Below are 72089 nucleotides of genomic sequence, written 5' to 3'. Positions count from 1 at the left end.
CATTACTCAAGCTTGTCACTTGTAACCAGAGCTTAGCAGCCAAAAATGTTAAAAGTTCACAAATGATACCAGTAGTTCTGTGCATCAAAATGTCATGTTGTCCATATGTTTGGAGCTTTCTTAATTAGCATCATGAAATTAAGGCTCTGGTTATTTGTAGAAACACTATGCATGCCTATTAGGATACATGACATTATGACCATATTTAATTAACCAAGCAATAGGAATTTTAAACAAAAACTGGACCCAAGTGAGGGCAGAAAACAAAAGTTTCCAGTTAAAATTATTTCACAAACATTTTCTCATTCCTCAGGGAATAAGAACTTCACAGGGTCCTGTACGGAACAAGGACTTTCGGAGGGGGAAACAGCTTTGGGTGTTAATGCAAAATTACTGCCATGCCAAAAATGAACCCCATGTTCCCCCTCAACCATTCTCCATTAATTAATGAGCAATGGAATTGCTTTTGAAAATTATGAAAGGGGGAGACTTGTTCAGTGAAATTCTCATGAGTGGGGTGCAGGATTTTTAATGTACTTTTCAGGTACTTAGTTATTTTCCAGGAGGCCCAAGGGTTTCTATGAGTGTCCTTTCTTTCATTCCACAAATCATCTCACCAGTGATCTGCACTCTGCAGCCTCCCTGGGTGCCTCCACTCTAGTTAAAGCCCAGGAGAAGAAATCAAAAAGTAATTTCTCCCATGGGGCATTATTTGGTCAGAAAGTGTGGGGATGAGGTGGAAAAACTGAAGCCTTTTTTCTGGATACTGGTAAAGACACTGGAGAAGCTTGAGAAAGTGAAGAACAGACTTTCTTAAGAAGCACTAGAAACCTTGTTGTTGTTTAGTCATTTAGTCATGTCCGACTCTTCGTGACCCCATGGACCAGAGCACGCCAGGCACTCCTGTCTTCCACTGCCTCCCGCAGTTTGGTCAGACTCATGTTTGTAGCTTCGAGAACACTGTCCAACCATCTTGTCCTCTGTCGTCCCCTTCTCCTTGTGCCCTCCATCTTTCCCAACATCAGGGTCTTTTCCAGGGAGTCTTTTCTTCTCATGAGGTGGCCAAAGTATTGGAGTCTCAGTTTCAGGATCTGTCCTTTCAGTGAGCACTCAGGGCTGATTTCCTTCAGCATGGATAGGTTTGATCTTCTTGCAGTCCATGGGACTCTCAAGAGTCTTTCTTCTCCAGTACCATAATTCAAAAGCATCAATTCTTCAGCGACCAGCCTTCTTTATGGTCCAGCTCTCACTTCCATACTAGAAACCTAGGAAACTGCTTTATACCAAGTCAGACCAATGGTCCATCTAGGTCAGTACTGTCTACACTGACTGTTATGGGCTCTCCAGGATTTCAGGCAGGGTTCTCTCAAAGCCCTAAGATGCCAGAGATGAAACCTGCAACCTTCTTCACACAGAACACTGAGCTACATACTGATATCCTAAATTGATCAGTTCCTTATAAAGGATCCAATACCTGAAAAGGCAATGGCGATCACAAGACTCAACAAAGCCCCCGAAATCAAACTCTGCCCACATACTAGTCCAATAGCATCCTGGCCTCCTGTTGGTTTTCAGTTTTATCTGGCTCCTGGCAGGGCTTTTATTTTTATTTTTTGGAGTGGGGGGATTTTGTGGTTGTGCCTGTAACAGGTAATTATATCAGGTGAAGCTTTTCACTGCACAGTGACAAAACCTTACCACCTGCTAATCGCTTTATGGGAGACTCCCCCATACACACCCACTCTCTTCAGCATTCTCAGGGGTTCTTGTGGCACAGAAAAGAGGACGTTTCAGATGTCTGGGCGCCTTTTCGTCTGTGCAGTCTAGCTTAGAAGTCTAAAATGGAAGGGGGCATGGGGGAGAGGAGGCGTAGCAATATATATATATATATATATATATTTGCTTTCGTAGATTTTCACGGGTACAGGAATGCAGGTTTTGGTGTCCTCGGGTGTCTTCCCGTGTAAAAGTTGGGGTGTCTAGGCGACGTTTCGACGAGGTCTCACTCGTCAAGATGACGAGTGAGACCTCGTCGAAACGTCGCCTAGACACCCCAACTTTTACACGGGAAGACACCCGAGGACACCAAAACCTGCATATATATATATATATATATATGCAGGTTTTGGTGTCCTCGGGTGTCTTCCCGTGTAAAAGTTGGGGTGTCTAGGCGACGTTTCGACGAGGTCTCACTCGTCATCTTCAGGCTGGTGCTTTCGGCTTCTTGTAAAAAGCACCAGCCTGAAGATGACGAGTGAGACCTCGTCGAAACGTCGCCTAGACACCCCAACTTTTACACGGGAAGACACCCGAGGACACCAAAACCTGCATTCCTGTACCCGTGAAAATCTACGAAAGCATATATATATATATATATATATATATACACACACAAAAAAGCAAGTACTATGTCAAAGTAGGTACTCGCTGTGTGAAAGCAGAACATACCTTCTTGCTATCCTGCCTGAAGCCCTAACATCCACACTTCAAACTTCTTTTGTACTCTGTTATTTATATAAACTATATAGTTAGGAAAAGTTTGTTCTCCTCTACTGTTACTTTTGAAACTTCTCACTGCAGGGAGCCTACTGTTCATGAGGCAAAGCTTCCCACCGTTGAGTACCAAGACACACACAAGTTCTGTCTTGCCAGGCTTCTTACTTGTGTATGTTTTCCACTCCTCTGCCCTTGTTAGTCTCTGTTCGCTGCACTTATTTGCTCCAAGGTCTCTTTTTAGCTTGTCTTGCTTGCAACAATGGGGTCAGACAACAGAAAGAGAGCATCTTCCACTGGAGAAGGAAGGCTTTGGGAATCAACCCTCTAGACAGGCGTTGCGATCCAGCTAGTACCCTGAGGATCACACTTCCAATCGTTGCTGAGCTTTGTGCCTGCTTCAGAACTGTCTTGCCTGATCATAGCCTAAGGCATCAACCAGAGCTCCTCTACTGGTGTTAAAAACCCGCTTTGACAGGCACGCTAAGATTGATGTAAAAGAACCAAAGGGCAATATTGATTCCCATTTTTAAAGGCATCATATCGCTGCAAGAGGGGCAAATTGCAAGAATTGAACTCTTGACTGAGTCAGGGTGGTAACAAGCAAAAGAACTACACTGCATCATACCCAGGGAAGGAAATAAAGGACAACCATCATGGTTATTCATTCTGCACTCCAGGTGAAACTCAGAAGCATCCCCTCTTGTTTTCTTCTCCAAGACCCAAACATTGCTTGCCAGGGGAAATGGTGTGAAAATTGAGATTTGGTAGAGGAGTCACTTTGTAAGAAGGACTGAAGAGATTACTTGGGGGAAGAAGGGTAAGGCTCCGTACAGTCTACTACAGGATAAATGTATTATGTGTCAGCTTTGTATGCAGTCAAGGGTCAACTGGTGCCAGAATCAACAGCCAAAATGAAATCTTCTCTATCTATATTTTGGAAAGTTCTTTGTCAGCCTTTTTTGTTGTTGTTATTTACTTCTTCTCTACGCATTCAGTTACCTCTTGAGATATCGTAAGCAAATTTGGTGAGATGGTTCCTGAGAAAGAGGAGCAGGTTTTGATCCATGTTTGGATACCTTCAGATGCCATTTTGAATCAAGATGGCAGGTTGAACCTTTCAAAACTACACTGAATTGATCACCTCCTAAGATAGCATAACCTTCATGCTCCTGCTGAAGGAAAACTCTTTGGAGTAGGACCTGCCTCATAAAAGCAAACATTACTGGGTAGCAGGCTGTGTCAATGAACAGTGAAATGCAACAGAGAGGTTGAGAGCTGTCAGGGAGCGGGACATTTTAATCTCCTCCACAAGACACAGAGCGCCCCTGCACAAAATCAGAGGGGGAGTTACCACTGAGTCTGGGGAAGCACCGGTGTCTCATTTTACAATCATGCCTCTCAGTATTTAAAATAACTCGGTTCCCCCCCACCCCCCACCAGGCTTAGGTGACAAAATAAAAGGCAACAGTTAGCCACCAATGGATACTTAGTATTTCAGATTCAACACTTTACACAACCCAACATACGTTGTGGCTGCCGCGACCATATAATACCTGTCCTGAAACACTTATATTGGCTCCCAGTACGTTTCCGAGCACAATTCAAAGTGTTAAATACCTTTAAAGCCCTAAACAGCTCCGAGGGCCTTCTGTTGGTTACCTTCTCGGTAGTGGCGCCCGCCCTGTGGAATGTCCTCCCATCAGATGTCAAGGAAATAAACAACCATCTGACTTTTAGAAGACATCTACAGGCAGCCCTGTTTAGGGAAGCTTTTAATGTTTGATGTTTTATTGTATTTTTAATATTCTGTTGGGAGCTGCCCAGAGAGGCTGGGGAACCCTGCCAGATGGGTGGGGTATAAATAAATTATTATATTATCCACAAAACATGAAGGGTTTTGAAGAACTTGTCATAATTGTATACTTCTTTCATTCCAAAAAGGCAGCCAAAGTTTAGGCACCCCCTCCACCCTGTATTTTCCTTCACAATAACAACAACAAAAGCAATGTTGCTGCCTCAAGCTGTGGTGGAACAGCCTGGCTGAGTTCCATCTTCATTTTTAATAGAATGTCCCAATGGGAATGATGTTGTCTCATGATGTATCATTGTTCCTGTTGTGGCATTCAGCTCCAAATTAAGATTGAATGCTGCTGGGCTGTTCCACTACTGCTGAAACAGTAGTAGTGTTTTTTTTATCATCAAAACAAAACAAAACACAAGGAGGATAGTGCTATCAGTGGTACCTAGTAATGATGGTTGTATGAAGCCTGCAGTATGCCTCTGGATATCAGTTGCTGGGAGGAACCTGGGTGAGAGAGGGCTACTGCACTTGTATGATGCTTGGTGGCTTCTCATTGGCATTTGATTGGCCACTGTGGAAACAGAGTTCTGTATATTGTACCCAAGTATTCTACCTGCGCTCTCCTTTCTGCTGCATGGGATAACATATGAACCAGACCTTTGGATTTAGTAAGTACAGCACCTAAACCTATGTAACAGTGTGTGATCTGTTTATTTCTGTAGGTTAGAGAGAGGAGGCAAGAGCTTTAAGGCAGACTAAATGGGATATACAAAAGGGTTTAACAACCTATATTCCACACTATGCTGCTGGTTAACTCTGAGAGTGTTTTTAACTCTGCTGGAGGCTCTCTCCCCCGCTGGAGTGTGTGCAAAGCCCCATGTTTTGAATCAAGGTCCCCAGCCGATTCTTTTGTTAATTATCCACACGTGGATCAGATCTATTTTCCACCTCCACAAATACCTCTTTGTCAAATATTTATGGAGTTATGCTTACATAAAATTCAAGCCAAGCAAACCCAATTTTCCAGCCATTTGTCTTGTACTTCAAAAGTCCAATGTCTCCAGATACCAGAAAGAATGACTCATTCTTTCTACTACTAGATTCCACCTGCTTCACCCTGAGACCAGCACTTGCTTCCCTCCCCGCAGGCCTGGAGATACTGAGATATTGGACGATAAAAGCTGTGGCATTTTTATGTCTCAAAAAGCTATTTTAGGCCACATTTGAAGCTTTTTACAGCTCCCTCTGGGTCTATTGAGTTGGATTCAAGCTAAGACATGAGACTTTACCAGAGGAAAATTCCCAAATGGAACCTTTCTCTTTTTTTCCAAACCAAACCCATTTATGAAATACCCATATCTCACTGTTGCTAGTTCCTGCCTCTCTTTCTCCATATAGCCCACCTGACAACAAGGCACATTGCCATAGTATAAGCCAAAGTGAGAAAGAAATCAAAAGAAAACTATGAAGGGCCTTTTTATAATATTACTTCATCCGCTATGTGCCCCCAACAGGGATCAGAATGGAGGAGTCCACGGCAGGAACGGAATAATTTTCCCTCCCCAATTTGATTCCCTTATTGTTTTTCACTATGCTGCATTCTGCTTCTGAACAGAAGAGTGGAGAGGTAAACTCCACTTTTAAAGTGTCCCACAAACGAGACAGAAAACAGAAGACACCTTCACAGGAAAAGAAAGTGAAGGGCTAGATAAATCATAGAAACCTAGAACTGTGGAGTTGGGAGGGACCCTGAGGATAATCTAGTTCAGGGGTCGGCAAACCTTTTCAGCAGGAGGCCAGACCACTGTCCCCTCAGACCATGTGGTGGGCTGGACTATATTTTGAAAAAAATAAATAAATGAACTAATTCCTGTGCCCCACAAATAACCCAGAGATGCATTTTAAATAAAAGCATACATTCTACACATGTAAAGACACACTAATTCCCAGACTGTCCATGGGCCAGATTTATAAGGCGATTGGGCCAGATCTGGCCCCCGGGCCTTAGTTTGCCTACCCATGATCTACTTAAACCTCCTGCGGTGCAGGAATCTCAACTAAAGCATTGGCTTACCTTTTATGTCGTGAGATGGCTGAGTGTGGAGGGTGTGTGTGTTTGTTTTCAAATGCTCTGCAACCTCCTCAGCTGCCCATACTTCCTGACCTGAAAAAGATGCTGCGGAGGTGTTACCTCATGACATATGGACATCAGTTGGGGAGGGAGAGAGGTGCCCACCCAGCTCCTGACAATAGGGCACACAGTTACTTCTAATTGCCAGGACTAGGGTAGGCATAAATGTGAAGTCCTGTTTCCAAGAAACATGAGAGCTTCAGTTTCACGTTCAAGATAATGCCATTTTTTTAAAATCCACTTTTCTTCTTCTTCTTTAAATTGATGCATATTCAAAATTGGCTGAAAGGACTTCCTGGAATTTTCTGAGAGCAGCGATTTGGCGGTTCACTCTCTCCATAAAACACTCCTGCTGCCTTTGCCTCTCCTTGGTTTGCATGTTCTAGGCGTTGTGAAATTGAAAAATTATTATTCAAATTGTGCACTGCACTTAAACTGGCTTATGCACATTGACTCCAATGACATAAAAAATGGTTAAGTGCAGTGTAATGGCAGAAGGTGAGTGTGCGCAGATACAAGGCATTGGGAATGAATATCAATTTTCTGTTTAGATGCCTATGGCTGTAATTCAGAAAAATATATCTATATGCAAGCAGACATAAAGCCAGAGAATTTGAGCAGGCTAACAGTCTGATTAGAAAGGCAGGCACCTTGGCAAGGATGTCTAAGTGCTCCCCCCACGAAAACCCATTCCCTGACTTTTTCAGCAATCCACAAAAGACCCACATTGCTGTTTGTTCAGATTCAGAGTTAAAGAGCATGTTTTCCTGGAGAAAGCAGAGTTGGGGGCAGGGGGAGAAAGTGCTCCAACACAGACCAGGAAAGTGCAGAACTGTGCCTTGAAAGCACAAATGGTAAGTGTGGATGAGCCCTCTGAGTCTCCTTTGTGGTCCTAAACATATATGTTAGTTGCCTCCTTCTTTCCAGTGGAGGATGCTGGACCATAAGTCCAGACCCTCCAAATGTGTCAGGTGTCAGAGGAAACAACCTCCACCCCACGGCAGGTTGCCAGGAACGGATAAGACAAGGAAAAGTCCTTACCATCTGCTTTTGATTCTATATTTACAGAGAGAGGCTTGGAAAGCAGCCTCTTGGAATAATGGTGTTGTCCCAAATGACTCTCCACCCCTTTTTTCTCCCACTTCCTTATTCATCAGCATCTCCTCGCTGGATGGCTCTGAGGGCCCTTTGCTTCTGAGACCCTTGCTCTACTACTTTCAAGGCTCACCAGGTTCGCGGGGGGTCTGGAATGCTTTCTAAAGAGGATGTGTTCATCAGCTGTTGCCCTCCTCATGGTTCCTCTTTGTTATGTACTGAGTTGAATAGGATCCAGAATGCAGCAGTCTGATTGGTCCTAGAAAAATAGGATTCAGAATGCAGCAGTCTGATTGGTCCTAGAACAATGCAGCAGTATGATTGGTCTGCAGGAGCCACCCAATCCAGCTCCAGATGGAAGTGAATCCACAACCTGATTGGCCTACAGGAGAATTCCGGAATTGGCCAATCACGTGCAGCCCATTGTGTAAATAATGTATATAAAGCAGATGCTTTGGGGGAACTTTCATTCCCCCTCACCACTATGAGCTGAATAAAGAGCATGAAATCCACTCTCAACTCTTGAGTAAATTTTACTCTTCCTCCTCTCCCATTGTTTCCCAGCTTTTCCCCTCATCTGCCTCTGAGCTGTGACCTCCCTTGACCCCTTGTTGTAATTCTGAACTGTCTTCTTCTCTGGAAGGGTCAGGCTGGGGAGGCGGTCTCCACCATTCCTCCCCAGTCCTTGACAAAAGGTCCCTATTTTCCAGGAACAGTTCTGGATTTGCAGAAGCTAACCCAGTTTCTGATTTGATACCAGAATATCCCGCTTTTCCTAAGGATGTCCCTATTTTCATGAGAGAAATGTTGGAGAGTTATCTGACCCCTGAGTCATCTGAAGGCAGGCCTGTATGGGGACATTTTCTAAATGTTTAATTCTTTAATATGTTTTTATATATGTTGGAAGCCGCCAAGAGTGGCTGGAGCAACGGAGTTGAATGGGTGGGGTATTATTAGTAGTAGTAATGTTGTTGTTTTTTCAATAATATTTTATTAAATTTTAACATTTAAAACATATACAATCAAAACACAATTTCATCTTTTATCTTATTTTTATTATTTATTTTTTATTGACCATGGAATTGTTGTCTCTCCCCGTATACTGCACCCTATCTTCTATCTGTTAAATCATAACCATGATATTATAATCTACTTACCTCTTCTGTTTCAGTGTATCTGAAGAAGTGTGCATGCACACGAAAGCTCATACCAAGAACTAACTTAGTTGGTCTTTAAGGTGCTACTGGAAGGAATTTTTTTGTTTTGACTACTTACCTCTGTTACTCATAACTCAAATCCCACTCATGGGTTCATACAGGGGTGCCAACTTGAATAAAATACTGTGGGGGTCCAGTTAAGGCCGCATAATAGAACACATGACACAATGCACACACTCCATTTGAATGGGAATGCCCACACATTCTTTAAAGGGAGCACGGCTCTTGGGGGAGCCTTACCCATGCATAGCCTCTCCCGGACAACAAGAGCCTTCATCCCACTGCTGGGGAGAGGCTACGCGTGGCTGTCCCAGAAGCCAGGACACCAAGCGGGATCGCTGAGCTTCTGGGATTCAGAATATTTTTTTTCTTGTTTTCCTTCCAAAAACTAGGTGTGTCTTATGGTCTGGTGCATCTTATAGAGTGAAAAATACGGTATCAGGGCAGAAAGGACACTTGCAAAACTAGCGTGGCGCAGCAGGGATCAGAAAGAGGGTTCAGAAGAAAATGATGAGAATAGTTTTTAAAAACTGGTAAAATTCAATGTGCCGCATTGTTCCTCAATCAGTGATTTCTATTCGTGGCCCCATCTAGTCATATTCCTTTATTGCACAAGCTATTGCAAGTCAAGCCAAGTGGGGAAGCTAATTGCTTTCCAGTTAATTCTACAAACCGCATGAGGGTTTTGGTGGGATTGTCACTGCATTTGCTTGTAACTTGCTACTAACTGTGAAGTGCACTGCATGGGATTTGATGCCAACTAAGGACTTTTCAATTCCAAAGTCGTAACATATGTCCTGATCACAATGTTCTGGGGAGGAAATCTTTTAAAATTTGATTGCACCAGGACACACTGAACAGTGTGTTGCAGATTGTTCAGACAAGGAAATTCATGTTTGATGAAAACATGGGAACAGTTAGGAGAACTTTGGGGAAGAGCTTTTAGAAGTCACAATTCATAGTTAAATTATGTTCCCAAGCTATCTATCTATCTATCTATCTATCTATCTATCTATCTATCTATATCAATCATCTATCTATCTATCTATCTATCTATCTATCTATCTATCTATCTATCATCTATCTATCTATCTATCTATCTATCTATCTATCTAATCTATCTATCTATCTATCATCTATCTATCATCTATCTATATCTATCTATCTATCATCTATCATCTATCTATCTATCTATCTATCTATCTAATCAATCATCTATCTATCTATCTATCTATCATCTATCTATCATCTATCTATATCTATCTATCATCTATCTATCTATCTATCTATCTATCTATCTATCTATCTCTATCTATCTATCTATCTATCTATCTATCTATCTATCTATATCTATCATCTATCTATCATCTAATCTATCATGTATCATCTATCTATCTATCTATCTATCTATCTATCTATCTATCATCTATCTATCATCTATCTACCTATCTATCTATCATCTATCATCTATCTATCATCTATCATCTATCTATCATCTATCAATCATCTATCATTTATCTATCATCTATCTATCTATCATCTATCTATCTATCTATCTATCTATCTATCTATCTATCTATCATCTATCTATCTATCTATCTATCTATCTATCTATATCTATCATCTATCATCTATCATCTATCTATATCTATCTATCATCTATCTATCTATCTATCTATCTATCTATCATCTATCTATCTATCTATCTATATCTATCTATCTATCTATCATCTATATCTATCTATCTATCTATCTATCTATCTATCTATCTCTATCTATCTATCTATCTATCTATCTATCTATCTATCTATCATCTATCTATATCTATCTATCTATCTATCTATCTATCTATCTATCTATCTATCTATCTATCATCTATCTATCTATCTATCTATCTCTCTATCTATATCTATCTATCTATCTATCTATCTATCTATCTATCATCTATCTATCTATCTATCTATCTATCTATCTATCATCTATCTATCATCATCTATCTATCTATCTATCTATCTATCTATCTATCTATCTATCTCTATCTATCTATCTATCTATCTATCTATCTATCTATCTATCATCTATCATCTATCTATCTATCATCTATCTATCTATCTAATCTCCAGAAACTGTCACATTCAGTCTGCATGGAGCGAGTCCGTATCTTGCAGTATAGTCATTTCAAGAGGGGCTTGCCCCCCACAACAGTGTAGCCCTGGAGTCCAAGGCATCTTTCCTGCAGCCAACCTGCCCAAGATGGATCCCAGACTTTCTTCCTTTCTTCTCAGCAATGCTTGCTCAAAATACTCTCTTTTCCTGTCCCCTCACACCCTTTCAAATCCCCAGTCTCTGTTCACAACTCAAGGCAAGGAGGGGGGGGCAGTTCTCTTTTATTGCCAATGGCCCTCATTGACCCTGTATTGTTTCTTAATGGCCCATCTTGGCCAGGTCGTTTTTGTGTAGGCAAGTCCCAAGAATCCCTCCGCAGCTTGTATTTCTCCCTTCACATCCCAAATAATCAAAATCCTACCGTTTATTAATTTCTAGGGTTTAGGGGGGGTTAGGTCCCCCTCCCAAATCTATATCAGTATTATGGTTAGAGGAGAACAAAATCATTAAACACTCTGCATGGAATGAACATACTAATTGTGAGTTATCTGCACCCCGTAATTAAAAGACACTCACTGGAAGGACAGATTGTGAAGCTGAGGCTCCAGTACTTTGGCCACCTCATGAGAAGAGAAGACTCCCTGGAGAAGACCCTGATGTTGGGAAAGATGGAGGGCACAAGGAGAAGGGGACGGCAGAGGACGAGATGGTTGGATAGTGTTTTCGAGGTTACCAGCATGAGTTTGACCAAACTGCGGGAGGCAGTGAAAGACAGAAGTGCCTGGCGTGCTGTGGTCCATGGGGTCACAAAGAGTCGGACACGACTAAACGACTAAACAACAACAACAACAACAACAACAATTAAAAGACCAAATTCAATGTATGTCTGAAGGTGGGGATGATGCAAATTTGGATGTTACCATTTTAATGAGAGCATAGCTAATTTTCACTTCCTGTGTTTGCACTGTCCCCATCTTGCTACCTCCCCCCTGCTTCCTGGTATCGGCCAGAGGGAGGTCAGGTAAGTGGTGCACTGTCTGTTACTGAAGATAAGGCTATAACTTTGCGTGACCAGGCGGCAACAGCCTCAGCCCTCAGGGACTATAAGGAAGGAATAAAGACTCTGACAACGTGTTATGGAATTAAAATTAGGCCACAGCTTTATTAAACTTCTGAAGCTACTTTGGCTTAGGCCCTGGGCGTGTGTCCTTCCCAGCCCCCCAGCCGGGGGGAAATGGGGCTCATCAGGGTAAATGGGATATTGGGGTGCTCAGCGAGACATAAGTGTAGCAGGCAGCCCATCCCATATCTTCGCACGCAGGGTAGTTCACTGATGACCTTTCAGTTTATGGCCAGTGACACCCATATATATAACCCCTTTAAGAGGGGACCCTGGAATCTGTGCCACAGGGGGGGTAAGTCACCACTTCATGCCTCCCCCCCCCCATATAGGGAAGAAAAGACTAAAGGATTCCACCCAAGGCCATAACCGCCAAAGTTTTGACGAATTGCTACGGGGAAGACAAAACCTGCCAATGCAGGAAAATTTCTTCCCGGTCCTTCAACAGCAACCAATCAAAGACTGTAGCAGCGCCTGCTAAACAGGAAGAAAAAGTTAGCCTGCAAACAAGAAAACATTACACAAAGGGAGGGTAGGGAGGATGAGTCACCAGAGCTGACTGCCTAGCTATTGTTGGCTCCACCCCCTATTTATAAATGGGGCTGGCCTCACCTCCCAGCAAGAAACTTGCTTACTGAGGCTGGGTGTGAACCTCCAAAAATTAACACTGAGAGGCAAGCCAGCCCCTCTTTGCCAGTAAGCTCCCTGGGAACTGTAGCCCCATGCGCGATCCCGCAAAGGCCACCCACATTATAAAATGTGAGTGCTCATTCTCTCCTTATTTCTCTTGCCAGCCTTTCCTATCCCACAGCGTTCCCTCTCCCTTTCCCCTTCGCAGCCAAACAATCACCATGCAGCCTCTGTATCTGTCAGCCATCTCCTCATTATTGTGTCTCCTTCCCATCTCTCGGACAGCCTTTAGTAGTCAGCCAACGAACTTTCATTTGGTTTATTTTCTCTATAGAACTTAATCTCTGGAACAGAACTGATCTCACAACTCATGTGTGTTCCCCCAAAGGGTCTTGCAGGGGCACTCCACTATTCAGAGTTTGACCCAGAGTTATTTATGCTGTGCTTCTGTACAGTAGCGGAGGAAGAGGAGTGCGGGGGGAGCGCACCGCCCCCAGCAGTGCGATCCCGGTGGGGTGCCACCGCGGCTGCCCCCCGCCCACGCTGGACGCCAAGCCCCCGCAGGTGGGGTGCCATGCCCCCGGGACATGTGCCAGCCCCGCCCCTACCTTCTCTCCGCCCCCCGGTGCCGGAGCATGAAGCTCCACCACTGCTTCTGTATACTTTGATTAATATTGTTGTTTTTGTGACATAGGTCTCACTTCCTGTGAATTCATAAATCCAGCCAAACAGAGACAAGTTTGACATGGGAAATGGATCCCTTTGGTGTTATTTTCACCTCATCATCTGTGTTCCAGGAGGAATCATTATCTAAACATGGAAAATTCATTTGCAAACTTGTTTATGTGCACAACAAGGATGAGAACAACTACAAAAGTACCACCCTGCAGTAATTTGTGTGGTGCCATGCAGCTTTCATATATAATACAGTTTGTTATGGCTTTGACGGTTCCCGCTCAGTTAAGTCTTATGCAGCTTGAAAGATTTCTCAGACTTGGGAATATTCTCAAATGGTCTCTTATCAAAGGGCATCTGCACAAAAGCATACATACACTCCAGAATTTTGTAGTTCACTGTTTAGGATAATGGCTGCCTTGGTAACTTCTTCCCTCCCAGGAAAAGTGTACAACTTATGTTCTGACCTTTATTGAAGTCACTCGCATTATTCGGCTGGTCCCCCGGTGTTTCTCTGCCATATGAGCTGCCCTCCCCGTATCACTGAGTAGGACTCTCATGTGAGTCACATCCTGACATGTACTTCCCTAGGCAGTCTTTATGGTGTCCAGAGGTCCTCACTTTAATGTAAACCGTCTCTTTCAAGGTCCAGAAGTAAAAGTTGGCAGGACTGTTTACACCTTCTCCTATTTATAGAACATTTTAAGCCTTATGGTTTTGATTTTATTTCATCTTGCCAGGGTGAATCAAGCCAAACGCTATACAGAGAAAGTGGGGATAATCTTTTTAAATGGAGTTTTTACTTAGAGAAGGACTAGTGTGAAAAGGGTTTCTCTCTGCCACAGCACACAGCCGCCAGTTTCTGAAGATCCCATGATCATCCCTTTTGAACTGATGGGATGTGAGAGACTCTAAGATAGTACCTCGGGTCAATTGCTAATTCGCCTTGGTTACTCACAAACCATGCCAATATGTTGGATGGAGTCTTCTCGCATGTAACCTCATAAGCAAGTCATTTAAAATATTATAGTCACATATCTTCTCCTCTGATGTTTATGGAGTGAGTGACACACATATTAAAATGTCATTTTCTTTTGTGTGTAGAGGAATTATGTGCATACTCAGTAGGAATTCATGCACCCAGGGGTGCCAACTTGAATAAAATATTGGGAGGGGGGGGGTCAGGTAAGTCCTGCCCCACATAATCAATCACAAGACATGGCACATGCACACCATGTGAATGGCAAAGCCCATCAACTTGGGGGGGGGGCAGCCTGCTCAGATATTTTATTGGAGGGTGAAGGGACTTTGACCCCCTAAGAGTTGGCTTCAAGGCATGTGCCTATGTGCAGCGCAGCACAGAATTAGTATTGTGTAGTGTAGTGCACATTTTAACACTAGGACAACTGCACAGATAGATGGATGGATGACTAGTATATACAATTATTACTACAATAAAGATTTCAAATAATCTATGTTCTCTTTGTGAGCAGTGAAATGGAAAATATTTTAACTATACTAATAGTTTGTTTATTTCTTCGACATGTTTTAAATACCCACAAAATCCATCTCTTTAATGTTGGAATAAAGATTATGGGGGGGACACAGGTGGTGCTGTGGGTTAAACCCCAGAGCCTAGGGCTTGCCAATCAGGAGGTCGATGGTTCGAATCCCCTTGACGTGGTGAGCTCCCGTTGCTCGGTCCCGGCTCCTGCCAACCTAGCAGTTCGAAAGCACGTCAAAGTACAAGTAGATAAATAGGTACCGCTCCGGCGGGAAGGTAAACGGCGTTTCCGTGTGCTGCTCTGGTTCGCCAGAAGCGGCTTAGTCATGCTGGCCACATGACCCAGAAGCTATACGCTGGCTCCCTCAGCCAATAAAGCGAGATGAGCGCTGCAACCCCAGAGTCAGCCACGACAGGACCTAATGGTCAGGGGTCCCTTTACCTTTTAAAGATGTTGGGAAAGGACCACCATATCAAAAGTGACCAACTTCTGAAGTCTCCACACAATAAAATGGATGTCATAAACTATTTCAAAGGAACATCAAAGAATGTCTCCTCCTATGCTCAATATTTTCAGTTAGAAGTATAGAAATTATTCACCACAAGAAGCATCCACAGCAGGTTCAGTCATTGCTATAATTCATCATGGAGGGCTTCTAATTACAGAACAGGGCTTCCAAAATCATTTGATTTTGTATCCTTCCTCCAAGGAACTCATAATTTATCTTCTCAAAAACGTTTGGAGTTAGCTTTGGCTGAGAGGATGACTGATCCAAATGAGCCACTCAAGAACTAGAATGACTTCCATGGAAATTGGACCCAATGATCCAATATTTTATATTATATACCATACAGGTTGAATTTTATAAATTTATAGAAGATACTTGCTTATTTTTCATCTACTCTGTAAAGTTTTCTGGATAGGGAAGATAAGTAAAGAAATGCTTGCTTCTGACTCCAACTGTCTAGTATATATACAGTTTTGAAAAAAGAAAGAAAATTGACCATATTCATAACAGTTAATTTCAAGCACTCTGGTTTTACCAAAGCGTAGGGGGTTTGAATCAAAATTGAATTTCATCATATAGTTTCCAATCTACCAAATTTGCTTAGAAACTTTGGATGCTACTTGGAGTGCATGAATACAGGAGTATGACAGCTTGACAGGTTAGTGAGTCAGCAATCGAAGGGGTGGCAGGCCTTGCATCTTCACCTAGAGCTGGCAAAATGAGTGTATTGTAAGAAGATAATTACTGTATTTATTAAGTGCTGTCTATGCAAAACATGTTTCTAGGCTATGTACATGGGTGGAGCTGTGGTCTAAACCACTGAGCCTCTTGGGCTTGCTGATCAGAAGGTCAGCGGTTTGAATCCCCATGACAGGGTGAGCTCCTGTTGCTCTGTCCCATCTCCTGCCAATCTAGCAGTTCGAAAGCATACCAGTGCAAGTAGATAAATAGGTACTGCTGTGGCAAGAAGGTAAACAATGTTTCCATGCGCTCTGATTTCTGTCACGATGCTCCATTGTGCCAGAAGTGGTTTAGTTATGCTGGCCACATGACCCAGAAAGCTCTCCATGGACAAATGCCAGCTTCTTCAGCCTGCACCGCAACCCCATAGTTGCCGTTGACTGGACATAACTGTACACTGGTTAAATATATTTATCCAGGACTGGTTTGATGAGGAAGAGTGGTGGATGCCACCTGCCCTAGAGCCCCCCAGGGATGACACAGAAGATGACTTAGACCCTGGATGGTGGTGGTGGGACACTGAAAAGCAATCTCGGGAAGGGACAAGCTGGGAGGTGCTGGAAGCAGGAGGTTTGAGCGATCAAGGGTGGGGGATCAGAAGAAGGAAGCCCTTCCAGGTCAGGGTTAGAGACTGAGAGTCGCAGTGTGAGCACAGACACAGACAGAGAGGAGAAAGAGGTTGCCCTTGCTATCCTGCAGCAGGATGGTCCCAGTCCTGCTGATACACCTCCTTCTATGACACCCCACTCTAGGAGAGCCCTGCATGTTGCTGAGCAATGGGCCAGACAGGCCCAAAGGAGGAGCTGGGGGGCACCATCAAAAGGGTCATCAAAAGGCTCCCTCCAAATTTCAGCAGGCAGAGACATTCTAAGAAGAGCCCTGCCAATGCTCTTAAAGCCCTGTTTGCCAGTGACTGATAGGGAAAAAAATCACTTCAGAAACCTCTTCACTCCAAACAACCCCAAGGGGCTGGTGATACTGTCTAAAGGTTTCTTTGTCAGGTTTTCCAGTGGGTGGAAAGCTCGAAAGGTTTTCTCTGCAGACTTCTTCTGCCTCTCATTTTCCCTTTGACTTCCAATGAACTCAAAAAGAGTTAGGGTTTGAGGATATCTCACATATCTCACACACATCTTATGTGTTGGAATATTTAAAAGGGACATACATGTCTCTTTCCTATGGGGTGGGATATATGTGCTCCAGAAATTGATACTGTTCAATGCCTTAGCATGTTTTAATCTCTTTTTCTTGTGTTTTAATCTCTTTTTCTTGTGTTGGACTAAGAAAACTTTTGAGATCTTTTACCAAATACTGCAGCATTGAACAACTAACAATTAACTACAACAAATCCAAAGTCATGGTGTTCTCTAAAAAAAGGAGGAGGCACAAATGGAGAATTGACAATCGCCCAATAGAACAGGTAGCAACCTTTAAATACCTGGGTGTAACCTTCCAGGAAAGGGGCTCCTGGCGTTTTCAGATTAATAATACTATTGCAAATACAGAAAGATCTACCAAAGCGTTAATAAGATTCTTTTATGGGAAAGGGGGCCAACATATACCAGCAGCCTCCCAGGTCTTTGTTGCCAAAATACTATCACAATTGTTATACGGATCCCAGATCTGCAGCTTTAAAAACCTTACTCTCTTAGAGGCATTCCAAACTAAGTTTTTCCGCTGCCTGCTGGGGATCCCCTCTTGCGTATCCAACATAGCGATCCGTTTGGAGGTTGGGCAAATTCCTATCAGTACTCGGATATGGATATTGAAGATCCATTATTGGGTAAAGCTTATTTTCTTCCTGGTTGGGCTGGCACCTTTAACCTTATTAGATACCTACCAATCCAGATGGAAAGCTACACTGCTGGAAAAACTTAAAGGCTTGGGGATCCCACAGCAGACCCTGATAGCGTTAGGCTTCGAGAAAGCCAGGACTACAATTCGCCAGCGTATCTGGGACGTAGAATTACAATGCCACATGAGTGAAATGATCAAACATCCAGCAATAAGGGACCATGGGAGAGGTTTTTCTCCAGCTAACTATCTGTCAGGTCTTCAGGTACCCAAATACAGACGGTCCTTTACCCTCGCCAGATTTAATGTTCTCCCTTCTGCCTTACTTCAGGGCAGATTTGAGGGTAAACCATACACAGCATGGGTCTGTCCTTGTGGCTCGTTGGAAGTTGAAACTGCTTCACATGTATTATTACGTTGTCGTCTTTATGAGGATATACGTTTGACTTTTATTACACCGGTTTTGCAAAAGTCCAGGAAAGAATCGGAATACCATAGTTTAAAACTACTGCTAGAGGACAAGAATCCCAAGACTACATTAAATGTAGCTAAATTCTGTGCGTCTGCAATCAATCGCAGGAAGCAAGTGGTATCCCATAATGACCAAAACCCTAAATGTTAATTACAGGGGGCACGCTAACAATTAATTTTTAATTTTTATATTTAAATCCTTGTTATATTCATATTGTCTCTTGTATTTTTGATTTTTTTTTATGATCTGTGATATTGTGTGTGTTGACGCTGGTCTGTGACCGTATTAATAAATTCATTCATTCATGCCTTAGCATGGGAGAGATGTGCAAGTTTCTCCTTTGGCCCAATTCACTGGAACACTCAACCTATTGTTTCCTCTTTAATTTCCAAAGTCACCTTTGTTTGTGAATTGAATCTGAATCCATTCAGTCTGTGGCTTTTTGGCTTAAAGGCCATCAATAGAAGCTAGATATACCTTTGTTCTGAAACACACCACAATTCCCATAAGCACATGGCATTCATTAGTTAAACCAGTTGGCAGTCCCAACCTTTCTGTTTTCACAATGTGCTAAGCACTTAATAATACGATGCCGCCCACTTGAACTGAATATATATGTCTATGTTTGTAAGAGACCAACACTGCCCTCATTAGGAGAACACTCACCAGGAATCCTTCTAAAGCCTAGAAACAACAGAAGGCTTTACCTAATTATGAAACAAGATGTCAGGAGTAGAAGAGCTAAAGATGATGGATTGAATGGTGTGAAAGTGATATTTTGCCCAAAAGAGGTGGGAAAAATGACTTATGACATAGTTCACCACCACCACCAAATCAAGAGTGGTCTTCTGTGATGAGCTCACTCTCTACATCTGTGGGGGATGTTCTGCATTTGCATATGGAAGGTTGAGAAAATGAGGTGAAAATTTGTGGCAAATACTATTTCTGGGGACTTGTAAGAAATAGAGCATAAGAGTTAGCTGCTAGAGTCAGCTCTGAGTTCTGCAACAAAAACATCAGGGCACGTTTTATTTCCTCCAAGAGAGCTTCAGACATTCAGTGCTCTTCAAAACTGCTCTAGAACAAGCGTGGGCAACTTGTGGTCCTCCAAATGTTCTTGTACTACAAGGCTCACCATCCCTGACTATTGATGATGCTGGCTGGGGCTGATGGTAGTGGAGTCCAACAACATCTGGAGGGACCTAGGTTACCCACCCCTGCTCTGGACCAACCTTCCCCAACCTTCCCTCCAGATATTTTAAACTACATTTCCCATTCGCCCCAGCCAGTTTAACTAATCGTAAGGAATGGTGGGACTTGTAGTCCAAACATTTGGAGGCCAGGCTAGAAAAGGCTGTTGTGGATTCATAGCTCTGGGGATGCTGCGCGCTACATTTGTGGGTGAAAAACTGGAACAATCATCATCTGTAGATATAATTACTTAATAATCTGTAATTACTGCAATGCACTCTCCGTGGGGCTACCTTTGAAAGTGACCTGGAAACTACAACTAATCCAGAATGTAGCAGCTAGATGGGTGACTGGGAATGTCCACTGAGACCACATGACACTGGTCCTGAAAGACCTACATTGGCTCCCAGTACATTTCCGAGCACAATTCAAAGTGTTGGTGCTGACATTTAAAGCCCTAAACGGCCTCTGTCCTCTATACCTGAAGGAGCGTCTCCACCCCCATCATTCTGGCCGGACACTGAGGTCCAGCTCTGAGGGCCTTCTGGTGGTCCCCTCACTGCGAGAAGTGAGGTTACAGGGAACCAGGCAGAGGGCCTTCTCAGTAGTGGCGCCTGCCCTGTGGAACGCCCTCCCATCAGATGTCAAAGAGATAAACAACTATCTGACTTTTTGAAGACATCTGAAGACAGCTCTGTTTAGGGAACTTTTAAATGTTTGATGTTTTATCGCTTTGCCCTGCATCCTTCTCAGCTAGTGGCCGGGGCTCCGGAATGGATCCCAGTCGCAAGACAAGGTACAATTGTAGTTGAAAATAGCTTTAGAATTGCAGTTGAACAAGATGAACTATGGTGTATAGGAGCTGCAACAAAATTCATCATGGCCATTGCTGAAACAGCGGTTCTCAACCTGTGGGTCCCCAGATGTTTTTGGACTACAACTCCCATCATCTCTGACCACTGGTCATTCTGGCTAGGAATGATGGGAGTTGTAGTCCAACAACGTCTGGAGACCCACAGGTTGAGAAACACTGTCCTAGAGGAACCAGGAGGCAATAGCAAGCCAACTTCTCTTCTGACATACCAGAAGCAAATATGGTCACATTGTGCTTGTAACAGGGTTAAAGTCATGTGGGATTATACATTGAAAATTGATTCAGTTTTGCATGAAACTCTTGGAATGAACATGGCTCACACACTAATTATTATTACTACTAACACTACTGGGTGACAATTTAAAATTCAGAATTAAAAACAGCTAAAACAGATTACAGTCACCAAAGCAAGGTGGGCCCTGAAGAACACAGAGCCACTTGGTTACCCTCAACAATAAATACTCTGCATATTACATTATCATTTCTGAGTACTGCTGATAATTTAAATAACATTTGGAAATTATATCTTCCCCAATACCAAAATGGCAATGTAAATTATGTATCCTCATTTGAACCTGCATCTAATAAGTAAAACAAGTTTGGGGCAATTGCACAGAACCTTATTTCCAACACAGTAAATATATGATATTGTGCTGATCTACTCCTTGCAAAGCATATTATGGAGTATCTGAAATACAGAGGCTTTCTACAGCAATGTGGGTTACTCTCTCCCTCCCACCCTCTCTTTCTCTCCCTCTCTCCATATACATATAATGCTGAACTGTTAAATTGCCAATGGGAATTTAAATAAATAAGTGCATAATGGTAAATTAAAATAATGAGACATTGGGAATACTTGAGGGAGTAAAATGTTTCATCTATCACAATTTGTTCTCCTTACTGAAAGCCATTATTTGTCTTATCACTATATAGCAGTATTAAGGGTAAAAAATATGACCCATACACATTTAAAAAGATACATGGAGCTTATTTTAAAGGGCCTTCTTCTTCCAGAGGAATAAAAATTACCAAAGGTCCAACAAGGAATGCAGGAGGTATTGGAATAAGAGATGAAATATTCAGTCTCTCTCTCTGTGTGTGTATTTGCGTGTTAAGATCCCAAGACCTCCTCCAATAAATAAGACACCATTGACATGGAATTTAGTTTAAGGTTATTGGCATAATTTTGGCCACAACTTTATTGATTACAGATCATGAGTGGTTTGCTTAGGCATTGGTTCCTGACTAGCTGCACCTGACCTCAGCTGGGCAGCACTGACACCTGGACTTCGGCAGAGGTCAGTAAGGGAAAACATCCTGGGGGAGCACTGGACCAGGTTCAGACTCAAGCTCACCCCAAATGCTCCCAGGGGCTCTGGTGTGGGCCTAAGCCCTGGAAGGGGATCAGACAAAAGCAAGGCAAGCCCCTGGATTCCTTTAACGGAACACCCTAGCATTGGAGGGGCAGACACAGCCTATCCACATTGCCATCCACCACCATTGAACCAATGTTTAACCGCCAAACATTACAAAGTTGTGAGGATTTGCTACACGACAGGCAAAACCCAAGTGGCACCCAGCCAATCAGCCAAATGGGAAAATTCCTACAAGGTCCCTGTAGGAACAGACGACCCACGATGGCATAGCAAGGTCATAATGAACCCTAAATATAGGGAGGATGGGCGAGTGATCCGGAGCACGAGGCGAAAAGAGGAAGCCCAACGCAATGTGCAGCGGTACATATAGGCCCCTCGGTTAATGCATGAAATGATCCCATTGGCCAGAATTACCCCAGTAACCGAGGGACCACCTTATCGGGTTGTTGTGGCTATCCAATTGCTCCCACCCACCACATCAGTAAGGTCAGTCTTGGTGATCTCACCACAATGTGTGGGAGGAGGACATGATTTACTGCAATAGAGACATTAAAGAGTGATAGTGCTGAACTGAATTTTGGTTTCCAATGCAAAAAAAAATGTTGTTTGTTGTTTATGTGATTTTTGTTGATTTTTGTCGGTTGTTAATTTTTTGTAAAACTTAATAAAAATTATTTTAAAAAAACACAAAAAAATTAAAATGCAATTTTCTAGGCTGTGTTCATAAAAGAATCTTTGGGGACTAGAATCCTTCCTCTCCATCATATGCTATTTTATGCCTGGTCACAACCATGGTTTTCCCAATCGGCTGCTCCTTGGGTACCATGTTTTTACTTCAATGGACATATTCACTGCATGATCCCAGCCCATCAGGGATCACCTAATGAATAAAATATATAGAGAGATAGCTATAGATATAGAATGATAGAATTGTAGAGTTGGAAGAGTGAGGATCATCAAGATCAACTCCCTACGATGCAGAAATATGCAGCTAGCCCATATGGGGATCAAACCTACTACCTTGGCATTATCAGTTGTTTTTGTTTAGTCGTTTAGTCGTGTCAGACTCTTCGTGACCCCATGGACCAGAGCACGCCAGGCACTCCTGTCTTCCACTGCTTCCCGCAGTTTGGTCAAACTCATGTTGGTAGCTTTGAGACCATTGGTACCATGCTTTAACCAATTGAGATATAGATATAGCTATAATTTTGAATTTATAGGGTGCCTTTCATGCTAAAGACCTTCCAGTGATAATCTCAGGGTGCCACATGACAAAAATATAACTGGTCATGTGATAATATCATTCAGGGCATAATGAAGCTCTCTCATTGCCCTTTCTGTATGGAATAAGAAGAAATACTTTCCCAATACCCAGAGAACTGGGCTAACCGCTCTTGCCCTTCGATGTCAGTTTCTTTGCCTGCCACCATTGTGCAACAAGAGTACACTTGAATAGTTGGGCAAAATATGGATAGGAATGAGCAATGTGATGATCACCCAAGAACATATGCCATTGAATACAATGCAGTGTGAGTAGAAAAAAATCTTCATTCAGATATGCACCTTATTGCAGGTGTTGGCACAACTGATTACATTCCTTTCAATAGCATAAGAATCTGAATATGAACCTGAATACTCATTGCTGTCTGCATGGTGCCCCATCGATTCAATTGTGTGCAGCTTTCTCAAGGTGAAAGAGAGTTAACATGATCCCCCCCCCCCTTTTCCCGCTAGCCCCTCTGTGACAAGAGAGTTTCACGTGCTTTTGCAGAAGTATGGGTAAAATTGCTGAAAAGGAGGGGCTCATCTGACAGTGGCAGAATATATTTATGAATCATGGCCCCCTTCATTTTGGCTCAGCACTGGGGCAGGGAGATGTAGGTATGCTGAGAGCCTCATTAAAATCAACAGGACATTGAAGCTTCTACTCCCTGTATCCTACATTTATGGTCATATATTTTGTTTAAAATACTCATAGTGAAAAGGTGAACAAATTTAGCCAAAAAGCAAGGAATTTTCTGGGTGCTGTAGTCACACATCTATCACACCTCAGTTGTTATTTTTTTTACAGATAATTTATACAGAACATGCAGGAGGGGATGGAGGACCAAAAAAAAAAAAAATCAGATTCAGATTCCTTTATCAGAAAACCTTGGCTGAAAGCTAACGAAGGGCCATCGAAAGGAGCCCATTTTCTATAGACCATACAAAAGAGCTATTCAGAATCTTCAGCCAAGCAGGGAGAGAAAAATGAACAGACTAATACACATTTTCTTATTCTAAGTGTCTTGTTCAGGGTGAGAAATGGAATGATGGCAATTTGTTACCATTGTCTCATGACACCAGCTACTCAAAAAATGTTAAAGGTTCTTCAAGGACACATCATGCGGCTCATTAGGGGCTTAAGTGTTAGGTTTTTAAAGAATGCAGCACAGAGCTTTTCTTCTGGAAGTGTAACCACTGCTGGCCAACCCTTCAGCTGTAAAATAATTTGCAATTTGCCACCACATGACTTTCCGTTTTAATAACCAATTTCATCCCATCTTAAAACAGGAACCTTTGGAACCTAATTATCAGTTTTCACTTCTATAATATTTGCACACACAGCTCTTATCCTTCTTCCTCGTCCTCTTCCTAGTTTACAACAAAACCAAATATTCTCAGTTTGCATAACTGACCAATTTAACAAACTTAAAGTCAATATGTGGAGCGTTTTCATCTTTCTCATGTTTCAGAATATCTTTTCTGTGCTGCATAACCTCTGAAATCTGTGTTATAATAATAATAATAATAATAGAAAGAGTTGTTCTAGGCATATCTAGACTGCTTTGCTCTCATCCCTATGGATGGGTGAATCTTTCCATTTCTCAGGTTCTCATTTTTCAACTCTTAAATTCAGTTCTATACATCAGTGGTTCCCAAATAGCTACGGTAAGTACTGCAAACACCCTGTGTTTCAAAAGCCAAGCCATGCACTCCCTACTTTTGAGAATTATGAGCTCTCTGTGGTAGTTTTTGTTATATGAATGGTGCTACAGACCCCTGGGTGGGTTATGTGGACACTCTGGGGTCCACAAACCCAATAGGGAACTGTGGTTCTACATCAGGTTTACAGTCTTTAATACATAACTAAATCACAAAGTGATGTGGAAATGTAGAAGATTTAAGATTGGCAAAATGAGATTTAAGAGATCTCCCCTCTTCCACACCATCTGCATTTATATTGTTGAAACCAGTGGTTGTTTTTTTTCTTTAAAAAAATGTTTAGGGGTACTCTCATTTTGACTCAAGAAAATCACCATTTTATAGTTCAAATTGGGGAAAATAGATACAGTAAATGGACAAAGGTACAAAGATTCACAAAATGTTTAGGGGTATGCATACCCCTGCATACCCCCAGGGGAAAAAAGCACTGAAATTAAATCATAGTTTGATGTGTGTTGTTCATAAAAACAGACATCATTTCTGAATGCTCACAGTGAGGTTTTGCAGATTAACAGTGCAATCCTATTGTGTCGGGGGGGGGGGCTACTTATGGTGGGGAGAGATTCTGTTGTGGAGCAATAATCATGTCAATAGTGCTGACAGCTCACTGCAATCAGGGCCAGAGGCAATCGATCAATCAATCAATCAATCAATCAATCAATCAATCAATTCCCTTCCTTTGACTCCAGTAGAAGGGAAAATATGTCAATTCCAAAGTTTAGGGTGAGGCAGGTGACAACAAGTTGACAGGGATGCAACCTTGAATAAAATATCTGGGGGGAGCAAGTAAGCCCCACCCTCATAATCAATTGAATGGCAATGCCCATCAACTTTGGGGGCAGCCCCTTCAAATATTTTATGGGGGGGGGGACAAAGACCCCTTGGTCCCTAGGAATTGGCTTCTGTGCAAGTAGCATAGTATTATGCAGATCCATGCCCCTGAACTGCATTGTTTTGGGCTTCTAGTGGCAATAGAAAACTGCCAGCAACATATTCATGCCACCAGAGCTTGCTTGCTTTCTTTCTTTCTTTCTTTCTTTCTTTCTTTCTTTCTTTCGTCTTTATTGGTTTTGCAATTACATACTACACATACACATGTTGTATTACATTTTACATTTATGCTTGCTCCTAGGAGCTGGCTTCCCTCCTTCCTTCTTCTGGCTTTTTTATATCGCCTTAAAATTTTCCGTATTGTCTTTGTCTGTTTTGTATATTGTTGTTCTGTTTCTGCATTTGTCCATAAAGTATCTGTAAACAAATAAAACCTTCTATATATACAATTTCTGTTGTCTGTCGATATATCATTTACAACTACTATTCATTACATTGATCAAATTGCACATTTTGTTTCTTATTGTATTTGTTTTTCAATAAATTCTTTGTATTACACATTATGAGGTTTATTTCAATTCTACTTTTTTCTCTATTTCACTTTACCTTTCCTATGTACGACATAATTTTTTCCCATTCTTTTTGAAATCTTTCCTTGCCCTGTTGTAGAATTTTCCCCATTAATTTAGCTATTTCTGCATATTCCATTACCTTCTGTTGCCATTCTTCTACTGTTGGCAACTGCTGCTGTTTCCAAACCTGGGCTAATAATAACCTCGCCACTGTTGTTGCATATAGGAATAGTTTCAGATCATTCTTAACAATATCCTCTCCTACCATTCCCAACAATAATGTCTCCTGTTTTTTTCAAAACGTACATCTAAAGATCTTCTTTAGTTCATTGTATATGTTTCCCCAATACGTTTTCACCTTGTCCCATGTCCACAACATGTGAAAGAAACTACCTTCTTTCACCCCACATTTCCAGCAGAGCTTTCTGTGGGTTTCTAGGGAACATCTGATGGCGTAAGTGCCTTCTTCTGTCTTTGGTGATCACTCATGGCTGAGTATGATTGTCTTCCACACTTAACAGTGTGTCCGTAGGTGACTGTGGAGGCCATACAGAAATCCAAAAGGATCTCTATAGCTAAACTTGAGGGTCAGTTTCAGCATAAGTAAGTACAAACTGGACCCCAACATAAAACCCTGGCTTCATACACAATGGGGTTTGACTGACTATCCAGGCAAAAGTTATAGGCAAATATATCAAGAAAATTCTGACTTACTGTGTTATGACTGATGCAAAAGCCAATTGCAGTGTTAAGGACTAAAAAAATAAAGAGGGTTTTGAAAGTAAAAATCAGTATTACATGGGGTACAAACTTGTGGGGTACAAACTTGTTTAGAATACCATCATTTCTTCAAGCTACCCTTAAGTTCTCAATTCTGCTCTTGGCATAGGTGGAAATATGGTATGTTCTAGGAACTCATGATTTCTCTGTCCCTATCATGATCTTTCCATTATAGATGTTCTTTCCTTTCTTCATCCGCCCATCCCAACTACCCCAAATTCTTCTCTTTCCTTCCCTACTAAAGCTACAATCCAATTTTAATCAAAATTCTCTCTACTGGTAAGCTACCCAAACTCAGAACTGACACCCTTGTAGGACAGCTTCATCCATCCGTAAGCTGTTTATGTTTAGAAATCGCTTTAGTGCTACATTTATTTATTTTAAAGAAAATGTTATCTAACACTGTAGATTAGAAGTAGCCAGTGACGCAATAGGTGGTATACACTGAACATTGAGGGCTACCAGGCATGAGATGACTTTTTGCTAAAAATGGTTGACATTCTCGCCAAGGTTTACTGAAGCAGGCAAGGACAGCATTACAGTAAACCGACATCATTGGACATGTTGCATGGACATTTCAAACACATCCTGAGGGTGCATTTCTGAGATAGCTTTGTGGGGAAGAAAAAGTCAATGTCAAAGTATTTGATGAGAATGCGAGCTGATTTGCCAACACCAGTCCCGAAGAGAGAAATTAAACATAGGAAGAGTGCAGAGGAAGAAGTAAAAACACCTACATTTCTGCACATACTGACTTGCATCCACTGAAGGCATTCCATTCATGCATGGTCTTTGTTAAGAGCTATATGAAGATGTCATGGAGCAGGTGGTCTGATTTAGAAGCGGAGAGAGACAATCACAGGGAGTTGAAACTAGAGTATCCCATGGAAAGTCTCAATTGGATGGGGATGGTGGAATTGGGGTCACATCAGTGTCTGATGCCAAGAGAGAGCTCAGCGCAGAGCAGTAGCTAGGTGATCTTTTTAGACGATTTTGCATGCCCCTCCCATTGCCTGCGCCCTACCTCACAACCCCCTAGCTACAGCCCTGGCTCAGAGACATTATTATTACAGGCTACTGTGAGAACAGAATGCTGGATTAGATGGACCATTATTCTAATCCAACTGGCTCTTCTTATATTCTTAATTACAGTGGTACCTCGGGTTAAGAACTTAATTCGTTCTGGAGGTCTGTTCTTAACCTGAAACTGTTCTTAATCTGAGGTGCCACATTAGCTAATTGGGCCTCCTGCTGCCACTGCGCCACCGCTGCACGATTTCTGTTCTCATCCTGAAGCAAAGTTCTTAACCCGAGGTATTATTTCTGGGCTAGCAGAGTCTGTAACCTGAAGTGTCTGTAACCTGAAGTGTCTGTAACCCGAGGTACCACTGTATTAGCAGAATTCCCATATAGGGAGACTTCTTATAAAAACAGGAGCAGAAATTCTTCACAGGCTCATCCCATATCCCAAATGTGAAACAATCCAGTGAATAAGATTGGTATTCACAATTGTGGTTTCAGTTTTCAAACTTGATGAGCCCTCCACCACCACCAATTTGCATTGTGTTTGTTTTGCATCGAAATGAACAGGTCAGAATAATGTAATGATGACATAATTAGTTATGCAATTAACTATTTAAAATGTCACCATAGAAGATGGAGAAATGAATAATGTAGTTTTTACCGGAAGCCAAACTGCAGTGGAAAGGAAACAGCGCTGCATATAATGGACATGGGGAGGAATGGAAATTGATGCTTTCTTATATGCCAGAGGAAGAAGAAAATGTGCATGTTAAAGACAGGCTGCATTCCATTTTCTCAAGATGAAAGTCAGTTCCAGAATGGGGAATATGGGGTGACAGCCTGGATTCAGTCCTTTCCCTTCATCCTCAATCCAGGATCATCAATTATATAGTTTTTCCTTCCATGGGCTATTGGCACAGGACTAAAACGTTAAATTTCAGCCTGCAACACTGATTATTTAATCACCAACAGTTACTTCTGTTGGGAGGGGACGCAACACTAGATTCAGAATACAGTGGTACCTCAGGTTAAGTACTTAATTTGTTCCAGAGGTCTGTTCTTAACCTGAAACTGTTCTTAACCTGAAGCACCACTTTAGCTAATGGGGCCTCCTGCTGCCGCCGCACCGCTGGAGCACGATTTCTGTTCTCATCCTTAAGCAAAGTTCTTAACCCGAGGTAATATTTCTGGGTTAGTGGAGTTTGGAACCTGAAGCGTATGTAACCTGAAGCGTATGTAACCCGAGGTACCACTGTATTGAAAACAGGACTATCTAATAGCCAGGAGCAAACATATACTATGGGGAGGTGAGTGCAGTTGGGATTCTCTGGGGCTCATTTGGGTATAACCACTTTTAAGAGCCAACATGATGTAGCTAAGCAAACTAGGCAACTAGGCAGCTTCTTATGTGCAATGTGGGTGATACTATTTTCAGCAGAGCTCATCTTATATAAAAGCCTTTTATTATAGAAAAGAAGTGAGAGAGGTACCATAAAATGAAGCAAAAGAGGGATTAATTAGGCTGATGTACTTCTTTGCCAGTTCCCTAAGGGAGAATTAGCAAGCAGAACTCAACAAACTTAGGTTCTGGAAGTCCTTTGTTCAGACCGTTTCAAAGAGATTAAGATGGTACTGATTGCAGGGTCCCCAAGACTCTCCAGGCTCTATCTCACAAGCAGCTATAGGAAAGAATCCAGCACAAAGAAAGAGGGAAAAAGCATTAGAGAGCAAGCTATTAGACCTAGCTCTTCTTCAAGACTGTGAGTCCATGTTCATGCCTCTGCGCCTAAGCATGCTTCAGGATTTTCAAAAAAATTATTTGTGAATTTTGAGGCAAGCTGACCTAGTCTGCATCTCCTGAATAAATTTCTGGCTCAGAACACAATGATCTTCCAAATTCTGCTCTTTTCTGAATCTTGCAATGCAGTTCTCTGCTCAAAACATACCAAAATCACCTCTAGTTCTTTCCTACTCTTCAACCATTTTTTAGGAAAGGCTTTCAGAGCTGGATTTTGTATCTGGGACAGAGCCCCCTTTCCTTTGTTTTCTTAATGGCCAATCACATTTCATTTGTTCTCTTAATGGCCCATCACCCAGGTAGCTAGCCTCTCTTGATTACCTTTCAACACTTGCCAGATCCAAAGAGATTAGAAGTCTGGCACCCAGTTTAACACCCCAAGCATAGCTGTCAACTTTTCCCTTTTCTTGCAAGGAATCCTATTTGGAATAAGTGAATTTCCCTTAAAAAAGGGAAACATTGACAGCTATGACCCCAAGCCTTTCTTAAATTCTAGCACTTACTGGATCCAGGAATTTAGAGAGGTCTGGCACCCACAAACTCATAACACTGTGTTTTCTACCTTCAAAATAGATTTTACAAGTACCATATTTTTCACTCTATAAGACGCACCAGACCAAAAGACGCATCTAGTTTTTGTTTTTTTTATAAATTTTTTATTAAATTTTCCATCTTTAAAAGACAAAACAACAACAACAAACAAACAAACACATAAAATCATATTTTCGTAACCTCATTTTCATAAGCCTCTTTTCTCAGACTTCCCCGTACCTTCCCCTTTTTGCATCCTTATTTTACAATTATTCAGCAACCCTTTTAATCAATTAAATTTTAAATTTGTTCTCCTTTTCAATTTCACCCTAAATCATAAAAATTTGCCGCTGCAATTATACCTCTTCCTTTCCCTTAACATTTTAGCACTCTTCAATTTTATAGCAGTTCTTAAGATATATTTTAAACTTCTTCCAATCTTCCTCCACAGTCTCTTTCTCTTGGTCGCGGATTCTGCCGGTCATTTCTGCCAGTCCCATGAAGTCAATCACTTTCGCCTGCCACTCCTCCAGCGTGGGTAGCTCTTGTGTCTTCCAATACTTTGCTAGAAGGATCCTTGCTGCCGTAGTAGCATACAAAAAAAAATTCTTGTCCTTCCTCGACACCAATTGGCCGACCATACCCAAGAGAAAAGCCTCATAACACTGTAAAACTTGTAAAACACATAGATTTTACAAGTACCATATTTTTCACTCTATAAGACGCACCAGACCAAAAGACGCATCTAGTTTTTGGAGGAGGAAAACAAGAAAAAAAATATTCTGAATCTCAGAAGCCAGAACAGCAAGAGGGATCACTGTGCAGTGAAAGCAGCAATCCCTCTTGCTGTTCTGTCTTCTGGGATAGCTGCGCAGCCTGCATTCACTCCATAAGATGCACACACATTTCCCCTTACTTTTTAGAAGGGAAAAAGTGAGTCTTATAGAGCAAAAAATACGGTACATTTTTTCCCAATGCAAGCAAGTAATTCTACATTCAGTTAAATACCTAAGCAGAGTTTATATACACTTCTCCCCCTGTATAGTGGTGGCTTCTCATATTGAAGCAAGGCAATGAATTGCACCCCCCCCCACTTAGATTCAGATCTGGGCCTCATATAGGTACTTTAGATATTTACAGGCATGAAGGAATAGCCAACGTGCAAACGCTTCTGGGTTTGTTTGTTTTTTTTTTTTTTTTTTTTTGGGGGGGGGGAGGCAGTTAAGAAGCACAGGTGAGTTTGTGTATGCTACCAGGCAAAGGTTGAGAACTGCAATTACTCACCACAAAGGAAAAGAGAGTTTCTGGGAAAATGATAAAAATGAAATAGTACTCATTCCAATATATTACATGTATATTACCAGAGAGACAAATGTCTTCTTCTGACAAATAGGTTTCTGTGACACTTAGAGTAGTGCTTGATTTATACCCACAAAAATAGTTTAAATGAATAAGTCACGTGCCTTTCTTAAAAACTAAGGAAGAAGAATGGAACGATTCTTTTGTTTTTTTAAAAAAGTTAAATTAAAATAAAATAGATTGCTTGGAAAGTAACACACATGCCTTAATCATACATTTTAAAGAACTGGGCAAGCCAAATCCTTCACCATGGATGTAGATTGGTTTTAACAAAGGGATCGATTTTATAATGGTTTTATTGAATGTCTGGTATATTACTTCAGTGTGTTTTTTGTATATACCCCCTGTAAAAGAGTAAAGCTAAAGGTACCCCTGCCCGTACGGGCCAGTCGTGTCCGACTCTAGGGTTGTGCGCCCATCTCACTTAAGAGGCCGGGGGCCAGCGCTGTCCGGAGACACTTCCGGGTCACGTGGCGAGCGTGACGAAGCTGCTCTGGCGAGCCTGCACCAGCGCAGCGCACGGAAACGCTGTTTACCTTCCCGCTATAAAGTGGTACCTATTTATCTACTTGCACTTAAGAGTGCTTTCGAACTGCTAGGTGGGCAGGAGCTGGGACCGAACGGCGGGAGCTCACCCCACCGCGAGGATTTGCACTGCCGACCATACAATCGGCAAGTCCAAGGTGCTGAGGTTTTACCCACAGCGCCACTCGTGTCCCTATACCCCCTGTTACGGAATCACAAAATAAATATGCCATGAAGGCTAGGGATCTCTTGCTGCCCAGGACTGACCTGCTGGGAGCCTGAAGGGCCCTGCCCTGTCTCTCTCGACCTGGCTTGGGGCGGAGCCTGACAGATTCCAAAAAGGACTGCTGCTGTTCGACAGAGAGAGCTCCTTCTTAAATATTGTTTTTATTTGTTTTTATTTCTTATCTATGTCATTTTAAATTGTTGTTTTAGATTTTATGATTTGTGTGGAAATTGTTTTCCATTTGGTTGTGTACCTTTTGATGTGTTTTATTTATTGTTTATGACTTTTGTTATGTTGGTAATTTATGTAAATCTTGTCATGTTGTAAGCCTCTGTGAGTATTGTTTTTAACTATGGAAAGGCGGCATACAAATAAAATGATGATGAATGATGATGATGATGATGATGATGAGCATAATCAGATGCTGCCAGACATCTCATTACCATACAACTAGACTAATACGAGAACCCTCAGGCAGAATGGGAGGAGCCCATACTGTAGCTCAGGGGTCAGCAAACTTTTTCAGCAGGGGGCCGGTCCACTGTCCCTCAGACCTTGTGGGGGGCTGGACTATATTTGGGGTGGTGGATGAATTCCTATGCCCCACAAATAACCCAGAGATGTATTTTAAATAAAAGAACACATTCTACTCATGTAAAAACACACTGATTCCCAGACCATCTGTAGGCTGGATTTAGAAGGTAATTGGGCCAGATCCAGCCCCCGGGCCTTAGTTTGCCTACCCGAGCTTAGCTCATTCCCCTATCTGTATTGTCATAATTTTTGGAGGGAAAATGTGTGTGGTGGGAAGAACTGCAACACTGGCTTCTTCTATGGCCAAGACCTAATGTGTGACCCTAGCAATACAGAGGAAGGAACTACCCTGAAGAGGTCCTCACACTAGCAGTGTAACCTAAGAAGAGGACCTAGAAAATGCCCAAGATCTTTACAAGGGGGGCATTTGAGTTGAGAGCAAATGAGAGTGGAAATGGACTTTCTAAGCCAATGCATAGTATTTTGACATCCAGGTAAACATGAGTACTTGGATATCCTATCAATCTTTTCTCTGAGGTATAAGGAAAACACATAATCACTGATGCTACTAGTTCAGAAAGTCGTTACATTACATCGGACTCTTTAAAAGCTGTTGCACCTTTTTATACCAAAAATACTGGCAAGACACTAGCAAAAAGAGAAAGAAAAAGGGGGAAAGTTGAGTCATCATGCATCCACTGAGTTTTCTGAACATTGTAATTTATTCAGTTTTTAGCCCACTACAAACTGAAGGGCAATTATCTTATCAGTATGTGTGTTTGCTAGTGCTTAACTATATTGTAGGGAGATTGACAGCTACCTCAAAACAATTTAAACTTGAGCATTCGTTTGCAATTCTCATTCCCTGAAAACACACAGACAATGCCGGATTATATCAGCAGGCAAAGAAGAAGGAATCCCAATTAGTTTAATCAAGCTACTTTCCTCTCTCTCTTTTAATCAGTGTGCTCAGTATTTCCAGCTATACTTCTGGAGTAATTAAAAATGCCTAAAACCAGCTAAAGAGAAGATTAGTGGCAGGGTAGTAAGTTAAAGTGATGGATGTGGAACATTTGAGCAGAGTCTTAAAGAAAAATGAAAACCAGGCTTACCTAGTGAAAATGAAATAACAACAGTGGTTGTTCTTTCCCACTCCTTTCCTTGCATGAGGAGACCATCACTCTGTAGTGGGCCACACTCTTTTCAGGTAGACAATGTCAGGTTCAACTTTAGATGTTGTTGTTGTTGTTGTTGTTTAGTCATTTAGTCGTGTCTGACTCTTCGTGACTCCATGGACCAGAGCACGCCAGGCACTCCTGTCTTCCACTGCCTCCTGCAGTTTGGTCAGACTCATGCTGGTAGCTTCGAGAACACTATCCAACCATCTCGTCCTCTGTCATCCCCTCCTCCTTGTGCCCTCCATCTTTCCCAACATCAGGGTCTTTTCCAGGGAGTCTTCTCTTCTCATGAGATGGCCAAAGTATTGGAGCCTCAGCTTCACGATCTGTCCTTCCAGTGAGCACTCAGGGCTGATTTCCTTAAGAATGGATAGGTTTGATCTTCTTGCAGTCCATGGGACTCTCAAGAGTCTCCTCCAGCACTATAATTCAAAAGCATCAATTCTTCAACTTTAGATATCCCCAGCCAAATAAATGTATTTGCATAACAGGTAATGGGGGGGGTGGATTGTTGCAGTGAAGGCCTGCTGCCATTCAGAGTAGACATTACTGAGTTAGAATGGCAAATAATCTATTCTGCTTTAAAGTAACTTTCTATTCCTTAGTGTATGCATCATAAACACCATCTGTATAGGCATTCCTGCACCTTCAGAATTTGATGTTAGCTGTGTCCTATTCCATAAACAAAATTAGGCTTGAAATAATAAGGGCTGGGTTTATTTTTTGTGTGGGATGGGGAGCGTTGTTTACAGATGGGAAAGGGAGAATTATGACACATATGGGGTACCCACTGCAGTTTATTAGGTCTGCAAATGTACCCATAGGACAAAAGGTTTGGTTTCCCTACCCAAGCATTCACTTACAGAAGAATTTATTCTACTTCCAGAGCCATCAGTTTACTGGATAATGACCATCACCTCAGAATACGGTATATGGAAAGATGAATCCATATATATATATATATATATATATATATATATATATGCTTTCGTAGATTTTCACGGGTACAGGAATGCAGGTTTTGGTGTCCTCGGGTGTCTTCCCGTGTAAAAGTTGGGGTGTCTAGGCGACGTTTCGACGAGGTCTCACTCGTCATCTTCAGGCTGGTGCTTTCGGCTTCTTGTTACTGGGACAGAGCGGGATCTCAATGTTTGAGTTCCTATAAATACCATCCAGTAGCCAATCCATGGTGGCACCTCCGGATGCTGCACCCCCCTGCAATCCCTACACAGATCTGGCTGACACAAGCCACAAAACCACAGCTCGCCCCTATACACGAAGCCAAGCCAAAGCACAACTAAGTGCAATACAGCCATCTTCTCAGGAAAACTCTTCACAAAGTTCAAGAGGTCAAGACACAAAGACTTTAGCAACTAATCCACACCTAATGACCCACCTAAGTGGTACTCAGGATATCACTCAAGAAATCACTCAAGGTATCTCTCAAGTAATTAAGGAACAAAAGAAGAAAAGGCACACTAGCCTGGGAACTTCCTCTCTGCCCAGAACATTGGAGGCTAGACACCACACCCCCTCTACAGTATTTATAGGAACTCAAACATTGAGATCCCGCTCTGTCCCAGTAACAAGAAGCCGAAAGCACCAGCCTGAAGATGACGAGTGAGACCTCGTCGAAACGTCGCCTAGACACCCCAACTTTTACACGGGAAGACACCCGAGGACACCAAAACCTGCATATATATATATATATATATATCAGTAGTATTTCATTCAATTCATTTCAGAGCCTTCCCAACACTAGCATTCTCCTTCTGGAATTATTTTTCCCATCCCAGAGTTGTTCAATTAGCCAGTCTCTTCCTTTAGAGCAGGTGTGGGAAACCTGTGCCCCCCACCAGATATAATTGGACTTCAACTCCCATCAGCCCCAGCCAAAAGGACCATTGATCATGGATGATGAGAGTTGTAGTCTGATGAAATTTGGAGAGCAACAGGTTCCCCAGCCCTCTCTTAGGGAACAGGAAACAGAATTATGGCTGTGGTTTTATCAAGGGAGGTTCACACATCTATCTCCTGCAGAATTTGACACAAATTTTGAGGTTTTTTATTGGGTAAAAGAACTAAAAGGGAAAAGAAAGAGGGGGGAAATTGACCCCTGGACAATTAAGTACAGTGAAAGGCAACTATGGAGTGTAGCACTCATCTCGCTGTCAGGCCAAGGGAGCCGACGTTTGTCCACAGACAGCTTCCTGGGTCATGTGGCCAGCATGACTAAACCATGGCAATCTGAAGAAAACAAAAAGTATTTGAATGAGTCAAGCAAATTTCTCAAAGCATGTATGCATGTGTTATGCTTTCTAAGAATGAAAACAACTTGATTTCATGCATTCTTCTATGAAGCATGAAACTGCATTGAATAAATGCTCTCTTTTTTTGTATTTTTAACCATGGTTGAAAGTTAAAACATAAAATGGGTCTGAAATCATTCAAAGGATTGTCAGTGTCTGCCTCGTTGTGTATTCCTTTGAAAAACACCAGACGGAAACAGAACAGATGGGGAAATGGCATATTAACATACCTCAATGACCCATAAACACTAATGACTGACAGAAACCTCTGTTTTAGTCAACAAGAACCAAATATGGTGCAATAAAGTGTAGGAAGATGCTGGTGCACATTACAGATAAAACATTAGATGCTGATCAAGCAATTTGTTTATTCCACGGCTTGTAACACTAACCTTCTCTCAAAACACTAGAACAAGAGTCAGAATTCTTGCCATTTTTCAAAAAAAAAAAATCATTTTGGATGTGTGCGCATGTGTATTTCTTCTTACACTTTCCAGCAGCACTTAGTTATGTAGTGAATAAATTATCATTTCAATGGGAATTTTTACAACTGCTCTTCTACAATGCAATACAGTGGTACCTCTGGATGCGAACGGGATCTGTTCCGGAGCCCCGTTCTCATCCAGAAGCGAACGCAACCCACGTCCGTGTGCATGGGTCACGATTTGGCACTTCTGCGCATGCACATGATGTCACTTTGACCATATGCGCATGCGCGAGCTCCGTTACTTCCGGGTCGCCGCAGCATGCGACCCAAAAATACTTATCCCGAAGCTACTTCAACCCGAGGTATGACTGTATTGAAGATGTTTACTCCAATGTGAAGAGCTCTGATTTCCACGTAAATCTTCAAAGGGTTACTACAAAGACAAGAAGTCTGCTACACATGGGGCATACATTTGAGTAGGCATGCACAGGATTGTTTGGTAAGAATCATAAAATTTCAAAACACAGAATGCTTGTTGTATTTCTTTGGTGGTGAGAGAGGTTGAGGGTGGCCTAGGGTATGGTTGGTTGGCTGTAGTGAGGTTTGTTTTTGTTTGACAGTGGTGTGTGGATGTGTGTTTGGATTAGGTTAGCCATATTGATTCGTATGCTGTTGTTGTCTTATTGGTCTATGTACGCGATAAAGGGATAAAGTTTCAGTTTACTTGTTGGTTTTTCTAATGAGGCTGTTTCCCATACTATTTGATACCATTGGTCCATGCTTATTCCTGACAGGTCTCTCCAATGTCTGGCTATGATGCTTCTGGCTGCTGAGAGTAGGTGGGTTATGAGCTCTTTATGATGTGAGTGGCCATTATTATCTTGGAAGATGTTTAGTAGGGCCAGTTCTGGGGTGACTTCTAATACTTGTTTAGTTATTTTGCATATTTCTTGTATGATTGATGTCCAAAAGAGTTGGATGTTGGGACATTCCCACCACATGTGGAGGTATGTGCCTGTGGATGTGCATCCTCTCCAGCATTCCCTCTCCCACCTTCTCTTCCTTTAGTATTGTATGCAGTACTAAAGTCTCACAGCAAATGAAACTGATCTGTAGAAAACAACTTGAAAAAGAGACAATGCACATATTTTTGTGAACTAAGAAATCCTTAATAAAAATATATTAAAACAAAACAAAACTCAGAATGCTATTTAAAGATCACATAGTCTTCCTCTATCCATTTAAGGGCTATGTGTCATAGCCAGATTTCCTTGAGATCAACAACCAGTTGTCTCAATGGAACTTTGGTACTGGTGGCCATATCTGACTTCACTAAGCCTTTGAACAGGCAAATCAAGTTTGGGGTTTCAGGAATGGATTTGGAAACCTCATTAGTCATAACCATTCCCTAATACAGGTCCTTCCAATCAATTTAGAAATTTTCAGTGTGATGAATGCTCCACAACCTCTCCACATGAGTTGTGCCACGGCCTAACCAGCATATACCTTCTTAAGTTCCTCCCAATACTAGCATTGCTTTTCCTCAAAACTGGAGCAATGCTGTCACCATTTGAACTCCTCCTATGTGACATTTAACATTAGCAAGTGGCATTGAACGATGTCCTGTTGCAATGGTTCCCATAACACAAAACGTAGCATGAGAGTGGCCAACAATAACATTAGAGGGCCCACAGATGGAAGTCTTCTTTACTTAGGCAAAAATTCAAAGGATGGGATGCAGACAGATGAAAATTAATAGTGAAGATATCTGCCCAATCTCTGATGAAAAAGTATACTCCATAGCCAAGAACTGGTGACACTCTAGGCTAAATCCTTGTTGAAGTTGGTTCTATAAATGGAAAACATTTTGATCTTGTAACACTGATTCTAAACACATGAACTTCTAATTGACTTGCCCCAAGGGAGAAAAAACACCCATACTTACCATGATTCTCCCTTTCCAATATCCTGCTTCCCTTTTACCTTGCAATATGTGGAAGCGAGTGGGTGGGTGGGGGTCATTCTAAAGCATGCAGCCAAAACCCCAGATTAATATTCAGTACACAGTACTCCTTATAAATTCACTGAGATCAGTTTTTTTTAAAAAAATCTAATGAGGTTCATTGATCAACCTAACGTTTCAATGTTTCCCATCTTTCTTCATTTCTCTAAGGAAATCCTCAATGGGGTTTTAATGAATTGAGTTTTTCTTTTGTATTTTCTTAGCATATGTACACTTTGCTAAATGACTCTGGAACTAGCAAGCCCAAGTTGAAGGAAGCTTGGCTTGTCAGCGGATGACAAAGTGCTTTTGCTGTAGCCTTCACTTCCTCCAGGGCAAGTTGGCTGCTCCCCTGCAGAAGCTGCCGCCACCCACAGAAGCACTTCCGGGCCTTGCTGTGTGGATGCTTCCATTTTTTTTCTGCACAGCCAAGATTTCAGCCACAGGTAGGTTACAGGCATATGACCAGCCAATTACTGTATTGTGAATAGTTCAGACTGACAACAGAACTAAAGCCCCCTTTTAACAAAACACTTCAATAGAGTTGCCACCATGCAGTGCTGTTCTTTCCTACATTGTGGAGGAACACTGGTGTACACAGCACAAACTATAGCTCATTCCCATGTGGCATTAATTATCCAAGGCAAAATATATGGTTTCAGGGTACAATTTCAGTAGATATGAACTCAGAATTCTGAAACTGGTGCTGTTTCACTGTTTTGTCTTTCAAAGGCCATAATTTCTCCCACTGGATTCCCCTGTTTCTAAACTTGCCAACTGTGGCACCCTCTTGTACCCTAAATGTGTCATCTTCACTGGCTATTGTGGAGTCATCTTGGCTCACCTGCTATGTTCTTATCCCTGACATCTACAGCATGCCCAAGCCGATGAAGCATTTTGTGCAATACCCCCATTTCTGTCTCCAACCATATCAGTTCCCTTCAATCTCCAGGTGACAATGACATGACCAGCTAACTGATTTGACTGCCATCTAGAGGAGCAGAAAGTCACAGCTTCCTATGACCATTGAACATGTATGTGTTCATCCTTGTCATAGCTACTTGTCGCCTTTGTTGTTGCTCTTAACAGAGCATTTCAAACAGTGACCATGTCTTCCATTTAATGGTACTTTCCTTTTGTCTCCCTCTCCCTCTTTGCTTTTGTTTCTTTCCTTATTTGTGTTTTGTTGTGACTAGAATGTAGGGATGGAAGAGTACATCCCGGCTCAGATCAGATTGGCTTGGAATCAGGTATGCTACTTCTCAAGTTATACCAGAAAATAGATTGGCTTACTTCTGAGCCAATTCAAATTGATTTCTGAACCATAGAAGAATTGCAATGCTCATTTGATATACCTATTGCATCTCTAACAAGCACTGGAAATTCCACCTGGTTGGGGTTTTTTTGTTTTTTGTTTTAGGTATGTCTTTCTCTTCCCCATTCTTTGGTTATTTGTTTGTCTAGCTTCTCTGTTTCATAGCAGAAAATTGCCAAGTTGAAATATTTAGATCTCTGTGAGAGAATATTTGCAGATTAGCAGTAGTAATATGTTTTGCAGGATAGGTCATCCCAGTTACATTGTTCAGAGGACTGTAAACACTGACCATATTTTCTGGGCTGATTAGTTTTCCCCCATGTACCCCAGGGGACTCCCATCACTGCAATGTTAATCAAATTCCCACTGCATGCATGATGTGTTAAAAACACATTGTACAGAAATGTAACTGCTCACCATTTTGTATCCTGTTTGATTGGGAAAAGTGGTTGGCTTCTGTATAGTGGTTGTCCTGACCATGAGATTCAATGAACCAGCACAAGAAGCTACTACTTATGGATAAATGAACCCCAAAATTGTTCGTTGTGAGAGCACTGAGAGCATTAGAAGAGAGCTGGAACACTGAATGTTAGAAAGCATGGCTGGAGCAGAAGAAAGAAGCCATGGGTGAGGACAGCAAAGGTATTCAGAAGCTGATATGGATAAATATTGGGCTGCTTAAGGATATTTCTAGTCTAGGTTAGATTGATGTGTTTTTCCTGATTATTTTTATATTAGGTCTTGTACATAACTTGTGCCAAAGGATAAATGGACATGAATCTGATATCAGGAATCACAGGACAGAGAAACCAGTAGGAGAACACTTCAATCTCCCAGGACATTCTATACAAGATCTCAAAGTAGCTGTCTTATTACAAAAGAATTTCAGAAATAGACTGGAAAGAGAAGTTGCTGAATTGCTGAGTTGCTGAATTACCAAACTTAAAACCATGGAGAGACCTGGTCTGAATAGAGACATTGGATTCTTATCTCATTATACATGATAAAGCTATTTTTAGCCATCTCACCCCTTGCTTTTTCCTGTAAGACTAATTGGAGTCATTAACAGTCGTCAACAGGTTTACCACACCTATCAGCCAATCACCCATTCCCACCACCCTTCTGAGTAATACCCCTCCCCACCCTCTCACTATATATAAGGGTCTGGTGACGTCTGTTTCAGTGTATCTGAAGAAGTGTGCATGCACACGAAAGCTCATACCAGTAACAAACTTAGTTGGTCTCTAAGATGCTACTGGAAGGAATTTGTTCGTTTGTTTGTTTCGACTATGGCAGACCAACACGGCTACCTACCTGTAATGTTAGTTCAAATGTTAGTACACACATACACAATCATGCATATTTTTAAAAAGCCATGGAACCTATCACATTACAACAACTTTAAGTGAAATATTGTCTACGTGTAATATCATCCACACTTGTTGCTAGACTTCATTTAAACCCATTTTGGATTTTGACCACCGAGGATGAGTGCCTGCTCCAATCATAGCTGGTCTAAGAAGGCTCTGCTGTACACAGATTTGTGAACTATCCTCTGAAATAGATATTATATTTCTCTGTACCTTTGCTCCTTCACAGCTGGACTCACATCAACAATTGCAATTCATTTCAAAATTGAAGCCTTCCCACTTCCTCCAAGTGACTAATGGGCAAAATGCGTACACCCCTGATTCAATGCTGTGGAATTATCATGCTTTTAACATCAGTAACTAAAGCTTCACTGGTCACATAAAGTGATCCTAGGTTGAGCTGACCTGACTCTCCTTGGCAGGACTCTTCTGCTGTGGTTTTGTTTTCTCCGAGGGGCTCGATTTGCTCAATTTGAACAGTTTAGTGTTTAATGGATAAACCTGCTCACCTGTCAGGGCCTGGTTGGATGAGGAGAAGAGCTGGGAGCCAGAAGTCCACGAGCCCCACAGGAAGGGCTCAGACTGGCTGGATGAAGAAGAGTAGTATGAGCCTTCCTCCCAAGAATCCCCCCAGGGAGAGCTACGAAAATTACACCTTTCGTCCCAGAGTCTGGTGATGGGACTCTGAGGAGCAGTCAGCATAAGTTATGAGCTGGAAGCTGATAGAAGCAAGAGACTTGAGTGATCAAGGGGTGGGGTGTCAGGAGAAGGACGGCTTTTCAGGACAGGATTAGAAGCTTAAAGTCACAGGGTGCATAGAAACAATCCCAGTCCTGTTGATTCTCCTTCCCCTTATCTCCCAGCTCAAGGAGTGTCCTGCATATTGTTGAGCAACGTGCCAGACAGGTCCAGAAGTGGAGCTCACCTCCTTGACACATCCTTTGTCCGCTTGGTAGGGATCCAGAGTGAAAGATTAGATGAACCGGGGACATTGCTATGTTGTTGTTTTCTGCTAATAAAAAGCTAATTGCATCCTGTGCCTTCTGTGTATGTACCTGTCCTGTGGATGACCTGGCTTGTTGACAGCTCCTTGACATCACTCCTCCTCTGGGCATGGCCACAAGGAGATCAGACAATCCATAGTTTAGTGTGGTGTGGACAAACATGCTTACTTTTCCACTGGGCATGGCCACAAGGAGATCAGAAGAATTTTCTGAATTGGCAATTGCAGTTGGTAATGTTCAAGTCGTGGTTTAGATGAGTGTGACTTCTGGTCAGCTTGGATGGTTCTACTCTTACACTCTACAGTCTGGTTCATCTTTCACACTGGACCAAACCATGGCTTAGTGTTGAGTGTGTAGGGTCTCCAGAAAATTGTGGCTGCTTTGCTCCTCCCTGGTCATTTCGCTGGTGGACATCACTAGGCTAAGCAATGGCTGGGCTTGGCACAGCGGTTGCCAAACTTTTGGGGCCTGAGGACACATTTGCAAACAGGAGCAACTGTTGTGGGTACTATACACATACACACAAACACACTATTGGCTACAATATAACATATTTTAAAAGAACTAATTTGCAACACTCACCGTCCTCCAGATTCCCCCCTCAAATTAATTCAAATGGAATTCTCTCCCACTGTTTCCCTGTTGACCCAGCAAACTTTCCAAATGATAGTCTGATGTCTCACACCAATTATGTTTGTCAATTCCTGCACTTTCGCATTGCAGGGGAAATCAGAGGGAATCATGTAGGCAGCCGTTTTCTCATCTATATAGACTTCTGTCTTCAAGAAGAATCGTTAAGGATTACATGCCCTTTCTACCGCCTCTTTAATACATTTTTCACCAGGGGTTAGTCTTACTCATGCTTATGAAGCATTATTTAGCATTAAGAATCTGAGCAGTTAAGAGTCATAATAATGGAATAAAATTTGTCCATGTTGGCTGCATTCCGAGAAGCTACTGCACATGTTTGAGTCACACTAAGTCCCTGTCAGGAAAAAAGGTGGGGTATTAATGATGATGATGTGAATGGTCTATGAACACAGATGTGGCCACACAGAACACCTACCATAACAATTCCTGCTTCTTTTCCATGCATAGACACACTATAATGCCATTACTTTTCTGTAACCTAAGACCATGTGGTACCGTTACAGGCTATGCAACACATTAGACTGTAGCAATGTCCCTAGCTCAGCACAAAGTCAAGTACACCTTTTCATGTTGATGGATGTGGCCAGAGCAAACAAAGACCCATTTACATTGGGCTGGAAAGCAGTATGTGGATTATGAGGTAGAGGTTCTATCTGCCCATCTCCCTTAGTTCAGACAGCCTCCCACTGGCCACCACCGATGGAGGCTGACTGCATCATAAGGGACTCTTCCTTCCACCCAGCAAACATGCAAGTGGGCAGGAGGTCCTCTGGTGAGCCCCCGAATGGTGCGTTCCAAGGGTTGAGAGAGGGTGGAGCTGAGTTAGCCCAGGACCAGCTGGATTCTCAGCTAGTCTCACTGACATCTTGCAATGGCATGGGGCCCAGATCAGACTCTATTACCCTGTTCCCCACCTTCCACCATTGCCACTGGCCCGCAAATGCAGTTATTACCCTTCTACTTTGTGAAGTCCCACCAAAGCGGTGTGTGTGTGTTGGATTGCACACTTAGTGTATTTTTTATTTTATTTTTGGATGCCCCCTGTGCAATAGGTGAGGAACATCTTGTTCTTCCTTTTGACCCTTATGGATTCATTGAAATAGCAGGCTTCTGTTTTGAGTCTTACATTTAACTGCAACTTGAGTTCCCATAGGGTTTGTGGTTGTGTCAGACTGTGCAATGTACCTTCCTTTAAACAGGTCGCTTGAAGGGTGCCCTTGTTTAGCATCAAGGGCTATTGGTTCTCAGAGTGGATGGCAGTATATTTAAAACCAAGCTTTATAGTTTCTCATTGTCTAGAATCCCGACATTTTGGACCAACGTACCATTGCAATCCTCACCATTTCCTATGTGTTACCATCTGCTCTGTTCTATCAACTTTCCAAGTCATCCTACTGGGGATTTGTCATGTCGGCTGGTGCAGTTTGCTTGCTCCGGGCAGCTGCTGCCATTTTGGGATCCCCCGACAGTGCAGGAATTGCCCTGCTGACACAGAGACAAGCTCCATTGTAGAAGTTACCACATAATATTTTTTTTTTGCTGTGTCACAGAGAACAAAAGGCCCATGGTTAAGAGTGTGGGTTCCACAGATCTCTGGAGACTTCTAACAATATCACATCTTGCCAGAAGCTCGCTTTTGTCAGAGGTCTGATTCTAAGCGCTCCTGGTGCACTTATTAAACGTTGCAATCATCTGAAGATAAACAGATGGCTCCCATTCAAGCAGGGCAAAGGAGTGATTATACACATCTGCACAATACCAATAAACACTAATATATCCAGAAGCAATTGGCTGCTCTTTCAGAGCAAAACCAAGCCTTGTTCGTCATTACTTTGTTTTGGTTTTGCATTTGATTAATTTTACATAATGATCATAATGACATACTGAGGAGAGATGGTTATCTTCGATGGCTGTATTTTATTTATTTTTCAAAACTGCTGCTTATGGAAAGTAAAGTATCCAACGTTTTTCATCCTTTAACCAACATATTTTCTTCCCCCCAGATTTTGTGTCAGCTTGCATCTACCACTTCATAAAATGGCTGTCATATTAGTAGTTCCTGTTCCTTGCAAAGACTGACCAACACCTGCCATGAAGGGTAAACTATGATCACACCTCATCTGGCTGACCAGAAGTCCAACTCACAGATTAAAAATGGAATGACATTCCCTAGAGTCTTACTCTCACCTCCAAGTTTCCATGCACTGGCATTACCTAAACTCCAAAAAGATGAGTTTCACACTTCTTCCATGCACAGAAAACAACTTTACCCTATGGACAGCTGTTGAGATTCAGTAAGCAGCTGGAATCCATGGCTTATTTCCAAAGCAAAACAGGAAACTCATCCCAAAACTTTGCCTACACAAACTTTCACGGCAATAAAATACACTGAAGATTTCTGTTCAGTACTGATTGTAGCAAATCTGACATTCAATGTAATAGTCATCTTTTTCTCCCTCTTATAGTGCTAGTCAGATTCTATGGTCATATCTACAGTAAACTAGTGGAACAATTTTCTCTCATCCTAAAACCCTGGGAACTATAAGTCTTCGAAGGGAACTAAGAATTCTAAGCACAATTCACAGGAATTGTGAATAATAATAATAATAATAACAACAATAATAAATTTTATTTATACCCCGCCCTCCCCGGCCAAAGCTGGGCTCAGGGTGGCTAACACCAATAAAATTTCAGTAAAAACATAATAGGGGAAAAAAAACCCAATTCAAAATACAGGTTAAAATGAAATTTAAAATGCAGCCTCATTTTAAAAATAGCCCATAGATCAAAACCATAAGGGGAGGGAAACATAAGGGTCAGACTGAGTCCAAATCAAAGGCCAGGTGGAACAGCTCTGTCTTGCAGGCCCTGCAGAAAGATGTCAAGTCCCACAGGGCCCTAGTCTCTTGTGGCAGAGCATTCCACGAAGTCGGGGCCAGTACTGAAAAGGCCCTGGCCCTAGTTGAGACCAATCTAAACACCGTGTGACTTGGGACCTCCAAAATGTTGTCATTTATGGACCTTAAGGTCCTCCGTGGGGCATACCAGGAGAGGCGGTCCTGTAGGTACAAGGGTCCTAGGCTGCATAGAGCTTTAAGGGTCAAAACCAGCATCTTAAACCTGACCCTGTACTCCACCAGGAGCCAGTGCAGCTGGTAAAGCACTGGATGAATATGATCCTGCGGTAAGGACCCCATAAGGAGCTTTGCCACTGCATTCTGCGAGACACAATGGTTAAACTGCTATTTTAGATTTACCTTAGATTTCAGAAGCCTAGACTATACTTTTTTCTTTTCTTTTCCTTCATGTCTGGTACATTTGATACACATATAAACATATACAAATGTAACTTCAGAGATATTAGAGTCAGGGGAAGATAACTCCCACACCAAAAGAAAAGAAATCAAAAGGAGAAGTCGAATGCCACAAGAAAATCTGTGAGCATTTTAAATCAATACCAATGCATAAAGGAATTCTTGGAGCGTGATGTCTGAAAACCATGGATGAAAAACAAGTGAGGCAAACTGGTCCTAGAAGAATGACTCAAGGCATGAAATTCTGTTGCTCAGAGAGATACTTTCCCTACTCAACAGCACCATCCAACCCGGGAAGTCTTACCTGATGTAAAGGCTACATACTTCACCAAGCATGAACAGAAAATCGCTACACCACACACAGAGTAATGCCAATGCCCAAGCAGCCATGTGATAGAAAACCCTACCAAGTGGTAAACTGGCCACCTGTATTTTCTGTGAATAGGGTGCAACGCATTCTGTTCATACTGGCTTTGGGGATGCTAATAATTTGGACAGGGTATAAGTTCAAAAAAGGAATACAGTGTGATCTAAATCAGTATTTCCCAACCGGAGGCCATATTGCCTCCTGGGAAGCCCCAGGATATTCCAAGGGGGCCACAGGTGGGAAATGCATAAATGGGGGCCCCAGAGCATATTTAACTGTGTTTCCTCTGCAGTTTCCCTATACAACTAGTCTTCAGTTTGAAGACCAGATCCTCTTTAATGGCCGGGTATTTGGAAAAACTAATACACACACACACACACACACACAGAGAGAGAGAGAGAGAGAGAGAGAGAGAGAGAGAGAGAGAGAGAGAATTTCTACTTCAATTAATACTTATGCCAGTGCTTTCATTTCATTTATTTGTTTACAGTGGTACCTCAGGTTAAGTACTTCATTCGTTCCGGAGGTCCGTTCTTAACCTGAAACTGTTCTTAATCTGAGGTACCACTTTAGCTAATGGAGCCTCCCACTGCAGCCGCGCCACCGGAACATGATTTCTGTTCTCATCCTGAAGCAAAGTTCTTAATCTGAAGCACTATTTATGGGTTAGCGGAGTCTGTAACCTGAAGCGTATGTAACCCAAGGTACCACTGTGTTTCGAAGATTTATATATGTCCTACTACAAAGTTTCCAGAACCAAATAAAACACATAAATGACTCATTCTTGTTGCAGCGTCTACTTGTTTCCCCTGCGTAAGGATGTTTCCATCTCACTTGAGCTTTAGGAAACAGCTTTTTTTGCTCCCCATCATATATAGTAGTATTTGCTATTCACTTCTGAGCTTTCGTGTGGAGATTTAAATAGTTGTCTATGTTTATGGAGGTGTATGCACATGCACGGTAATTACTAAAAATAATTGAAAAACGGATTTCTATTTAGGTTTTGAAATTGGGAACCTTCATGGCAGATTGGCACAGCTGTCTTGCAATTAGGCCACTCTAGCATTTCTCATACCACACATTATTTACTTAAAATGCCTTAAAATCACCTAGCACATTATAAATTACTGTTGTGCCCCCCCCAAAAAATCTCCTGTGTCTTTCCCCTGCCAACCGTTCTCCATCGATTAATGAAATTGCATTTTAAAATTATCAAAGGGAGGATAGAGAAAATTTTGGTGAACTTTTCATGTGTACGAATTTGTCCCTTTTACCTTAGTTTTGAAAGTGGCTGGTGGATATTTGTGAATGTTTCTCATTCTACAAATCATCTCAGCATCTCAAGTCATCTCAAATCAACTCCTCTGTAGCCTTCTTTTGCTAAGCCTTCTCAAACTTGGTTTGTTTATTTATTAAGTTTATATCTCAACCCTCCTGCTAAAAGTACCCAAGGTAGACGTCAGCTCCAGCCAGCATAATCAGAAAAATAGAGTAGGTCACAGTCCTTCAACACTGGGCTTCCAGACATTATTGGACTGCAGCTCTCATCATCCCTGCCAACTTAGCCAATAGTCATGAATGAGGGGATTCGTAGTCCTGACCCAGGAAAAAACAGTGTAGGCCAGAGTGTGGGCAGCAAAAGGAGACATGTCTAGTTTTGTTTTGTTTGCAGCTACCTGGTACAGGGGAGCCATGCAGACATGCCTGTAGCTTTGGGGAATAAATAAAGCTGTATAATTTAGCACTGTCCCCCAGGGTATCTACATGATCCTCCATGCTGAAAATGGAAACTTACAAACCAAAAGATATTACAAGGAAAACGATACATCTCAGCAATTGTTTATATTTATATTTTAATATAGGTTCAGTTCTCCACATTTCCACATCATTTTGCTAACCCTTTTCCTATATAAAAAGGCCTAATAAAATTTTAGTGTGTATTTCTTCTAATACATGCATTTTCTCATGAAAATTTCCTAGTATACACCTTTTTGCTAGCTATTCATTTTTTTGTTATTTTCAGTCATGTATGTATTACAATGTACCCCTTAACCTGAAAATGAAAGTTTGTATACATTACTTGGCTGGCGAGGCGCATTGCAAAATTCAGAGAAGTGTGAATTTCAAAGGAAGGTTGTGCTTCAAATTCACATATTGTTTTGAAAAACGCAAAATACGTAGGCTTGCCTTTAAATGTGAGCCAAATAACATTTCTCCTCCATGTCTAGTGCAAAATGGGGAACACATAGTAACAGTTGTCCATAGATGACCATGGTTTATGTTGTAACTTTTATTTTCATGGTTGTTGGGATATTTTTATCCTGGAAAAGATAGTGGTTTTGTCTACACTGGCATGTAAAACAGACAAGTATCACTTCTCTGACAAGTAAGGTAACAGTTGATGGTAATTGATGCTGGCGCCCATGGAAATGTTGATTTTGATGCAGTCATTCTCTGTCTTCATCAGTAATGATCCTTGCTGCTCTGGACAAATAAAATGTGTGGTGGCCATTATGAGGTCTCTCGTGTAATGATTAGGCTTTCCAGTGAGCAGACAGAGAGGGGAGTTAAATTGGGTCTGAAGAGCAGAGGGGAAAATTGTACTCACTTCGATATTGCAGGTATGAACTGCAGAGGTTGGACACAGTCTGCCCTCATGCAAAGGATATACAGATTCTACAACCTGTAGCTCTAAGTCAGAAGAAATGGAGGACAACAAAAACCATTTACTAAATGGCTAAATGAAGCACTAAACATCAAACAATAAACAGGGCCACAACTACCTACATAACAAAATGCTGAAAGGAGATTCCTAAACCTTTTCAAAGTCCAGTTTGGCCAAACACACAAGCCACTTACGCACCAAGCAACATGAAAGCTCCCTGTCTCTTACACGTCACTCATAGATGTTATACAAATAATGAATAATGCAGTCTTGATTACTGTAGTATGTGTGTGAGAGGGATAGAGAAAGAGATAACAATATGCATTAATATTTGCTTGCATAACATGCATAATTGAATGCATGCTTTATAGTTTCTGCATTGCAAATACACACACACACACACACACACACATATATGTGTGTGTGTGTGTGTGTGTGTGTGTGTGTGTGTGCCAGGTCATTTTTATTTCATTCTTCCGATTATGGAGAATATGCATTATCCAAAGATTAATGGTTTGCAACAGTCTACTCACTAGATGGTACTGGCATATACATTCATAAACAAGTATCAAAATGGCCTCCAGGAGGATGTGGGTGGGTGGTGATGTTCGCTGAAGATTCTGGCAGTGAAAACATTCTTTCTCCTAGTGCCTTGTCATCATCTTGCCCTGACAAGTCATTCCTACAAGTGTGTGGGCAATCTCATATCCTTACAAACTAAGGCTAAGGCTGTGTAATGTATAAGTGCCAAAAACAGGAGTGGGTGAAAGAAGCATCAAAATAACATTTTTGCAGTGATGTAGCAGTTCCTTAATCACAGGCGATATGAAGTTCTTCCAAACCAGGGAGGGCCAGATCTAGAAATGACCAGTCCTCCACACAGGGATAGCTCAGTCGGTAAAGCATGAGACTCTTAATCTAAGGGTTGTGAGTTTGAGCCCCATGTTGGGCAAAAGATTCCTGCATTGCACAGGAGTGGACTCAATGACCTTTGTGGTCCCTTCCAACTCTATGATTTTTTGACAGGTGATGGAAATTCCCAGCTGCAGATTCTCTCTTTCCTGTCCTGGCTTAAATTCTTCTTCTTCTTCTTTTTTTTTTTAGTTTTCTTGGCTTGCACTGTGCCTGCATCATATGACGTCAGATGCAGGGAAGGTGGGTGTTTGGCAAATCAACCTCAGAAGCCTACAGTTTGGAAGTTCCCCACTGTTGCTCTCAACATGGCTGAATTTACGGGTGTTTACCAATAAGAAGATCGGGTTCAGATCCCAATTTGGCATTTTGTAAAACAGCCCTATTCTGCTTGAACCAGTCTGGGGCTGTCTTTGTTCCCCCAACCACACTCACAATGCTGTCCAAGGTTGTAAAGACTGCGGAGAGAATAATTGGGGCACCCTTCCCACCTTGGATCAAATCTATGCTTCCAGGTACCATAAGAAAGCTGAAGACATAGTGCAGGATAGTGCGCAGCCCGGAAATGATCTCTTTCAGATTCTGCCTTCTGGAAAAAAGGTAAAGGTAAAGGTAAAGGTACCCCTGCCCGTACGGGCCAGTCTTGACAGACTCTGGGGTTGTGCGCCCATCTCACTCAAGAGGCCAGGGGCCAGCGCTGTCCGGAGACACTTCCGGGTCACGTGGCCAGCGTGACATCGCTGCTCTGGCGAGCCAGAGCCGCACACGGAAACGCCGTTTACCTTCCCGCTGGTAAGCGGTCCCTATTTATCTACTTGCACCCGGAGGTGACTTCGAACTGCTAGGTTGGCAGGCGCTGGGACCGAGCAGCGGGAGCGCACCCCGCCGCAGGGATTCGAACCACCGACCTTTCGATCGGCAAGTCCTAGGCGCTGAGGCTTTAACCCACAGCGCCACCTGCGTCCCTCTGGAAAAAGGTACAGGGTTATAAAGACTAGGATTAGCTGCCTGAGAAACAGTTTCTATCCAAATGTGATTTTGGTTTTAAATGCAGTATAAGGTAGTCTCTATGTGAGTATATTGTATTCAGTTATGGGGAATCAGAGTTTTTAGGGGCTAACCAGGCTGGGATAGCTGGGATAGCAGGCTTGTTGTTTTTTGAATCTCTGATGTAGATTTTTCAATTTCGTTGTTCTGTATGGGACAATGACAATAAAGATTATCATATTGTATCGTATCATATCACTAGTAGGAAATCAGAAAATGGCTATAATTCCCCACCTTTGACAATGATATGTATCACTCATTGCATAGTCATCAATGGTCTTTGTGTGACCCCTGAAGCACGTACTGGAAAATGTAACCTATTTGTTCTTATTAAAGTAGACCCCAGTTCTTATGGTTCCCTAAAGGAAATAACTCACTCTCTGACCAGATTTAGATACTCACCAATGTATGTGCATTCAGTTCATAGAATTGTAGAGTTGGAAGGTGTACCAACCCCTTGCAATGCAGGAATCTCAACTAAAGCATCCATGACAGATGGCCATCCAATGTCTGCTTTAAAACCTTCAGTGAAAGAGAGTCCACAACTTACCCACCCTCAAGGGAATCCATTCCACTAACAGCTCTTACTGTCTCAGAAAGCTCTTCCTGATGTCCGTCGTCGTCCCCCCCACCTGTTTCACAGAAGTGGATAAAGTTTGTGGGCCCAGTGGATTAAGCCTGCCAATTTTCAAACAGATCCATGTAGGGGTTTTCATGAAGGGAAACTTTCAAGTTTAATTTCTTTAGGAAAAGAAAGTAAAGAAAAAGTCTATAACATTTTTATTTTCTGCCAGAATTGGTTGCAATTTACTGTCAAAACTGTCTCTTCTTGAGAAATGAAGCCTGCCAACTTTCAGAATGATTACCTTTTTGAGGTGGGTGAAATACAAATTGCTAAACCTCCCATTGCATTTTGTGGGCAATCAGTTTGACATGAGGGTGGTGCCCCTCAATAAGTCGGTAATAATAGACCAACAATGAGCAGCACAACTGGAAGCTGACTTGAGGGACAAGAGAGCTTAGTTGAGTGGCAGGGGGGAAATTAGCAAACCTAGAGGTGCTCAGGGGAGAAAACTTTAATAAAATTACTAATAGTACTGGACTGCAAGAACTCAATGCAATGAAATCACAGGTACCCTAAGACTGAAGAGAGAGAGAGATGAAACATTAAGCAAGCAAACTGAAAATGGCAGGGTGTGTGTGAAAATGAATAGAAAGCGACACAAACAATGGGGAGGAGGGAAGACTCTAACAGAAGTTTGCATAAATGTAAGGGGGGGGAGAAAAAACAAATGCAATGAAAAATGCAATTATCAAAGTCAGTGTTGCTTGCTGGAAAACAGAAAGGAATTAGAATAGAAAGGGACTAATTAATGACATGAAAAAACTTTCAGCAGAACTGAGAGGAACCTGACTGAACTCTCCTAAAAGTTTGCAGAAATCTCTACCCCAAGTTGCTATAATTGGAATGCCCTGGGAAAATAATTTCCTGTGATTAACCAATCTGTCTACACAAGAGATCCCAACACTTCTCCACCCCCTCCACACTTGACTTCACAACATTTCCCTATTCAGCATAATTTTGCATTCCCCCCCCAAAATAAATATTAAAAACTAAGGTTTGTCATCACACAGCTCTCTTTTGGGGATTTGTAGCACCGCATCACAATTCTATATTTGCCTGGTAAGGGTGGGAAAAGGGAACAAAAGACAAAGCAGGTTGCCCAACACCAGCAGTGCAGTGGTCCCATTACTATTTCTGCAGCTAGTTCGCATCAAGTTGCCTGTCTCCAGCATCCTATAATTGTACAGTCACCATGAAAGGGAAGAAGAAGGTGACTGGAGCCAATCAAAATGAAAGAAGGTGAGTCAACACTGAGGATTGGCGCCTAGTGTCACTCTAGAGAAGGTGTATTGGGAGAGCACCAATGAGATGCTGTTCTGTATGCTCTAAAGCCAATCATTTAGGAGCACTGAAAACACACGGTGCTTCAGTTTCAGGAAAAGGATGCCCAGGCTCTGTTGTGTGCAACGGAACTTCAAGGAAAACACAGTTCGAGTCATTGCAAAGTAAGATATTGTGCGCTCCAAATCTTTTGCTGATGTACATGCACTGAAAATAGTAGATCTAGCAGAAAGGTTGAAAGGAGGCCTGCACTGATCCCTGCAATGCATCCCTAATTGTCACTATTGGATAGTTTGAGAGCCAGTGTGGTGTAGTGGTTAAGAGTGGTAGTCTCGTAATCTGGGGAACTGGGTTCGCATCTCCGCTCCTCCACATGCAACTGCTGGGTGACCTTGGGCCAGTCACACTTCTTTGAAGTCTCTCAGCCCCACTCACCTCACAGAGTGTTTGTTGTGGGGGAGGAAGGGAAAGGAGAATGTTAGCCACTTTGAGACTCCTTAAAGGGAGTGAAAGGCGGGATATCAAATCCAAACTACTACTACTCCTCCTCCTCCTCCTCCTCCTCTTCTTCTTCTTCTTCTTCTTCTTCTTCTTCTTCTTCTTCTTCTTCTTGTATAATCTTAGACAGGGTGGGTATGGTTCTGAAGGGGCATGGCTGTGACTTTCATGAAGGGACCCTGTGCCTCGGAGCTTGCCACCCAGTGGCCATGGAATGGCATTGGGAGACACTGACAGAGGGAAAGTGGTGGTTTGAAACAATGGAAGAAGTATGAGTAAAAGGATGGAGGGACACGGGGGGGGGGGGGGTTTAAAGCCACAGCAGCAGTTTGAATAAAGCAGAGATGGAGAGAACCTGAGAGGTGGAAAGTGGTGATTAGGGAAAAAATGGCAGAGATTTGAATAGAGTGAACAGCAGATGTCACTGAGACCCAAGGTAATATTTTAACTGTTTGTTTTATTGGAATTGTCTCTTGTTTGTGGTGAGCAGTGAAAGAATATGAAAGCACCAACCGGTCCAGCACCCTATTCCTACATTGGATAAGCTGAGGCCTATGGAAAGCATGGGATGCGGGTGGCGCTGTGGGTTAAACCACAGAGCCTAGGACTTGCCGATCAGAAGTTCGGCGGTTCGAATCCCTGCGATGGGGTGAGCTCCTGTTGCTCGGTCCCTGCTCCTGCCAACCTATCAGTTCGAAAGCATGTCACAGTGAAAGTAGGCAAATAGGTACAGCTCTGGTGGGAAGGTAAAAGGCGTTTCTGTGTGCTGCTCTGGTTTGCCAGAAGCGGCTTAGTGACCCGGAGGCTGTACGCCTGCTCCCTTGGCCAATAAAGCGAGATGAGCACCACAACCCCAGAGTCGGCCACGACTGGACCTAATGGTCAGGGGTCCTTTACCTTTTTATGGAAAGCACACAAGCAGGACATGAGCACAACATTGCTCTTCCCGCTTGTGATTCTCATAATTTCCTCATTTACTTTGAACTACCTATACTTGTATTGACCCTCTTGTATTGACCCTATACTTTATTGACCCTCAGTTAATTAGGAAAGAGAAAAGGCAAAGGAACTACCCTTTGCCCATCAGGGATGTTGAGATATTATTCTGAGCTGATGGAAATCAATGGGAGAGAGTAGTTTCATCCATACAATGGTACCTCTGGTTACAAACGCTTCTGGTGATGCATGCTTTGGGTTACGAGCTCCGTTAACCCGGAAGTAGCTGCTCCTGGTTGCGAACTTTGCCCCAGGATGCGAGCGAAAATCACGCACCAGGGGTGCGTGCGCAGCAGGAAGCCCCATTTGTGAAACCATGCTTCAGGATAAGAACCGTTTCCGGTTACGAATGGACCTTCAGAACGGATTCAGTTCGTAACCAGTGGTACCACTGTATAAGCAAGTATGGCTATGATATGTATTTACACACTTACATGCTGACTTACACACACATATACTAGTAGCAGGAGTCAACAAGTCACTTCGGAATTTGGGTGAGGTACAATTCAATGATACTTGTCTTTTTCAAACTTTTTTTCCAGAATTCCAATGGGTTATACTCCATGGATGCCATTCATTCCTAATGAAGACACCATACCGACACCCACTCTTTTTGAAGCCGTTCTGGTCTGCCTCGTGTCACGATCATTTGTTTCATCTCATGTCAAGGAAGATCCTTTGGTGTCTGGAGTTCTTTCAGACTTGAAAAAGCCACAAGGCTGCAGGGAATTCTCACAGTGCTCGTTTCAAGAACTGAATCCAAGCCAGTGGACTTGTCACCTGCACTCGCTCATTCATATTGTACAGGGTGTCTGAATAAGTCATCGATCCACAAGGCTGGAAAGAACATCAAGTCCCACCACACACAAAAAACCAGGATTTCCTGTAATTAAATGCAAATGCTCATTCGTTACTGGACGTGCTGCCTCTAATACCAGAGCAAGACCAACCTATCAATTAGACTAATTAGATGGTTGCCAATATCAGTGACTCTGCAGGGGCAAAAGAACAACCACAAAATGATGTCCCTTCTCTAACCAGCATTAATTCTACATGTCTCACTGTCAGCCCTTTTCCATTTTTATTGCTCGATTCAGGCACATCAGAAACACATGGTGCTCTAATGGGAAGGCTATGTTCTAAAAGCACTGGAGCAACAGAACAATTCATTCTTCCTTAACCTTCTAGGTTTCCCTTTTCTTTTTATTTTACTGCAAGCAGCAGGATGGCTCAACAGTTGAATTCCTTTAAGAGTCATAGAAGAAGACAAAAAAACCCCAAAGCATCTAAAGATTTTAGAATTTGACTAGCAGCTAAGTAATGGCCACCATGAACCCAGTTACATTGGCAAAGAAAAAAAAAGCTTTATATCTGAAGAAGTGTGCAGGCGCACAAAAGGTTATACCCAGAACAAACTTAGTTGGTCTCTAAGTTGCTACTGGACAATTTTTTAATTTTTTTTAATTTTGACTGCATGAGACCAACAAAGCTACCTACCTGAATCTCGCTTTAGATGTATTGTTTATGCATTCTAACACTGTGACACCAGATGGCGATGTGGAGTTCCGTTTTTGCTTACCTGATTTCTCATACAAAGTTTGCAACGCATCTAGCCTATATCTTACTAGAACTCCAAAACACAGTCTCTCTCTCTCCCCCCCCCCCCCGAATATATTTCAATCATAAAATTGTAGAATTGTAGAGTTGGAAGGGCAAATCCTTCCTGAACGGGTCAAATCCCACCCATCTGGTCTAGACAACCACTCACAAACAGTGCCTCAATATTTGTGATTTTACTATATTTTTGGTTTCTATGGAAGTGGCCCAGAGTGGCTAGGGAGGCCCAGCCAGATGGGCGGGGCATAAATAAGAAAACATTATTATTATTATTATTATTATTATTATTATTATTATTATTATCTGGATCGAGTTCAAATTAATTGGCTCGCATCCTGTCTAGCATCACGGCAATACATCCATCTAGCACATCCACACCTGCAGATGTGAAGGAGAAACTCAGAGCTCTAAATCCATTAGCAAGAGAGGGGGTATCAGACAGCTTGGGGAGAACCTCTGGTTCTGAAGATTTATTTATTTATTTAAAACGTAAGGATGGGGAACAACTGCAGTAAGAAAGCGAGCTAAATTGTCAGTGATTGCAGAATGTAGGCTAGCTGTCAAAGCCCAGCTGGGTGACAGAAAACCATGGAAATTTCCTTATTTGTTTAGTTATTTATTAAATGTATACAGTGGTACCTCAGGTTACAGTACCCTCAGGTTATATGTTTTCGGGTTGTGCACTACGCCGAGCCCGGAAGTACTGGAACAGGTTACTTCCGGGTTTTGGCACTCCCACATGCGCAGAAACACTAAATCACGCTTTGCGCATGCACAGAAGTGACCGTGCATGCACAGACGCGACGCTGCGGGTTGCAAACACTGTGGATTGCGAACGTGCCTCCCGCATGGATCATGTTCGCAACCCAAGGTTCCACTGTACCCCACACTTCCTCACAAAAGAATGCAGAAAATAACTAAGTATCCTGAAACACAGAACAGTTGGCTGGCCAGAACACTAACCTTTTTATCACTAGCCTCATTTTTCTTTCATATTTGCCATTCCATACTTACTACAGTTAACAAACCAAACAGTCCACTCCAGAATTAACATATATGCCCTTACTTTGCAATCATATTAAGTACAAATGATCCTTGCCAACTAAAATCTTTGCAGAATATGATGTGCTGTCTACCAATCTCCATCTCTCTCTCTCTCTCTCTCTCTCTCTCTCTCTCTCTCTCTCTCTCTCTATCTCTCTCTCTCTTTCTCTCTCTCTCTCTCTCTCCATTTTTTTAAAAAATAGTTCTGTTGCCTCAAATCTAGAATTAATCTATTCATGACAAAATACAAGGCAAAAGATATGAATCGTCAGATGGTCTTCCTCACAGAGCCTTGTTATGGGAACAGAAGTGTGGCCATAACTTCTAGAAAAAAGACTGGACAAATTAAATTGTTTTGGAATGAGATCCTCTTTTTATGTTCACTTTGCAATACATGAGCAACAAATATTTTGTGTGCAAGCATCCTAGATAATAGCAGTATATAGGATTGAAAACAAAACTGGAGCTTAGTCTATTATTCCCCATAATGGGTGAATGACAATTTGTCCTGGATGTACAATACAATCCCAAAAGCACCAAATAATTTTGTGTTGTCTGATTTCATCTCAGAATGTGAAGCGGCTTTTGGTATAGGATAGATTTCTACTGCTTCTGTTTTGGCACAGATCAAAAATAAGATAGGCAGATAGGCAGATAGATAGGCAGACAGACAGACAGACAGACAGATAGATGGATGATAGATAGATGATAGATAGATAGATAGATAGATAGATAGATAGATAGATAGATAGATAGATGATAGATAGATAGATAGATAGATAGATAGATAGATTAGATAGATAGATAGATAGATAGATAGATAGATGATAGATAGATAGATAGATAGATAGATAGATAGATAGATAGATAGATAGATAGATAATGATGATAGATAGATAGATAGATAGATAGATGATAGATAGATAGATAGATAGATAGATAGATAGATAGATAGATAGATAGATGATAGATAGATAGATAGATAGATATAGATAGATGATAGATAGATAGATAGATAGATAGATAGATAGATAGATAGATAGATATAGATAGATAGATAGATGATAGATGATAGATAGATAGATATAGATAGATAGATAGATAGATAGATGATAGATGATAGATGATAGATGATAGATGATAGATGATAGATAGATAGATAGATAGATAGATAGATGATAGATAGATAGATAGATAGACAGATAGATAGATATAGATAGATATAGATAGATAGATGATAGATACATAGATATAGATAGATGATAGATAGATGATAGATAGATTTATAGATAGATAGATAGATAGATAGATAGATAGAGATAGATAGATAGATAGATAGATAGATAGATAGATAGATGATAGATAGATAGATAGATAGATAGATAGATGATAGATAGATAGATAGATATAGATGATAGATAGATATAGATGATAGATATAGATAGATGATAGATAGATACACATACATATATACAGATGTATGCCTTTGATAGCTATTTAGAGATAATATTTATAGAATGGAAGTGTAAGCAAGTTGCATATCACATACAGTATTGAAAACCAGTCAAAATTGTCCTTAGATTTGAAATAATAATAAATAATTTGTTTATATTGTGTCATTGTGCATTTTTGTAGTATGTTAAGATCAGTGAAAATTGGCCACAGTCTTCACTTAATAAAGCTGCTATATGTAGCAGTATACATTTTTTATCACTAGGTTATTACAGATGAAAGGGACGCAGGTGGCGCTGTGGGTTAAAGCCTCAGTGCCTAGGACTTGCCGATCGAAAGGTCGGCGGTTCGAATCCCTGCGGCGGGGTGCGCTCCCGCTGCTCGGTCCCAGCGCCTGCCAACCTAGCAGTTCGAAAGCACCTCCGGGTGCAAGTAGATAAATAGGGACCGCTTACCAGCGGGAAGGTAAACGGCGTTTCCGTGTGCAGCTCTGGCTCGCCAGAGCAGCGATGTCACGCTGGCCACGTGACCCGGAAGTGTCTCCGGACAGCGCTGGCCCCTGGCCTCTTGAGTGAGATGGGCGCACAACCCCAGAGTCTGTCAAGACTGGCCCGTACGGGCAGGGGTACCTTTACCTTTACCTATTACAGATGAAATTTAAAGCTTCCATGTCAGAGTCATCACAATTTTACCTTTTCATTATTAATAAAGATCTCATAGATCTCTGGAGGCATTATTGCTTCATAGATAGAATACGTAGGTGTTAGATGAGCTGTCACACCTTCAAATGGTTAGCAAAATTATTTTCTCATTGTTTCATAGAAGGGTCATCTAGTTCAATGCAGGAATCACAACTACATCATACATGACAGATGCCCCCCATCCTCTGCTTATTAACCTCCAAGGAAATCATAATCACTAATATGAAAAGCAGTCAAGAAAACACGCAACTCATGCTACTTTGTTCTTATTTTTGGTTCATTCATGCATTTATGAATATGTGTTAATTTTAATGCCTTAATTTACCCCTCATAGTTCTGATGATACCGAGAGAACGATATTACAGCTTTGAGTGGTCCAGTGGGCTGTACATTTCATTCTTCAGCTCTGCTGGATCAGCTATAATAATAATAATTTTATTATTTATACCCTGCCCATCTGGCTGGGTTTCCCCAGCCACTCATGGCAGCTTACAGCACATAAAAATCACAAAACATTAGGCTCTCCCCCCAAAAAGGTATGAGAGAATACTGACAAGATTTGCATTTCAGTCATTTCGAAAACCTGAGAGTTGAAAAAGATCAATTGTAAAAAATGCATTTTGTGAACAGAGTTTCCAAAGGATGTCTAGGTTCCCATAGGTATTCTCCTTCCTCAGAAGTATGTATTTTCAACCTTCAGGACACTGGGAATCATAGAATGGATTTCATATTCAAGTATTGGAAAGAAATTCATGTGCTGGGTATTTCAAAAGAGTGTGGAAAGTTTTGAATTTCAAAATATTCACCTTTCAGAGTCTCACTTTAACATATATTTCAGAAGAAGCTATAGTTATAACTCTTTAATTTATTGATTTATTTTTAAAAAAAAATATCCAAGGCCATGACTTATAGACAATGTGGCACAATTCTATGCAATTCCTCAGCTGTGTAATTACGGCACTGAATGCAGTTCTAATCCTTCATAGCATCTGAATCAGGAGAGGCTGTGTAGTCCTTGGACCAATACCTGGATGCAGTAGAAGGATGGTAGACAGAAAGCAAGCAGAGCTTGAATCCTGGAAGGACAGAAGCACTGTGAATGAGTGATTTCTGTGTCCAAGAAATTGCCTATCCTGTGTGAGGTTCACAGGCTGGTGTGTTTCTGAATTCAGTGTAGTTACTGGAAGCTCAGGTAACCTCAGTGGGTGAAAGCAGCTTTTAGCAGCTGTAACTGATATTACGGCTATGGCCAATCTTGGAGCTGGAAAACCTGGCCACAGTAGTACAGTGGTACCTCGGGTTAAGTACTTAATTCGTTCCGGAGGTCTATTCTTAACCTGAAACTGTTCTTAACCTGAAGCACCACTTTAGCTAATGGGTCCTCCTGCTGCTGTCATGCCGCCGGAGCACGATTTCTGTTCTTATCCTGAAGCAAAGTTCTTAACCTGAAGCACCATTTCTGGGTTGGTGGAGTCTGTAACCTGAAGCGTATGTAATCCGAGGTACCAGTTAGTTAGTTTGATTTATTACGGCCATTGGCCCATATCTAAAACAATACATCAAAATACCACTGTAATTCGCTCCTTCAGTACTGCATTACAGCAATGCACTTTATGTGGGGCTTCCCTTAAACTTGACCAGGAAACAGCAGTTAGTGTAGAATCCTGCAGCACGATGGCTGACAGGCATGAGATCCTGTCACCACATAACACCTCTGCTCAGAGATCTGTACTGGTTACAGATTTGCTATTGGGCCATGTTCAAGGTGTTACTGTTGGTATATAAAGCCCTTAACAACTTGGGGTCTGCTTACCTGGGGTAAGATATCCTTACTCCATGCATGTCCACCGGCACAACAGTTACAGGTGTTACATAATACTTGTTCTGATTTGTGAGAAAACAAACCCATACCCTCCATCATTCCTCAGATGGAAATAGTGACATTTCTCAGTATCCTACAACTGACCCTCCTGGACACCCCGTTTCTGGTGTCATCCCCCCACAGCATTTCCTATCTGAAGAAGCGTGAGTGCCACCAATACTAGGTAAAAAGGGTAAAGGACCCCTGGATGGTTAAGTCCAGTCAGAGGCAACTATGGGGTTGCAGCACTCATCTTGCTTTCAGGTCAAGGGAGCTGGCATTTGTTCACAGACAGCTTTCTGGGTCCTGTGGCCAGCATGACTAAACAGCTTCTGGTGCAATGGAACACCGTAATGGAAATCAGAGCACACAGAAACATTGTTTACCTTCCCGGCACTGTGGTACCTATTTATGTACTTGCACTGGTGTGCTTTCGAACTGCTAGGTTGGCAGGAGCTGGGACAGAACAATGGGAGCTCACCCCATTGTGCAGATTTGAACTGCCAACCTTCTGATCGGAAAGCCCAAGAGGCTCAGTGGTTTAGACCACAGTGCCACTAAACCAACAGGACACAGCCATCCTGAGAAAAACCCTTAATCCTGATTTGATGGTAGATTTACAAAAAGAAAAAGCACACAGCAATAAATAAATTTCAGAAAGGGGCAAGGTTAGATGCAAATGCACAAATAATTTTAAAATAAAATAAAATAAGACTTCTCACGTTCCACTCCACTCCACTCCCCCTTTCTTCCCACCCAGGGCAGCCTTGCCCTCTTCCTGCACCTCACAGTTGGCGCATCATACAAGGCTGAGCCTCAGTGGCTGCAACCTTTCCTCTTCCTCATCTGCACTCCAGCAGCTGCTACAAACTTCCCAAGGGAGGAGGCCGGCAGCAGTGGCCATGCAGAGGCAATGGGATGCTCCCTCACTGCCACTGCCTCAATCCTTGTTGTTGGGAGAAGTGTTGCTTCCTCCTTCTCGCCATGCTTGGTGGCAGCTAGGAAAATAGGGATATTGTGGGATCAAATCAGAAACCAGGATGGCTTGTGTAATTCTGGGATTGTCCTTAGAAAATCAAGACACTTGGAAGGTATGCAATCTTTTAGTGCAGCAGCATCCAAACTTTGAAACTCCATTGCCACTGACATGAGGTAGGTGCCTTCACTATACTCTTTTTGACACTAGCTAAAATCATTATTTGTTTAGACAAGCCTACCCAGCCATGCAGAATGTTGTCGTGTGTCTTAATCTGGTTTTAAGCTCATCACTGATTTCCAATTAGTTTTTAATGTTTTCCATAGTTGTTTCAAACTTTTATTTTTGCTGATCATTTTACTCTTCTTGTAAAACAGTTTGAGGGTTGTTTCCCTTCCCCAATCAAGCCGGATAAAAACCTTGTGAAATATTTTTTTGAAAAAATGCTGAAACAAGAGGTGTTGTCGAATTGTGAATGTTCAATATCTTACCACCGCAGCCGCCTTAGGAATAATAAAAATGGTAAGCTAAAGGAGAAACTTGTATTTGTGTGGAGGAGGGATGTCTCAAGTAGGAAGCTTTCAGATACATGTTCAGGAAAATTAGGCACTCATGACCATGAGGAGGGTTCTTTAATCAGCAACAATGCCAGCTGCAGTGCTAAATACCCACTTAGAACCAACTTACGAATGTGGGCAAGTCAGGTTCAGAATGCAAAAGTAGGCCAACAACAGCTGCCTTTTCCCTATTCCTTGCCCTCTTAAACTTCTCTACTTTTGCTTCTGTTAACTTTCACAATATGTTTTCCCCCAATCCAACCCCAAGGCTCTCTTTGAAGAGGCATTTCACATGCTTCTCGCCTTGGTGAAGGGGTCCGAGAGTGATATTGCTCATAGTATACCGAGCTCATAGACTGATAGGTTTATAAAAAGAAGGATAATATTGTGAAAACCCCAATAAAGCATGAATGGGGAAAAGAAAGGAATAAGAGGCTGTTTTACTACTGCAGTGAGAAATAAGACAGCAGCCCTTGCCTGAATTGGCAAGGAATTCTAATGTTTTCTCAGCTTCACACAAACTTGCAAGCTACCAAGGGCATTCTAGCCTCTTCATGGGATTCCTTCATCTATGTTGGTGGTCCTTCAACTCAGACATGCAAAGTGGCCAGGTCAGGTTTATATGACCATGCCATACAGTATGTGTGAACCAGAGGCATTACAGGGGTGAAACATACATTGCCATCATTATTTCTTCATAGGAGACAACTCAGTAAGTACTCTTGCCATCAAGGAAAGTGTGGCAGTCACATATATGCCAATCACTTGGGAAGATAGGCAGACTAATGTCAGTGTGCTGGAAGAAGCAAAGATCACCAGTGGCAAAGCAATGATTCGTCAACATCAACGTCATTGGGCTGGTATCGCCTTCCGAAGCAGCTACTCTATTCAAAATTTAAAAATGGTAAGTGTAATGCCGGTGGACAACAAATGAGGTTTATAGACATTCTCAAGGCAAATCTAAAAAAATGTAGTCTAAACACTGGTAACTGGCCTGCAATTGCTCCAACTGGAGAACAGCCTTCACCCAAGACATCATGAACTTTGAAGAAGCACAAACTCAAGATGAAAGGGATAAAAGAGCTAAGAGGAAGGCACATTTGGCAAACCCTCACTGTGATCAACTCCCACCTGGAAATATATGTCTCTACTGTGGAAAGACTTATGGATCCAGAATTGGCCTCCACTGCCACTTACGGACACACTGCTAAGACTATATTCATGGAAGACGATCTTACTGGGCTACATGTGATTGCCAAAGAGAAGAGCACAACTCTTCCCGCAAACAGAATCTCCTCATGAGCAGAACCCAGCGGACAGAGCTTCCCATTAACAGAGACAACTGTTAACATTTTAATATTCAACCAACCCATGTTGCATTCCCCCAGATCCCTTCACACTGCAGCTATTTCGATTTAGCAATTTTTGCACAGTGGCTTACTGTAATGATTGTGTCATTTTTTCCATGTGCCATTACAAATACGCCCCCAAAGGGATGTGAATTGTCAGTTTCATGCGATACCTTGGGGTTCCTGATCTGACCCACACAGTAACCCAGGTGGATAAGATTAGATAAGTCCACTTGGGACTCACCAGATTCCACCATCATCTCTACACAGTGTAACACTGCACAAGAAGAGTGAATAAAATATACTATACTCTGCAGACAAAGAAGTTGAAGAGAGCCTTCTGGATGAGTGTGTGCTGCAAGGTGCTCCAACACTGCAAATGTCAGAAGACACCCTAAGGCTACAATGCTACACATCATTACTATGGAATAAGCCTCGCTAAATAAAACTTAAACCTATTTCAAAGTAAACGTGCATAGGATTGCATGGCTACTATTTGAAATAAAGAACATCTTAACTGTTTAGGCGTTTCTAATGTGATGGTGGCAGGTTAGAAGCAAATCATATCAATGTGTTATGAGAGATGACACAGCGTGATCCTCACACAAGTCAATATACGGAAAGTATCTGGACAAATGAGAGGAAAGAGGAATACTGGCACATTTACTTAAATCATTGCAACTGATATAAATCAAGGCTCAGTAGCTTTTTTATTCTTTGCATTTCATTATGTGAAGAAATCTCAGTAGTTATCTGTGCTGGTAATTTTCAACTGTGTGCTTCCAGGGGCTGAAACATTGCCTTCTTTATTCATACACTGCAGCAAATAGGAAAGTCTGTGCTGTGTGCAAGTACTGGAGGAGGGGAGGGATTTGAGTATTTACATCAGCAGCATCCCAGCAGCATCCTTTCGCTAGTACTTACAAAACGAAAGCCTAGCCAGCTACATCCTATGAGAGTCATTGCTGAGATCTGATGGAAAATGCATACACAAATACAATGAAACATCATCTTTAGCAATCAGGATAACAATGTGCAGTCTTCCAGAATCCAAGGTTTCTGTCTGCAGTGCATTTATACATTCTCTGCATGTACTATTTTTTATTTTTATTTCATTCCTTTCCCTATCATTTAGTTAGGCAAAAAGTGACAGCAGTGTTGGCAGTTCTGTTCAGTCTCCTTCGTTTACCGAACGACTGAGAGGAATGGTGTGAAATTCCTTCCCGGCATTTCACACTGACCTGTCATTTTGGACCAAAAACTGACAGTACTCCTTCTATCTAACCAGATAGTCGAGGCCAGATGGATTGCAAGTGGCAACCCATACTTTTACTGCAATGATTTGCAGGGGGTATGAGAGAGAGGGAAAGCTACCTCCATCTTCCAGCTCAATCTTAACATTCATTAATCACTTTGATGGGTAAATACTGATAAATAAGTCTTGTGATGTGCAGCCAAATTCCTTTTGCCTGAGGAAATAGATCTTTGTGAAGTTTGATACAATTTGGTCTGCACCACCTGAACTATTGTGTTTAATAGAATTTAGTAATCCATTGGCTTTCACACTTTCTGAATATTCTGATACAATCCTCAGCTCAGAAAAAATAATAAAATATACATTCACATAGAAAATACATTTAAAATGAAATGTAGCTTTTCTTGTAGAGTTTTAAAAACTGTGTTTTAAATAGTTTTAAACTGTGTTTAAAAAACCCCCCAGTAACAACAGAGACTTATCTTTTGAGTGAGCACACCCATCACCTGTATAATAAGAACAATGCAATTGGAAAGTAAGTAGCTCATAATTTTCACTATGATCATTGCTCCTTGATCTCACAAAGGTAATAATAATGATAAAATTACAACAACAATTATCATAGAATTGTTGAGTTGGAAGGGTCTCCAAGGGCCATCTACTCTAACTCCCTGCAAAGCAGGAATAATAATAATAATAATAATAATAATAATAATAATAATAATAATGCAGAATCCTTGGCCTATTTACTCAGAAGTAAACCATTCTGCATTACATGAGATTTACACCCTAGTAGGAATGCAATAAGGCATCCGTTTCTGTTCTGACCCATGTTCAATGCATGCAGCCGTGTTTCTGTTCCACTGCAGTTCAACTTCCAACAAAACCTACATTATCTGTCTTGTTGTCCACTGTGGCTGAATGCTATGTAATTAACTGTGTTATTATTACATTACTGCACACCATTCACTTCAATCCAAAGGAAATGCAATGCAAAAGGGGAGGGTGTCGTTTGTAGATTGTATAAAACAACAACAAACACCAATTATGTATGTTCTATTGATTCCCATTCTGAACATGAGATTAATAAGCAAACACCTTTAATTTCTGTTCCTGTTTCCTCTGGAATTATCTCCCATCCCTAGTCCCTAGGTATTCAGTGGGACTTAATGCCTAGGGACTAGATTCCATTGCCAGCATCTCCCAGATAAGCCTAGGGAGATACTGTCGTCTTCATCCCAGAAAGAGGCTACCATTCAGAGTTGACAATACTGGGCTAGACAGAGAAATAGAGTGACTCTATATAAAACATTTTTCTAATACTATTACATATGCCACACTCCCCCCAGGTGGCTGGAACTTCAGAGATAGTAATAGCCAGGAGACGCAGAGCATACTGGAAATAAATAAACTTCCACATGAGGCAGCATAACCACCAATTCTGTATCGGATTCCGGAGAGCCACTGCTATTGCCTCCCAAAACTGCATTTCAGTTTTTAGCTAAACTTCTGTCTCTTTTCCAAATTAAATTGACTATTTTTTTTAATCCTTCCTGCTAGCTGAAAGTTATCATCTTCCAAAGGCAGGGGAGAATTTTTTTTTAAGTCTTTAAGGAACCTTCAGTCCTTTAATAAAACCACTGATCGCCCATAGTTGCTAGGTCTGTTCAAATAATAATAATAATAATAATAATAATAATAATAATAATAATAATAATAAATTTATTATTTATACCCCACCAATCTGGCTGAGCCTCCCCAACTGCTCTGGGCGGCTCCCAATCAAGTGTTAAAAACAATACAGCATTAAATATTAAAAACATCCCTGAACAGGGCTGCCTTCAGATGTCTTTTATGATGTTCATACAGTTGTACCTCGGGTTAAGAACTTAATTCATTCTGGAGGTCCGTTCTTAACCTGAAACTGTTCTTAACCTGAAGCACCACTTTAGCTAATGGGGCCTACTGCTGCCACCACTGCGCAATTTCTGTTCTCATCCAGAAGCAAAGTTCTTAACCCGAGGTACTATTTCTGGGTTAGCAGAGTCTGTAACCTGAAGCACCTGTAACCCGAGGTGCCACTGTAGGACTCAAGACAGTCCAACTCATTTTGGGACTTAGGATTTTTTAAAGCTAGTCTCTTCAAAGTGCCTTGCATACATTATTTCACAAACCCCATACAGTAGATAGGGAACCACAGTTGGAAATAGCTCATTTAAGCATTTTGCCCATTACTATTGAAGTACAATGGTGCTCATATGGAAAGTACTGTACCCTGTGGGTGCAAATCACTTGAAATTAATGCAGGCAGAATGCTTTTCACTAATGAGTCCTTCTCAAAATGCTTTGAATGCCACTAGAAAACTTTTTTGTCCAATGAATAGTCCACTGCTCCCCAGCCAGTGCACTTTGTTTCCAGTAGGGGGTTAGGAGATGGAAGGAGGGAAGGAGAGAGGAGAGAGAGAGAGGTGTAAGAAGCCCCCAAACCTATATTCCTCTGCATTGAGAGCTACATACAGAAGTGGCCCATCCCTGTGGTGTGACCATGAATCAACACTGCCATATATGCCTATACCTGAACTTTGTGAATCAAACGAGCTCTACTGAAGTGCCCCAGAGATAGTGTCAAAGCAAGGTGGAACTGCATCAAAGAGGCAACCTAGAAGCACTAAGGTAAAGGTAAAGGGACCCCTGACCATTAGGTCCAGTCATGACCAACTCTGGAGTTGCGGCGCTCATCTTGCTTTATTGGCCGAGGGAGCCAACGTACAGCTTCTGGGTCATGTGGCCAGCATGAATAAGCCACTTCTGGCGAACCAGAGCAGCACACGGAAACTCCGTTTACCTTCCCACCGGAGCGGTCCCTATTTATCTACTTGCACTTTGACGTGCTTTCGAACTGCTAGGTTGGCAGGAGCAGGGACCGAGCAACGGGAGCTCACCCCGTCGCGGGGATTCGAACCACCAACCTTCTGATCGGCAAGCCCTAGGCTCTGTGGTTTAGACCACAGCACCACCCATGTCCCTCTAGAAGCACTGCTATGTCCTCATTTGGGAAAAGAGAGCAACAGAGCCCTGACTGGTTTGAGGCCAGCATTAAGGACACGGTGTCTGTTATCACTGCAAAGTGCAAGGCTCTTGTGAACTAGAAGTGAGCGCCCCACAAGAAGATGCTTGCTGCACTGAGAAAGGCAAGGAGCAATGCTTAGCGGATTGCCAGACAGTGAGCCAATGACTTTGAACGCTGTGTCAGAACATTCGCTGAAGCTGTGTCAGAACATTCGAGTCTCTGGTGACACCGCCAACACTCCTTGTCAATAGGAGAAGCTGGACTATAGCCAGGAGCTGTGTGCTAAGGTGGCAGGGTAGCGTTTCAGAACACCCCCCAAAAGGAATGATGTCTGCTTCTATGTGCTGCCTGAATGCTTTTCCTTATAACTCCTTAAAAGCAAAAGGGCTGCGGGACTTACTTTTCGACTGAAAGCTGAAAATTCAGAGAAGGGGCAAGGGATATCCTGGAGGGTGTGCAGGCTTCTACAAGTGGCTTGTGGCTACAGCATCCTGGGGAGAAGAAGAATGAAAAAAGAAATTTAAAAGAAGACGGGGGAGAAAGCTCACAGAAACATAGTCTAAATCAGACAGTAGATCTAACACGGTTATCCTTCAGGGCAGAGAGGCATTGACAGTGTACTGTCAGGAAGCTATTCAGAGCCAAAAGCTCTGCACTACCTATTCTTTAGTTCAACGGGGAACTGCAGCCTACAGGGCTTCCAGATCTGACTCTTTCTATTATCTCTAATTTGACATAATATAATTAAAGGAGCAATCAGGGGAAAGCACTATTTACACAGCCTGCAACATACTTACCGAGAGAGCATAAAAAACCTCACATCGAGCTGCTCTGTTAGTGCTCTGATATCACCATAAAGGGAATATGGCTAACAAGGAGTGCCTTTTGTTCAGAAGAGTACAGCAAGCACCTTATGTGCCACATCCATTTCACTTTGAAGGCTTAATTGGTCTAGGAAAACTTTCAGTTTGCCTTTTGCTCAGAAGAGCTTGCACCGAGGAAGGTTCATCCCTTGCTACATATGCATGTGTGTGTGTGTGTGTGTGTGTGTGTGTGAGAGAGAGAGAGAGAGAGAGAGAGAGAGAGAGAGAGATGCAGAGATTGGTCCATCCTGTGGAATAACTGCCAGCCATTTAGGGTGCATGGTGAGAAACCCCCACCAGGATGCTTTATGCCACATGTGCTCATTCCCTAAGAGCACAGACATTTTTAAAGCTATTTCACAGCATAAAAGTAAACCAAACAGATGTTCTCAAACACACACTGGGCTGGGGACCTTTGGAGCTTGCTGAGAACCGAACCCCCGCCACACTTTTTGCTCTGCTATTGAACTCTGAAATTCTGCCGTTGTTTGGGAGAGCATTTGGAATCCTAATTGTTCTTAGACGTGTGTGTGTGTTCATGCAGTCATTAAAGAGTTTAAATTGGGAAGAAGTTGTGCATGAAAGCCTTATCCCTAATATGTACATACTGGCTCCACCACATCAGATTCATGGGAGTTTGAAGTCCATTTAGGACCCTCCTAAATTCTTGTAGGCCTAAGCATGCATGGGGAAATTGGGAGTACAGTGGTACCTCAGGTTAAGAACTTAATTCGTTCTGGAGGTCCGTTCTTAACCTGAAACTGTTCTTAACCTGAAAGATCACTTTAGCAAATGGGGCCTCCTGCTGCCACTGTGCCGCCACTGCACGATTTCTGTTCTCATCCTGAAGCAAAGTTCTAAACCCGAGGTACTATTTCTGGGTTAGCAGAGTCTGTAACCTGAAGCGTATGTAACCTGAGGTACCACTGTACTTTCTGTGCACGTTCCCTTCCCCTGATTAAACCCTTATGTTCACTTGAGTACACAGGAGCAGAGACATGTAAATGAGAGGCATAGCTGTCAACGCATCCCTTTTCTTTAAGGGAAATTCCTTTATTCCGAATAGGATTCCTCGCAAGAAAAGGGAAAAGTTGACAGCTATGATGAGAGGTAGTGATGGACAAATATAAATAAAAGCACAGCAAGGGGCAAGGCTGTTGTTATGCCTGGAAAGCTTCTCAGTTCCTTAGCTGCCAGGAGGTGGTAGCATTCTGGAGCGCTTGGGAGTATCTTATCCTCATTAAAACAACAACAACAACTTTCTTCCAGCTGTGGGGTCAACAGAAACTGATGGTATGGGAAGATAGCTAATAGCTCTGGAGATGGGGTCCAATCTCCACTGGACTGGTGTTGAAGTTCACTGGGTTGCTGTTGTCATTCTAAAGACTGACATTGCTTTCCTTGCTATCGTGGTCATACAGGAAAATCAATGGTTCCATTCATTTGTATCCCTAACAGTGCCTTTCTATACACATTTACTCCGAAGTAATCCCCACAAAGTGGGTATAGGATTTCAGCCTACGTCAGATAAAACAAAGAAGGCAAAATGGCCTTTCTTTCCAGCAGGAAAAGAAATACTTCATCAGTTCATTTCACTTCTTGATTCTGTAGGGAATTCTCCAATTGCAGTGAATGCTTATTGACACTGATTTATTGGAATACATAAATGCATAAATTGATGAATTTATACATAAGGGGAATTATCATATGAGCAAAACAAAGCACAACACAAATCTGAAAGGTGCAGTTCCTTCAGCATTTTGATCATTTCCCAGCCTCTTCTGGAAAATTCCAATATAGCACTGGTGGGGTACTAGATTTGGGCAGCAGGCTGGATCTAGCCCTTTCCTGCTGTTGTTCTCCAGCAGCTGGTATTTAGGACAATGTTTTCCCCATGATGCAGGCAGTTTCAAGATATAGTTCTAGCCACTGGCAGCCTTATCCTCCATGAATTTGTCTTTAAAACCGTTTCAATAGGTGACCATCAAGACGTACTTCACAGTTTAACTTTGTATCATGTGAAGCTTTATTACCTTTATTACCCACATTTATCTTCATTGAATAACCCTGTTTTTATGTGGCAATGATAAACCACACACCTCTATAAAACACAACTGAATTGTCAAATGCTTTCAGGATAAGTGACTTAGGCTGAAATCCTGTGCACTTTGCTGGCAGTAAATACCACTGATTTCAGTGAGACTTATTTCAGAGTAAACAGTCGTACAATTAGGCTGAATTTCTCTGTACCCTGGATGTAAGCTGTACAATAACAAAGCTCTTATTTTATTTCCTTAGATGTACATAAACAAGAGCGGTACCCTGAATAAAATGATATACCGGGGAAAAGAAAAACAGAGCCTTAGATATTCCACCAGCGACAATGGGAAGGTGTTGAATATGCTGGAAATGATCACATTGTCAATTTATTGTTATTCCCAATGGCTCAATTGCTTTTCTTCCCTTCGGTGTGCTGCATTATTCCTCTCA

Source organism: Podarcis gaigeae, assembly GCF_964106915.1.
Source record: "Podarcis gaigeae genome assembly, chromosome: 4".
In the NCBI taxonomy this organism is placed as follows: Eukaryota; Metazoa; Chordata; class Lepidosauria; order Squamata; family Lacertidae; genus Podarcis; species Podarcis gaigeae.
The sequence above is the reverse complement of the archived record's forward strand: the minus strand, read 5'-3'. Positions refer to the sequence as shown.